Raw genomic sequence first — 72089 nt, 5'->3', positions numbered from 1 at the left:
TAATTTGGTCGTAGACTTTATTTTGGGATTTGCCCCTTAGGCTTGTTTCCCTGCTATACTTCGAACCCGTTCGAAGTGTCAGTCCCCGAGTGGGGTGGTCGTGGCCTATATAATTGAGGATTGCCTTTTTAAGGTCTTATAATTTCGAGGTTTAGTAATTCGATCATGTCGATTTTTTGGACGGCAGTCCCCGAGTATAGGGTAAATTGTTTGAACTTCAGTTATGATCGGCCGTTAAGCTAGTTTTCACAATAGATCATAAGTATGAAATTGTAAAGTATAAGTTTTCTCTAAGGAATGGAACATCTGGTAAGGAAAAATACTTTTTTCAATAGATTATACACGCGTACATATTTTGCCATTTGGGCTCGAGTAATCTACATGGACACGGTTCATTTGACCATTTGGTCCTTTACCTATCGAGACCCCGTCGATACAAAGTATTTTCCTTGTAACTATCCGAGGGTGATGCCCCCTAATATTCGAGGTTGATTGTAAAAGAGCCTCGAATACTGTTGAATTGCTCTAAGTTAGCATGAATAATGGTTACCTCGTTAAAAACCTCGCCGGAAAAACCCATTTGGGACAAAAACCGGTCTAAGGGAAAAAGAGTGCAACGCGTGCTTTCAGACCTAAGGACTTTATGTTTGAAGAATCTTTTGGTGTCTTCGATTAAACACCTACAAATGGTTAGTATAAAACATAAACGAAAATGGAGAAGGTCGTACCTTAACAGTAATATCTTTTGAGGAGTGATATGTTCCAATTGTTTAGTAATTGTTCGTCGTTCATCATGCCAAGTTTGTAGGATCCCTTTCCAATGATATTGAGGACCTGATACGGTCCCTCCCAGTTCAGGCCAAGTTTTCCTTCATTTGGGTCTCGAGTATTGAGGGCGACCTTCCTCAAAACCAAGTTCCCGATTTTAAAGTGTCGAAGATTGGCTCTTCGATTGTAGTACCTTTCGATCCACTGTTTCTGTGCGGCCATTCGAACGAGGGCGACTTACCATTTTTCATCTAGCAATTCAAGGCTTATATTCATAGCTTCATGATTTGACTCTTCCGTTGCATATCGAAACCTGACGCTAGGTTCCCCGACATCAACCGGGATCAGAGCTTCGACGCCATATACTAAAGAGAACGATGTTTCCCCCGTACTGGATTTTAACATTATTCGATACGCCCAAAGGACTTCGGGCAATGTTTCTATCCATTTTCCCTTAGCGTCATTCAATCTTTTCTTTAGATTTTGAATGATGGTCTTGTTTGTCGATTCGGCCTGTCCGTTCCCACTAGGATGATATGTCATCGACATGATCCTTTTTATTTTGTGATCTTCGAGAAACTTTGTCACTTTGGTGCCGACGAATTGCTTTCCATTATCGCATACGATCTTGGCAGGCATCCCGAATCGGCATATAATGTGGTCCCAGATGAAGTCTATGACTTTTTTCTCTCTAATTTTCTCGAAAGCCTGTGCTTCAAACCACTTAGAGAAATAGTCAGTCATAAATAAAATAAATTTAGCTTTACCTGGGGCCGATGGTAGAGGGCCGACGATATCCATTCCCTATTTCATGAATGGCCATGGGGATAAGACTGAGTGGAGTTGTTCTCCGGGTTGGTAAATCATCAGCGCATACCTTTCACATTTGTCGCACTTTCAAACAAACTCTTTTATATCATTTTCTACATCGGCCCAATAGTATCCTGCTCTGATGACTTTGTGAACCAATAATTTGGCACCAGAATGATTTTCGCAGGTGCCCTCGTGGATTTCTCGTAGGACGTAGTCGGTATCTCCTGGTCCCAAAAATATTGTCAATGGTCCATCGAACATCCTTCTATATAGTGTTCCATCTTCGGCCAATGTGAATCGTGCGGCCTTCGTACGTAGAGTCCACGATGCTGATCTTTGACTGGTACCGATTATGTACATCGGCCCAGGTTACCGCTGGATATTTAATTAATTTCTTCAATTGTCGTGATGCCACCGAACTTCGTTCGTTCCAACCTTGAGTAAAGGCTTGAACAGCCCAACCGTCTTTGACCGGTGGTAGTTTCATGCGTTCCATCTGGAACCAAGATACAAATTCCCTCAATATTTTGTTGTCTTTTTGTTTCACCTTAAAGAGGTTCGACTTCCTAGTTGCAACCTTTATTGCTCCGGCATGTGCCTTTACGAAGGAGTCTGCAAGCATGGCGAAGGAATCTATGGAATTAGGCGGCAAATTGTGGTACCATATCATTGCTCCTTTCGATAAGGTTTCTCCAAATTTCTTCAGTAGAACAGATTCAATCTCATCGTCATCCAAGTCATTCCCTTTTATTGCGCATGTATAAAAAGTGACATGCTCATTAGGGTCGGTGGTCCCATTGTACTTAGGAATTTCTGGCATTCGGAATTTCTTTGGCATGGGTTTTGGAGCCGCACTTGGAGGGAAAGGCTTCTGTACAAATTTCTTTGAATCCATACCCTTTAGAATCGGCGGTGCCCCTGGTATTTGGTCAACCCGTGAGTTGTATGTCTCTACTTTCTTGTCAATTGCCTCGATTTTTTTACTCCCGATTCAATCAGTTTAGTGACATCCTCGAGCATTTTCATAACGGCGGGGTCAGTCCCCGATTCGTTGGCGTTGGACCTTTCCGGCACAGGCTTGGTCCTGTGGACGACTTCTGGTTCGATCCTACTCGGTGTTCGGTGCTGATTTTGTAGTTGTGCTATAGTGGCTTGTTGATCCTGTAACATTTCGAATATCAATTGGAGGCTAACTTTACCATCTTCTCCGCCCTGCGTACCTCGACCACCTGATCGAACTTCCCTGCGTACGCTACTTTCGGGATCAACGCCCAAATTTGCATTTAGGGTGACATGTGAACTGACATCGACGGGATTTGCAATTGGTGCTCCCTCGAGGTCAGCCCGAGGCACCTCGATCCCTGGGGCAGCTATATTGTCATTTTTCCCGTGAAATTCGAGGTCGTTGTCACCATATGTAGGCGCTGCTTTTGAGTTTGACATGTTTATCCTAAAAATAAAGATTCTTACGAGAACAAGTGTAAAGTAGTGTGTTATCAGAATCAGTATTAAGCAATCACTATTATCCTTGACCCTACGGTGGGCGTCAAACTGTTTACCCTTAAAATTGAATAATATTTAAACTTATAATGTGGTTCTAAGGACACGTGATTTCACTTAATACCAATTGATAAATATGACGATTAATAACATAAATGAACTATAAAGTAAAGCAAACCAGTGTTAGAATCGAACTCAGCCTTCGAGTTTGGATACCCTCGAACTGCTTGATGTGAGAACAATTTAAATATAACAAGTTGATGAACAATAGTATAAACGAGAAAGAGAATTATATTGCTTTGATATCTGTGAACGATGTGTCTTACAGATGATTAGAACTCCCCTTTAAATGGTAGAGGAATTCCACTTATGGTATAATTCTAAATACAGAAGGAAATCCCATGATTAGGTAATTAACCGTTTCTGATTTGATCCGTTCCGAGATTTATGCCATGATCCTCGACCAGTCACGGATATCTCGCCTTTCTATTATTGTGCTATCTTCGATCTTGCTCGATGTCTGTCTCATTTGGCTTCGATCGCTACTAGCCTCGATCTCGACATGTACCTCGATTCTGAACTCGGTACCTTATCCTCGTGATTTAGTTTGTTCCGTTACGAGGTCAAACTTTGATGCAACCTCCCGGTCTCGGTCAAATAGTAAAATCGGGTGGGCCCTGTTTTAACCGTATACATTGTATTTCATATTTTCATGTACAAAATACTAAATAATGTCGGAATAATGAATGATAAATAAGCGTGGAATTTTCCTAGAAGTTTCTCTTCATTATAAATAATACTAGCTCTGTTTTAGTTAATTAATTTTTGCTGCTCATTGAAAATTAGGTCACCAACCTTGTCTATTCCGTTTAAAATAACGAAGGATCTCTTTAGATATAGCGAATTTATTAGCAAAAGCTACGTACAAAAAATGAGACAGAAGAATATGAATGTAACCACTTATTGGAATGGAAAAGAGAGCAAGAGAAATTAAATAAATTGCTGCCCGTTTAAAAAATGCTGACAGATGTATATATTATGTATTACATAATTAGTACTCCTATGTTTCAATTTATATGAATATATTTTCTTTTTAGTCGGTGTCAAAAAGAATGATTTCTTTCCATATTTAAAAATAATTTATCTTTACGCAATGATTTATAATACACAAAATATATGTGCATCATTTTACACCACAAATTCAAAAATCTTTTCTTTTTTTTTTAAACTCCGTGCTCAGTCAAATATGTTCACATAAATTGAAATAACGGGAGTATATAATACACGTATATTAGCTAAGAATTGCGAATAATTTTGGCCGAGCGGCTAAATGTGTAACTTCCTGATGAACATCAAGCTCATCCCTCTTTCCAACCCAGACGTAATCAGACACAAATTGCATAACATATATAGTCTATAACATAATTAATTAGAAGAACCTTACACGTATTTAATTATTTAACTCCCTAGTTTCTTAGCCCTTATTGAATTAATAAATGTATCTATCGTAGTTAACACATATTAGAAGAAGAAAAAACGACAGCTACTATACACGGAATTTTAAAGGAGACACAAAAAAAAGAAATTTTAAAAAGAACAAAGAAAAAAGAGAAAGGATCGATAACTCAACTAAATCGCTGTTAGACTTAAAACATTAGTTTATAGTCTATATTAAGCATGAGATCTTAAATAAATTTACCGGTGTCATACAGAAAATGACAGCCTTAAAGTAAACTTTGTTTCTCTAGATCTTCTTCTATATTTTTTTCTTTTATTTTTATTGAAGAAATTATTACTGACGTGAGAACAATTGACAGAACTAGTAACACCTTTTATAGCTGGATTCATCATTATTTTCTCAATATTGTTTTTTAATACATAAACGGTTCATTAGCTAAGAATATGTATATAGTAAGAACACAATCAGATTCAATGTATCACTAATAGTTATGTGATTCAAAATGTTTTCTTCTCAAGTTCTAATTTGATAATCCACGCATCATTGAACCTATAGTCAGCGAGTAAGAAAGCTAAACAACTTGTTTGTTAATTAGACTTTGTAAATCTGTCTAGTTAAGTCAAACCTTTCGTCACCCTTAACCAGATGTATCGGAATCGAACCTTAGAAATTGCAAAATTCTTACAAGGAATGCTTCCATATGTAATGAGCCTACATAGGGTAATCCGGATTAGTCTGAGTCCTAAAATAGATACCAAATATCAAGTAGGAAATTAAAAAGAAAAGAAAGAACTATCAGAAGGTCTAAGAAGCTCTCTCATTGAAGCTGTTGAGTTCTATTAGCACAGAACTCTTTTTTTTTTTTTGGGAATGAGAGAGTTCATTCTCTTCGTTGTTTGCTCTTTTATATAATTGGGCTTTCTCTCTTCTTCTTCTTTTAGTTTTTTTGTTTTTTTTGTATATTAACTGAGTCTTTCAAACATCTAAATGATCTTTTTAGCAGGCAGCCTTTTGGGACGGTCAACAACAACAACATACCGATCGAGTATTATCCCACACCGTGGAGTCTGGGGAGGATAGTGTGTACGCAGCCTTTTGGACGGTCGTAACTCGTAATATGACATGTACCTATTAATTACCAACTTGCATTTTAAGGTCAAAATCATAACATTTAACTAATTAATTAAGATTAGTCCATATACATCCAGATTTCATATATGTCAAGTTGTCAACCTCTTCTTACCATCACCTACGTATATTTAAACTTGTTACTGTAATCCAGAAATGATTTGCATGCCCCTTTGATTCATATCAAAATTCTGTTTTCCAAAACATGCATGTATTATGCTGACATATATATCACATACATATGCCATACCATTACTTGAATATCACATACATATGCCATGCCATTGCTTGAATCCATGGGACAAATGGTTTTTATAGTATATAATAGGTTAAACTTTCTTTCTCAATAATATAAATTCCTTTTGTTTCAACGCACATATTCATTATAAGAGAATGTGAATTTATGTGGGCATTTGGACATAAGAATTTTAAAATTTCGAAAAAAGTGAATTTTTTTTCATGTGAAAATAATAATTGAAAATTAGAGTTGTGTTTGGATATGAATATAGTTTTGGGTTGTTTTTGAATTTTTGTGAGTGATCTGAAGTAAAAATTTTGAAAAATAGCTTTTTGGAGTTTTTTAAATTTTTAAAAAATTTCGAAATTCATCTTCAAGTGAAAATCGAAAATTTTATGGCCAAACACTGATTTCGAAAAAAAGTGAAAAAAGTTTCGAAAAAAAGAATCTTTTTTATGGCCAAACGGCCTATATTTTAAACTTAAAAATGTTACTTACTACATTTCTGGAATACGCTATTTACAGTTTTACACTAATTCATTAAATAATGATTCTGATAGAGTACTAAAATGTTGATGGAGAAAAAAGGATTGAGCTTCTAAGGGAGGAACGGAAAATTCCATTAATAGAAATTTTCCATGTTCCCATGTGAGGCTATCCATTTTTCCATAAAACGGCAAAATTTGTTATGCTAAACGACCCTAGACTTTAAAGAGGCAAAACTAAATTATTTTAAAATAAAAAATCCATTTATGAATTGAATGGAATATGTGCAAAAAGGCAAAAGGGTTTGGTGAGGGTTAGGAATCTCATAGACATTTTTGAAAGTGTATTTATTGCTTTTTGTTGTTTTGGTTGAATGGTGGAAGGAGATAAGCTTTAAGGCAAAAATATAGTAAAAACTTCCAAAACTTTGTTTTTGTGGGATATGGAGTTCATAATTTTGGGCATGGACATATATAGCCCCTATGCTTTATTATTTCTATGGTTTCTGTTGATGGTACTGCTATATTGTCTCTTTTATCTTTTTTATTTTCTTAAGCTGAGGGTCTATCGGAAACAATCTCTCTACTCCATGGGGTATGAGTAAGGTCTGCGTATACACTATCCTTCTTAGACCCCTTACTTTTTAAATTTTACTGGGTTGTTGTTATTGATGTTCGATCTATATAGCCCTCCAATAATTATCTCCTCCCCTCTCTTCCTACTTCCAGAGGTAAGGAAATTTTTTTTCTCTGTGTTCAGTATTTATATCAAACTATATGAGTCTACAATAATTAAATTATAAATTAGGTAAGAATATATACTAAGTGTATAATAGAAAACTTTTTTATCCATTTATATCGAGTGCAAATAAAAACAAATCTCCTAAGCGAAAATCCTAACTTTAAGCTGAAGCCAAAAGTGGGGTCCAGGAACTAGAACCCTCTTTTTTCTGCATTCCAAAAATAGAAAATGTTGAACATGTTGGAAGGACCTTTTTCTTGGTTCTGTTTCAGCTGCATTCAATGAGGAAACTGGCCTGGAGTCTTTGACTAGTATACCTTTCGTTCATTTTTAGTCGTCAATTTTTTACTTCGCATTTCCTTAAAAAAAAAAAAATGTATTTTATGTTTTAATTCATAATAATGATAACATTTTAAAAAGACTTGAGAAAAATTTAAAAAATGAATAGTTAATGATAAAGGTAAAACAGAAAATAAGTTATCTTTCACTTTGATTTAGTATGATGGTCAAGTAAAAGTAAACTATAGTACCAATTTCTTGTTTAAGCTGCGTTTATTACAACTACCAACAGGTATAGATGAAGTATTTGGACATTAACCGGTATCAATTTAAACTATTCATTCAATTAAAGAATTTTTAAGACTGAGTTTATCCTGCTGTCACAGAATAATAATGAGTACTCTAGTATTACACATAAATTAACTGCCTCGTGTGCACGAGATTTGGGCAAAAGACAAAGGGCAGCGCGATGCACATAGTAGTATCTTGCATTCATGCAGGATTCATTCATGGCCGCATTTTAAGGGTGTGATGTAGACAGTCTAGTCTAATACAAACATTAGTGTTTGCTTCCACGGCTCGAACGTGTGATCACATATAGAGACAACTTCACCATTGTTCTAAAGCTCCTCTATAGACGCATACGATCAAAATGGGTGGATTTGAATATTTCCATGGGAAAGGATGTACTCATATTTAAATTACCAGATTTTTAACAAAGTTGATGAGAATCTCCTTAGACTGGGACAAGTCAGTCGAATGCATGGATCTGTTCCACAGAAGATAACACAAAAAGAGAACGTAAAAGGACTATATAATAATATTCCTATGGACCAAGCAGTGGTAGTTGAGTTGAGAAGTTGCCAAATTCACAAATTGTCTAAACTTGGCTTCAAGACAAATTACTTGTCCTGGAATTTTACTGCTTAGTCCATGTTTTACACTGCACCTTCTGCTCCAATCATCACTCCCTCTTCTCTTTTCTATTCTTTTTTTCCTCTACATCACATACAGTCCTAAGTTACATCTGAAGGATTTTTCTTTAAAGAAAAAACAAATACCAAAAGTTTTGGACTTAATTCATGGTCACTCAACTTTTATGAAATTAACTAGTAAAATTGTTTATCTTTTTTTATTCCAATAAAATCACTCACGTTTATTCATTTATCTTATAAAGTAATAATGGCTTGAAAGTCACTTTAAAAGTGAAGTAATTTGCAATTTGCACCTTTAGTATTTGTGCTCTTTTATTAATTTACACCTTATTATTGATTTAGGCTTTAATCTCCTTAGCTCTTTGCAAAATCATAAATAATCTCAATTAATAAGGAGAGTTAATACAAAAAAGCAAAGAAACCTCTATATAGTATAAGTTCATCGAAATGACTTCAAACAATTTCTTTATTATCCGATTATATGACATCTCTCTCAAAGGTCAGAAAAATTACCTAATGGAAGAGAAAACACAACATCATGTTATTGTTACTTGAGTGGAGTGAAGATGTAAGTATACTTGATGTTCGCCTTCAAATAGGACGGAGTGCAAATTCTGTTATTCATATTTATTTTTTTAAGCTAATAAACCACTGTATATATTTGTATCCAATACATGTACCAAATCAACAAGTATGTTATACGTGCTAACAAACCACTAGGCAGGGTGATTAGTGGCTAATTTTATTAATAAAATTAAATTTATCCCTCACATCAATATTACAAATATGAATTTGCGAAATTAAAAGAGCTAGTATCAACTTAGAGTTTCTAGAGTACTCCAAGTTGATATTACTACAAAATAAGAACTTAGCAAATGTAAAAACTTAATACTTGCACAAAATTACAAAATGGACAAAACACTCAAAATTGGCCAACCAATAGTGACCGAGGTTTTCATCTTATTCAGGCACCATAGCACCATTGTCCATTGACATTAATGTCAATCTAGAGCGCAACTAACCAAATCAAATGGAACTCTAAAATGTGCATTCCACTGGATCAGAGGCGGATCCAGGATTTATAGTTAATGAATTCCTATAACGATTTCAAATTAATATACAATAGTTTATGGGTTCATAATATAATAATTGTAGATATTTAATAAATATTTTAGTATATATATATATATTATAAAATCCGGTGAACCCGATCTTCATGCTCTGGATCCGCCCCTGCACTGGATATCAAGCTTGGTCTCCAACACATTTTATAAGAAAGGAAGGGCATTGCATTTTGTCAAGATTAAGGACCCGTTTGGTCATAGATTTGCAAAAATAAACTTGAATTTTATTTGGCAAACACATGTTTGGCCATAGATTTTGCCTACATTTTGGTCAAATCCCAAATCCTAAATCCCAAAACCAGCTCAATAGCTGGTTTAGGGCCAAAATATCACTATTATATTTTTTTAAAATTGCCCCAAACTTTTGTATTTTATAAAAGAACCCACAATTTATTATTTTGTAACGATATTACTTCGTCTTCTCGGTCATCTGATGGTGTATCATGTAACTCATTATAAAAATGATAATTTTGTATCAAATTTATTTATGTTCAGGACTATGGTTTGCGATAATATATGAATGTTATTGATAATGGTACTGTTGGGTATTTGTGATAGTTTTTAGAACTTGTGGGTATAAGTCATGTTTCATGTTTCTCCAAATCAAACTTTACCCAAAACATATGTCCAAACACATTTTCATCTTCAAACCAAACTTTACCCAAATTAAATTTTTCAGAATAAATTTGGGAATCTATGGTCAAACGCTAGCTAAGAATGCGATTGCATTTCTTGAGAAAAATGGTAATCTAGCTCTGCTACTTCAAAAGAAACGTTAGCTAGATGATCTGCAAGTTGGTTTATTGGCTTCCCCTCAACTTATGTTATTCATATTGTTTTTGTTTTTTGTTTCACTTAATTTTACTTTTTTCTATTTTGTTCTTCTAAATAATTGAAATATGAATTATTTATGATTTTTCAAGGAACTAAAAAGATTAAGGTGTAAATCATTAAAAAAGAAGAAGGTTTAAATCACGAAAGAGTACATACATTAAGGATGCAAATTGCAATTACTCTATTGTGTAAATGGCTTTCAAGTCATTGTTACGTTGAAGATACATGGATGAACTCGAGTGACTTTATTGAATAAAAAAAAGATAATAACTTTACTAGTTAATTTTGTTAAGTTGAATATCCATTTGAGAATTTAACTCTGAGTTTTGAGGTGCTCAAAGGGAGGTTTTATGGTTTCTTCATTTAGCCCATTCTTAGCCCAATTATAACAAGAAGAACCAAAATGGTCAGAGTAGTTCGGCCCAGTTTAGCACCATGTCTAAAGGGCTGGGATGTTTTCTCTTGGAGAAATTTGTAGTCTTCGTAGTTCTAATTTCTCATGAATTTCCTTGGTTTAATTTTGTGATCAAAGTCTACCCAATTAGTATAATTTTTTTGTGTTGTTCAATAAAGTATTCTATAAAATTACAATTTTAATTTCGATTAAACCATCCTAAATCTGCTTCAAATGATCTCAGATTAAACTAAACCTTCAAGTACCAACACAAACGATTGATCCTCAATTACCAGTTTTGTCAAATAACACCGAATTAAGAAGACCCGCTTTTTTTCTCCAACACTTTCTAAGGACCAATAATGAAATTTTGAGAGTTTTAAAGTAAATTACTAAATCACTGCTTGAACTAATAAATTATCAACATTCAAATAAATTTAACAATAATTAATCATTAGCTTACCGCTTCTACCCCAAACAAGAAGTTAAAGGTTCCAATATTAAAGAACTATGGTGTTCTGGTGAAAGGGAAGTATATTTTTGTAATAAAGTCAAAAAATAATAATAATTAAAGACCAATATATTAAGGGGACAACTGGTGCAATTTTGTGCATTACTTTCCTTCTCTTCTTTTTTTAAAATAAATTTTCCCAGCATATTCTGGGGGTGTGGTATTAATCAAAATGAAGGTTTCATTAGTACAACACTATTGCACCCCATGTTTTTGTACTACGTTGTAAGTCAATTGATATAAGCTTAAAAATGAGATCATCTTTGAGAATACATAAAGCAAGTTAATCATGTTATCTTAGGGGTGAAAAATAATTAAGATCATGAATAACAAGTACCAAGAGGGTTGAAAAGCTTAGATGCTAAACGAAGTGAAAAAAATAAATTTCGTCGAAAGTCGACAAGTTTAGAATATTATAACATGTACTTTTGGGGTAAGACTAGGGTTCTTAACATGATAAGGAGGTTATGTTATGAGTTATTTTAGTCGTATGATAGTCGTGTGTTACTTTTTAAAGTCAAGCGAGTTGTGGAACAAAAGTTTACAATGCTTATGTGATGATGACGAAGTCGGTTTACTCATTGGAGACGTAAGAAGATCATATTGAGCTTGGTTGACGATTGGAGAGAAGATTACAAAGGTATGTTAAGGCACTTCCTTCATTATTTTAGCATGATCTAAAGTGAAATGAACGTAAACAATACGCTATTTTATAAAGGATCTACTCCTAGCAACTACGGGTGTCCATGTTGTTCTTTCCTCATAAAGTTATTCTAAGCAAGTATGTATGATCCTTGAATCCTATTGAGGTTCATATTGATGGTAGGGATGTCCATAATGTTAATCGAAGGTGCAATGACCTTACATCACTCCGAAAGGGTTAGAACGTGATTCCATGAGTCGAGCATGCATTATATATATGTATCTATTTTACTCTACCGAGTCGCGCTATAGTCGGCCGGGTATGGCACCTATTGTGCAACCACTAATCAGTTGGGTTTACCGAGCTCCACGTGGCCGGGTACGATTCTACCGAACCTTATGATGGTCGGGTACGCTTTTACCGAGTCCTCTTTGAGGCCGGGTACGATATGATGATGATGATGCCCACAGAGGCGAATGTTTTAAAAAGTTTATGTATATATATGTATTATGCATTTCATATCAGTAACCCCCAGAGGCACTCTGATGTTGCAGGTTGTATTCCCTCTCAAACTAAAATTTTGGCTCCATATTATTTGTGGCGACTTTTAAGTTGTCACCGCTAAAGTTCTATTGGAGCGACTGGGTCGCTACTAGACCCCTTATATTTTAATTGAAATAACAAAATAAAATAAATAAATTCTTCCTAATTAAAGGACACAAAACAGAGATGCTCAAACACTTCTCTTTCTTTAAAATCTCTCCTCCCCCTCTCTAAAATTCCTTCTCTGATAAAATTTCACCCAGCTTTAAATCTCTCAAATCAAGATGTGAATCTTATTTATCAGGTTTGTGGTCAAATCCCTAATTTTTCCCTTTTTCTTTTAGGATAAAAATTGATGTGCATAATCAAGTTTTGTGGAGGAAGAATCGCGCATCCGATTTTTCTCCCTAATCTCATATAGCCGTTGGTGACCTAATGCTTTCCCTAATCTCAGCGACATTTCTGAGTTTTGCGCATATGTTTAACTGAAAACCCATATTAATTTATTATAAATTTATGTTTGGATTTTTTTATAAGGATTCTGTATTCTGTAAGGTAAAATTTTCAACATACAGTTAGGGATTATTATTATTTCAGTGATTTTACATTTGTACTCTCAGATTTCATCTCGAATTTCTCTGAACCATTTGATAATCTACAAGAATACAAAAAAAACATACAGAAAGACTCATTTGAAGCTTATTTGGTGTTGTTATTATTGATTTTCAGCCTTGACAGAATTCTCACCTGTCTCTTTTTTGGGTAAGTTAAAAGCTTCTTCTTGAGAGACCTATTGCATGTTGATATTCCATGCTTATTTTTTTTTTCTTTCATGACTATGTGCCTAAATCAGTAGATGCATACTTTTAAATTTTATAAGGTATAAGGTTATAAGAAAACATAATACTTCTTTGGTAAATGCATGTATTTGTCCACTTAAACAATAATTTGAATGTAATATGCTTTTTTGATCATCTAGAAAAGGAGTTTAGATAGATTATCAACTCCTAACCACACCCTAAAAGCTAAATGCCTTCTGTTTTTATTTAGTTGGGCAAATGTTCCCCTTGTAGAATCCCCTAAAACCTTTTTGAACTTTGTTAGATCTTTGTATCTAAGGTAATATATATGTAGTAAGCTAACAAGTGGTCTTTTTTGCTTTTTGAAGCTTCTATGCTTCTGTTGCTTCTTGTAATATTTGCATCTTCTTGATAAAATTAATGAAGCCAATTATTTAATAAAAAAAAAGAGTTTAGAGTATGAAAAATAGGAGATGACTTGGTAGAACTTTTTGGACAAGGATCCTATTTATCTATTATCTCAATTTTTTAGTTTTTTTCCTCAGATAAACATTCATATCTATTAGTATTGTTGCAACTTTTCAGTTAACTATCCTATAGAAGATTTAGCGTCAAATGATAATTGCTAAATTTAGAGCTCTTTCTTAATGTTATATAAAGAGGCTTACACTGTGTTCCATTGGCATTACATGAAGCTTTGAGGAGAATGGAACTTTGGCAAGAGGCTCTTATATTAGATTAAAGATTTGAGTTCTCTTAAAAATTAAAATGACAACCGGAAGTGTCTTTCTCTTATTGTTTCCGCTAAGAATAAGAGGCTTACCTTGTGTCTTTCCCTTATTGTGTTCAAACGAGAGCATTTTATATTTGTAATTTATTTGTGAAACCAGTTAAGTATCTTTTCTTATTATTTCTGCTACATTGTTGCCATTTAGGTATGTGAAAATGACCGGGTCAGCTCCAAGAACTTGTCGCTCAGCAACAATCTGAAGAGATCGAGCATTCCATGAATATAGATGAGATTTTATCCTCTGTTCTTGGTGAGAGAAAGGGCTAAGTTCGTAGAAAAGGGTATGGAAAGAATCCTCCCAAAAAGAGTCACACACAATAGGCAAACATAGAGTCCAGTGTATCTTCTGCTATGGAAATTGTGCATCAAGAGATGCAAGCCGGCATGGATCGGATCGGAAGTTGCAAGAAGAATGTGAACAAATGGCTACTGAGTTGCAAAAGAATACGGAACTTGAGTTGCAAAGGAAGTTGGAACGTGAGTTATCCATGAACTTGGCAGAGGAGCGTGAACTCGTGAATGTAGAAGCAGAGAAGAGGATCCAGCTAGAAGTGGAAAAGAAGATACAAGGATAATTTGCTACTTTCATGAACATAATGCAACAGGTACTTGCTCTGCTCCTTCTTAACAATTCTTCTTCCTTCCTTCTTGAAAATTCTTCTGAGATTGGATTCCGACCTTCTTTTCAACTTCTCCTCCTTTAAATTTTATCTTCTTGATGAGTCTATACCTTGATTTGAAGCTTGGCCAGGGTGAGTCTATATCATTAGTATTTGGATCATCCACAAGTTTATCTTTTGATAATAGGTTGTTGGGCTTTTGGGTCCACCTGATAAATTCTGGTTGTCGCAATGGCTCATTATCAAGTTTCAAGCCCTTAATTCAAAATGCAAAATGCACACTATATATAGGTGGATATTACCATACCATTTCTATGGGTGTATACGGGCGAAATCGAGCTCACGGTGCATCCTGGCCTCCAACAAGATAAGCCAGACTCGAGACATAGTGGCAAGGGACCGAAATCGAGCCAAAAGTCCCACCGAACAAGAATCCGGGGGCATGACGCCTGCCCTCGAGAATATCGAGGTCATGGATCCTGTCACGCCCCGAACTCAGGGAGCGCGACCGACGCTCAACCGAGTGAACCCGGTCGAGCAAGCCTGTTAGATTTTCTTCTACCCAAACTCATCCATGAATAAAGAGGAGATGCACTATATTAATCAAATACTAAAAATATTTCATTAACAACTCCCATTTCATTTCCATTAGCATTTTCACTCATAATTTCTAAAATATTACAAGTTTATAGATATAATGAAAAATATGTTTGCCAAATACCAATATTTCTAGTTGAATTCCCCACATCAAACACCACCCACAACCTGTCTACAGAGCCTCTAAGTATAACAGAAGAGTAATATGAAAATGCCGGCAACAAGACCCCGGCTATACCTAAAAATACAAAGTACAACTTCAAATAACATCAGGCCCGGAATAGAGTAAGGCTTACCAAAACCTGCTGAATATGGAGAAACTGCTAACGAGGACCAAAGTTGCCCGCAGATAAACCACCTGCATCCATTGAAGATGCAGCGCCCCCGACAAAATGGGAGTTAGTACATATGGAATAGTACTAGTATGTAAAGCTAAATGTCCTCTTTCAAAATAAAATGCCAATATAAGAAAGGGAAAACCATAGAAGCGGCAAGTCACAATCAATAATATCCAAATGCCTAGTTAAACGTAATAATTTTCAAAATACAAAAATAATATATATTTTTGGTTGGGAGAACATTAGCACTGATATACCACCGTGTTTGTAGCATGGAATCCGATCACGCCCGATCGGTTAGTCCATCTCCCCACGAACAATGTGGTTCGACATGTGATGCTAAAAAATATTACTAAGAGTAGTACCACCATGTTCGCAATATGGCGTCCGATCTCCACCCGATCAGCTAGGCCGCCTTCCCACATATGTCGTGTGGGTTGACTTTCTAATTCACAACTATTTTTAATATCATCCCAATTAAGGGGAATAATCTCATCCCAAATAAGGAAAATAATCACAATCCACTCCTACACCAGCACGTGTAGTTTTAGGTGTGGGTTACTACAACCCACCCTTCTTCGATTTGCTAATGATACTCCTAAAAATATTATTTTTATTTTTGCACACAAAGGTAACATAGACACAAATGTATTTACCTCATCATCTTTCACATTGTATAAATCTTCACTAGTATTTTTAACCAATCACAACAATAATATTTCCTTGGCTCTTTTGGCCATTCACAAGATTCTTTATTCATGGCACGGTGGCTATATTCCATATTCCACACTTTCATATCTTTCCTTCCATGGATCATCATCATAAATATCAACATATATAATATTTCGAAAATTGTAACTTTGAGTTCGTTAGAAATGAAGGCTTTAAACATAATAGATTTATTTCCAAGAAATGGAGTAAAATGATTGGCAATCGAAGAGCAAGTTAAAATCATAACCAAGTAACACACCATTTATTCTTGATATACTTTTTCCCAAAAAGGGCAATACACAATTTTCACTCACGAATATGTAAGAACGCAAAACACATTGAAAATACTGACAAAGCATATCATTAGTTAAAACAACCATAATGGGGCATGACTTGAGGACATAAACTTTTAAGAAAATCTACTTTTGAAGTAATTTTGGAATAGTTGAATCAAGGCTCATTTCATAATATTTCTCACATTATCTCATTTCATTGGCACCACTAGCCATAAGTATAACTTTCATTCTTTGCACGGTGACCACACTTTATATCTTCAACTCACTTCTTTCACTTTCGAGCATCTTTATAGATTATCAACAACAAGGCATTTCCAATCAAGACTTTAGGTACATATATGAGCAATTAAGAGTCTTAAGCATATCTATTTTTCTCACACAATTTGGCATACTAGCTTTAATTTGGTATACGACTCAAAGCCATAATATTTTAATACACAACACAAACTTTGAACATATATATTTCAACATAAGTCTCATTCGGAATAGTCAATTTTATAAGGAATAACTCGGAACATAGGAATTAGGAACTTGAGCCAATCATACTTGAAACTTACGGGAAAATCATGGAATTCATTTCTAAAAGAGTAGTTTAGCCAACATACCTTGATGGAGCTCTTTAGTGCTACTAAAATCGCCCACTACTCTTACAACTTCAATCTACATTAACATAATTCAATTGGACCAATATTAGTAAAAATTTCTAGGTTTTTGGTCGTTTTGACATTTTATCAAACACTTAGAGTGCATAGCATTCAACTACCTCTAGTAATGGTGTTTCTTCATCCAACAATCCCTCCTTCCCACCAAAAAGATATAATACAATATCCTTTGATTACTAACTGCCTTCTTTAGCACCATTTTAATAATCAATGAGCTCACATCCACCAAATTTCACTAATTAACTCATTACAAGATCTCTACAATACCCAATAATCTAGTTTAAGTAATTATGGCTTCCAATCACCATCTTATAAGTGCTAGTACTTATTTTTTGCTCATTTATTCACTAAAACTCCATGCATGTAGGCTTAAGAGTGAAAGATTACCTCTAGTAGATCAAATCTTGAAAGTCAACTTTTGGGGTGTTCTTGAGATTTTGAAGAAATCCTATGGAATTCAATACAAAACCTTGTTGTAACTAGTGATTGAGAAGTGGAATCATCATAAAAATACACTTAAAAACTCACCTTACGTGTGTATTGGAAGCCTTGACCGGATGGGTGATGGAGAGAAAAGCCCTTGTCTTAAGATCCTTTTATTCTTCTCTCTCCGTGCTCATGTATTAATAGGCCCAAGTACAATATTTTTCCACTGGTGCTATCCCTGTGCTATAAGGTTTTAGCTCATTGGTTTGCTAAAATAGGATACAATATTTTTTCACTGGTGCTATCACTGTGCTTTTTTTAGTATTATTGCTTTGAAGTTAACATCCAAGGGTTCCCCATTATTACAACACTCAAAGATTAATAAAATAATTATCTTCAAGTATCCAAATAACTTTATTCACTCCAGTAATTCTCATGTGATTCAGGTCTAAATTAAATTGAATTCCTAAGCTCGAAATCGCTCGAATCAGCAATAAAAATTTAAGGGGCCTTACACATTAGCCTACCTTGGCACCACAAACCTCGAGTTCTTGGTAAAATTTTACTGGGCCTTACATTCTCCCCCGCTTAGGATCATTCGTCCTCGAATGAGGAGTAGAGCCCGCCCAAAACACCCAACATAATTCATCTCCTCCTTTCACACATCACAATCCCCCAAATTTGACTAACTCCCAAATTTTCCAAAAATTTTGGCAGAGTCTCCTCTGTAATTGGGCCTATCCACCTACCAGAGAATCACCAAAACCACTCTAACAATATATCCATAACTCAACAAAGCATCACAATATATATCAACAACACTGATCTCAACATTAAGGGCATTATATTAACAGAAGTGGTATCTAGACATGAGTTGTACATATTTAAATCATCACACATAGCAAGTACCCTTTTGAACCACAAACATTTGGTTATACAGGCAAGTGAGAAGACTTCCTTTACTTTGATGGAGGCAGATTTCAATTTCCGAACTTATCTAACATGGATGACAACTAGGTATCTCTTATAAGCCAATTACCCATTAACTTCACCTTCAATAGTTTTCACCGGAACGATAGGCAAAGGATTTCCAACAACCTTCAGGAATCTAGATACATGATGCGTCGGGTGCATGGAGGACAACGATGGAAAAATATCATACTCATAGTTTGGCCTATTTCCTTCAATATTCCATATGGCCTAATGTGACTACACATGCTTTACCTTCCTTAACAATTCACCCAATACATTCATAAAGAAAATTTTGAGAATAACCTGTTCACTTTCTTCAACTCTTAATCCCTATGCCGAACACCCAAACTAAACCTTTGACAACCTCCATCAATTACTCTAAGATGTGCTTGCTTGAATATTATCATAAAACTTCCTATCCGATATATTTGATCACAGGATGATGATTCTTCTTTGACATGTTTGAACCTTCAACCCCACATGTTTGAACCTTCAACCCCTATAGGTTATTATAAATAGGAACAACGAGGTCCGAGATTGGGCTGGAATTATTCAAAATCCATCAACGTGCTGAACAAGGCATTTCAGGAGGTTATATCCTAAGAGACATGAAGGTTACTACAAATAGCAGTGACATGGTTAATCATTGTGATAACTTTATTGATTAGAAAAATGAGGCATAGAGTTGCCTAATAGGCATTGATAATGTAGGGACCATGTTTATGATTTTGAGATTTAAAAGAAATAAGTCATTTTATACATGTGACATATGGGAGGCATGATCAGGAGGATAAAGACATTAGCGTCAGTTATTCTTGGAAGACTATGAGTCATGAAAAGGACAACAATGATTGTTTCATTCCATATGTACCTTGTTCGAAAATAGTAGGCCTCAAAGAGAAATAGCCAAGCACGTGACACCAGCCGCCACTTGGAATGTAGGGAAAATCAGTTTAACTTAAAATGAGAATATTCTAGCACCCTGAATGTGATATGGGTTTCAAAATACATAAAGTTGCATTATGCTCTTAACAGTAACTAGCACAAAGAATTTATGCCACAATACCATGAGGATGAAAAAAAGAAGTTGAACACTTGTGAGATATTATCATCCTGGCAGCTTAACCCTTCACAATAGTTGATCCTATATGAGAGGACTAGAGATACAACAAACTTGTCTTTCAAATCAATATGCTAGAATTTTAAACATCCACCTGAGGTTGGGAGGGAAAGGTCGTGGGAAGGCTACTTAACTTTCAACCACACATGAGTGAAACCATGTAGCTAGGACATCTTAACATTGGGGTGAAATCATGTATTGGTTAGAGAGAATGAACACTTTGCTATGAGATAGGCATGTCTCTGCCATAATAACTCTCAAGCCGCAATACCAGGCCACTTCATGGGAAACTACAATACTAGGAACAAAGTGAGTTACTTACTGCGGAATGATCTAAGTGGACATGAAATTCATACTAAGATTGGAAAACAAAAGATCTCCCTGTGACGAATTTGTGAAAATCTCAAATTTCCCAAAAACTTTATGCGGATAAGTGACCCATTTCAATTGACAAGTACACACATGATAGGTGCTGAGATATGCTCTCATGTTACTAGACAGTGAAAAGGATTTATGATAATATTCACAAAGGAGTAAAGTGATTGTTCAAACCATAAGAGCCACATACACCGGACAGAAAAAGAGTGGCTCAAGAAGGATCTCAACACCAGGCCGCTATACATTGGATTTGATACCACATACATAAACTTTATGACGGTGCATGCATAAACATAAGTGAGCAGATGTTATCCATTTGAATCAAAAGGTTCTGTAAGAAATTTATCAGGTATAGTCCCTTGTTGAGAATTTAGGGAAGCAGTGGGAAGTATTAACCTAGGGTTATAACTCATTCCAAGGAAATCATTATAGAACTCAATTCCTCAAGAGGTTGTAAATAAGATAATTTGTGATAGAGTGGCTTCACGAATAATGCTTCTCATTTAGAAAGTAAGTACATGCAATGTTTTGTGATTCAATTTCTTGTTAAGACCATGTCTATGTAGGCTATTCAATATAGATGTAGATATACATCAAGGAAAATCTTCTGGCGCTCAGAATGATATACTAAGGAGTGACTTACTTGGTAACTTTAGATTGATGGGGCAGTGCCTTAACTGATGCCCCTCGACTCCACATCCGTAACATACATTGGTACCATAGTGACATACCCCTGAATAACATCTCCTACACTTCTCACAAAGAGGATGAGATCCGCTAAGCTGACTCGCCCCACTAAACTGACTTTTACCCTTTTTGCATATATTATAAACATCCCATTTATCCTTCATCCAAGCCTTCATGGAGGAAGTAACAATATCTGTAGCGGTTTATTGTGTGAGCCTTTGGAATTTCCCAAGCCTGCTGCCCCTAACACGCTCCTGAGCATACTCACAACACGACGCCAAATGTTCCTTCCCGTATGTCGGGCAAACCGGGATGGGTGTACCCAACCTAGGGCATTTGATCTTCTTGTGCCCCCTCTTTCCACAACCATAACGTATTTTAAGAGTTATCCAACATGAACTGAGTGGCGCTTCTTACATATCAAACATTATTACTTATTGGTACTAACAATCCTCGTTCATTTCTTAGGTGCTCTCACCACATGATCCGGTAGCGCGATACATTGATAGGAACAAGGACAGTTCCCCTAGCAACTGGTTCTTTTAATCTCTCCTCGTTGTCTCGAACTCGTGGGTTACTCATCTGGAAAATGAGACATTACAAGGAAATTAACCTCCTATCTTGAGTTCTATCGCACGATCTGGAGTATCAAAGAAGGGTGACATTCCTAAATGCCCATGTAGCTTCCAAATTATAAATGTGGTCGACAACACACTGATAATAAGGACTCTACTACACAGTTCCGAGACATCCTAGGACACTTTAAAACCTTAGGCTCTGATACCAGGTTTGTCATGCCCCGAACTCGGGGAGCGCGACCAGCGCCCAACCGAGTAAATCCGGCCGAGCAAGCCTGTTAGATTTTCTTCTACCCAAACTCATCCATGAATAAAGAGGAAATGCACTCTATTAATCAAACACTGAAAATATTTCACTAGCAACTCCCATTTGATTTCCATTACCAGCTTCATTCATAATTTCCAAAATATTACAAGTTTATAGATATAATGAAAAACATGTTTGCCAAATACCAACATTTCTAGTTCAATTCCCCACACCCACAACCTGTCTACGGAGCCTCTAAGTACAACAGAAGAGTAATATGAAAATGCTAGCAACAAGACCCCGGCTATACCTAAAAATACAAAGTACAACTTTAAATAACATGAGGCCCGAAATAGAGTAGGGCTTACCAAAACCTGCTAAATAGGGAATAACTGCTAACGAGGACCAAAGTTGTCCGCTGATGAACCACCTGCATCCATTGAATATGCAGCACCCCCAATAAAAGGGACGTTAGTACATATGGAATAGTACTAGTATGTAAAGCGAATTGTTCTCTTTCAAAATAGAATTCCATTATAAGAAAGGGAAAACCATAGAAGCAGTAAGTCACAATCAACAATATCCAAATGCCCAGTTAAAACATAACAATTTTCAAAATATGAAAATAATATATATTTTTGGTTGGGAGATCATTAGCATTGATATACCACAATGTTTGTAGAACGGAGTCCGATCACGCCCGATCGGCTAGGCCATCTCCCCACGAACAATTTGGTTCGACATGTGATGCGAGAAAAATGTATTACCAAGAGTAGTACCACCATGTGCGCAACATGGTATTCGATCTCCACCCGATCAGCTAGGCCGCCTTCCCACATATGTCGTGTGGGTTGACTTTCCAATTCACAACTATTTTTAATATCATCCCAATTAAGGGAAATAATCTCATCCCAAATAAGGGAAATAATCACAATCCACTCCTACACCGGCACGTGTAGTTTTAGGTGTGGATTAGTACAACCCACCCTTCCTCGGTTTGCTAATGATACTCCCAAAAATATTATTTTTGTTTTGCACAAAAAGGTAACATAGATACAAATGTATTTACCTCATTATCTTTCACATTGTCTAAATCTTCACTAGTATTTTCAATCAATCACAATAATAATATTTCCTTCGTTCTTTTGGCCATTCACAAGATTCTTTATTCATGGTACGGTGGCCGTATTTCATATTCCACACTTTCATATCTTTCCTTCTATGGATCATCATCATAAATATCAACATATATAATATTCCAAAAATCACAACTTTAAGTTCGTTAGAAATGAAGGCTTTAAACACAATAGATTTCTTTCCAAGAAATGGAGTAAAATGATTGGCAATCGAAGAGCAAGTTAAATCATAACCAAGTAACACACCATTTATTCTTGAAATACTTTTCCCCAAAAATGGCAATACACAATTTTCACTCATGAATATGTAAGAACGCAAAACACATTGAAAATACTCACAAAGCATAGCATTAGTTAAAATAGCCACATTGGGGCATGATTTGAGGACATAAGATTTTAAGAAAATCTACTTTTGAAGTAATTTTGGAACAGTACTTTGAACATATATATTTCGACATAAGGCTCGTTTGGAATAGTCAAGTTTATAAGGAATAATTCGGAACTTAGGAACTTGAGCCAACCATACTTGAAACTTACGGGAACATCATGGAATTCATTTCTAAAAGAGCAGTTTAGTCAACATACCTTGATGGAGCTATTTAGTGCTACTAAAACTACCCACTGCTCTTACAACTTCAATCTACATCAACATAATTCAATTGGACCAATATTAGTAAAAGTTTCTAGGTTTTTGATCGTTTTGACATTTTATCAAACACTTAGAGTGCATAGCATTCAACTACCTCTAGTAATGGTGTTTCTTCATCCAACAATCCCTCCTTCCCACCAACAAGATATAATACAATATCCTTTGATTACTAACTGCCTTCTTTAGCACCATTATAATCATCAATGAACTCACATCCACCAAATTTCACTAATTAACTCATTACAAAATTTCTACAACACCCAATAATCTTGTTTAAGTAATTATGGCTTCCAATCACCATCTTATAAGTGCTAGTACTTATTTTTTGCTCATATATTCACTAACAATTCATGCGTGTAGGTTTAAGGGTGAAGCATTGACCGGATGAGTGATGGAGAGAAAATCTCTAGTCTTGAAATCCTTTTATTCTTCTCTCTTCCCGCTCATGTATTAATAGACCCAGGAACAATACTTTTTCACTGGTGCTATCCCTATGCTATAAGTCTTTAGCTCACCCGTTTGCTAAAATAGGATACAATATTTTTCCACTGGTACTATCCCTGTGCTGTAAGGTTTTAACTCACTGGTTTGCTAAAATTTTCAGCTTCACTCCTTTGCTATAGCTGTGCTATGGGGAGGTAGCTCACTGTATTTTCTTTAGTCTTATTACTTTGAAATTAAAATCCAAGGGTTTCCATTATTACAACACTCAAAGATTAATAAAATAATTATCCCCAAGTATCCAAATAACTTTATTCACTTCAGTAATTCTCATGTGGTTCGGGTCTAAATTAAATTGTATTTCTAAGCTCGAAATCGCTCGAATTAGCAATAGAAATTCAAAGGGCCTTACACATTAGCCTACCTCGGCACCACAAACCTCGAGTTCTTGGTAAAATTTTATGGGGCCTTATATTCTCCCCCGGTTAGGATCATTCGTCCTCGAATTAGGAGTAGAGTCCGCACAAACACCCAACATAATTCATTACCTCCTTTCACACATCGCAATCCCCCAAATTTGACTAACTCCCAAATTTTTCAAATATTTTGGTAGAGTCTCCTCTGTAATTGGGCCTATCCACCTGCTAGAGAATCACCAAAATCACCCTAATAATATATCCATCACTCAACAAAGCAGCGTAAAATATATCAACAGCACTGATCTCAACATAAAGGGAATTACATTAACAGAAGTGGTATATAGACATGAGTTGCACATATTTAAATCATAACACATAACAAGTACACTTTTGAACCACAAACATTTGTTATATAGGCAAGTGAGAAGACTTTCTTTACTTTGACAGAGGCAGATCTCAATTTCCGGACTTATCTAACAGGGATAATAATTACGTACCTCTTATAAGCCAATTACCCATTAACTCCACCTTTAATAGTTTCCACCGGAACGATAGGCAAAGGATTTCCAACAACCTTCTGGAACCTAGATACATGATGCATCGGGTGCATGGAGGACAACGATGGGAAAACATCATACTCATAGTTTGGCCTATTTCCTTCAATATTCCATAAGGCCTAATGTGACTACACATACTTTACCTTCCTTAGCAATTCACCCAATATATTCATAGAATTTTTTTTAAAGAATAACCCGTTCACTTTCTTCAATTCTAAATCCCCATGTCTAACACCCAAACTAAACCTTTGGCGACCTCCAACAATTACTCTAAGATGTTCTAGCTTGAATATTACCATAAAACTTCCTATTCAATATATTTGATCACGGGATGATGCTTCTTCTTTGACATGTTTGAACCTTCAGCCCCCATAGGTTACTAAAAATAGGAACAACGAGGTCCGAGATTGGGCTGGAATTATTCAAAATCCATCAATGTGCTGAGTATGGCATTTCAGGAGGTTATATCCAAAGATACATGAAGGCTACCACAAATAGCACTGACGTGGTTAGACACGTGACATATGGGAGGCATGATCGGGAGTATAAAGACATTAGCATCAGTTATTCTTGGAAGACTATGAGTCATGAAAAGGGCAACAACAATTGTTTCATTCCATATGTACCTTGTTCGGCAACAGTAGGCCTCAAAGAGAAATTGGCAAGTACGTGACACCAGTCACCTCTTAGAATGTAGGGAAAATCAGTTTTACTCGAAATAAGAATATTCTAGCACCCTGAATGTGATATGGGTTTCAAAATACATGAAGTTGCATTATGATCTTAACAGTAACTAGCACAAGGAATCTATGACACAAGCCCATGAGGATGAAAAAAAGAAGTTGAACACTTGGGAGATTATTATCATTCTGACAACTTAACCCTTCACAATAGTTGATCCTATATGAGAGGACTAGAGATACAATAAACTTGTCTTTCAAATCAATATGTTCATGTTATGTGCTAGAATTTTAAACATCCACCTGAGGTTGGGAGGGAAAGATCGCGGTAAGGCTACTTAACTTTCAACCACACACGAGCGAAACCATGTAGCTAGGACATCTTAACATTGGGGTGAAATCATGTATTGGTTAGAGAGAATGAACACTTTGCTATGAGCTAGACATGTCTCTACCATAATAACTCTCAAGCCGCAATACTAGGCCACTTCATGGGCAACTACAATACTAGGAATAAAGTGAGCTACTTACTGCGATAATGAGGTGCCCCTCGCCAATCTTAATGGAATTTCGGTCGCGGATCCGATCGATGCCAGCTCACATGTGTCCATCAACACAAATTTTCCCACCGTGGCGGTGAAGGAGATGGGATCAGCTTACGGGTGATCTTCGAAATGTTGTAGGCTCAACAGGCAGCGATAGCCCAACTACAGAATCGAAGTCACACTCCCAGTAGAGTTGAGACCGAATCATCCCTGGAAAACACTCACGGAAATGAACAAGCGGTAGATAGGCTAAGTAATTTGAAACCGGAACCAACCCCAAAATAATGAAGCTGGTCGAGGAATTGAAAAGGCGGGTGGAAACGGGAGAAAAGAAAATTGAAGTTAACGACAAGAAGTTGGTGACTTACAACTCCAGGGTCGACCAAATTCCTGGAGCGCCACCAATATTAAAAGGCCTAGACTCTAAGAAGTTTTTTCAGTATCCCTTCCCTCCGAGCGCAGCCTCGAAGCCGATCCCTAAAAAGTTCCGCATGCCTGAAATTTCTAAGTACAACAGGACAACTGACCCAAATGAACTTGTGACCTCATACACGTGTGACATCAAGGGGAATGACTTAGAGGATGACGAGATCGAATCTGTCTTGCTGAAAATATTCGGAGAGACCTTTTTAAAAGGAGCTATGATATGGTATCACAACCTGCCTCCTAACTCTATTGACTCGTTTGCTGTGCTTGCATATTCCTTCATAAAAGTGCATGCCGGGGCTATCAAGGTCGAGACCAGAAAGTTGGACCTTTTCAAAGTGAAACAGAGGGATAATGAGATGCTTAGAGAATTTTTGTCTCGGTTTCAGATGGAACGGATGGACCTGCCTCCGGTCGCAGATGATTGGATCGTTCAGGCCTTCACCCAAGGACTTGATACTCGAAGCTCGTTGTCTTCGCAACTGTTGAAGCAAAATCTGGTAGAATATCCGGCCGTAACTTGGGCCGATGTGCATAACCGATATCAGTCAAAGATTAGAGTCAAAGATAATCAGCTCGGAGCCCCTTCTGGGTCTATTTATCCTATCCGAGCCGGTGACAGACCCAAAAGAGATATTGATCGTGAGCCAAGGCCCGGTAGGGAATGATATCAGCCGTATATCGGTGATCATAGGAATAATGATTCTGGACGAAACCTTACGAGAAATGAAAGGAGAAGCGATCAGAGTAAAAATAACCAAGGACTCATAAGCAAAAATAGTTTTGAAAGGCCCATCAGGCCTAAGGAAGCACTGAGGTTATTAGCGTACAACTTCAATGTCGATGCTGCTGCTATTGTAACTGCCATCGAACACATCAAAGACACCAAATGACCTTGACCTCTACAGTCCAATCCAACCCAAAGGGATCCTAACCTAATGTATAAATATCATGGCATTCACGGTCACAGAACGGAGGACTGCCGACAATTGAGAGAGGAAGTAGCCCGGTTATTCAATAACGGACATCTTCGAGAGTTCCTGAGCGATCGAGCCAAGAACCATTTTAGGAATACATATTCTAATAAACAGATCAAGCAGGATGAACCTCAGCACATCATTAACATGATCATCGGTGGGGTCGACGTTCCCTAGGGGTCGATGCTGAAGCGCACCAAAGTATCCATCACAAGGGAAAAACGGACTCAGGATTACGTGATGTAGGGAACCTTGTCTATCAATGACGAGGACGCTGAAGGGATTGTGCAACCCCACAATGATGCACTAGTAATATCTGTACTCATAAATAAATCTTAAGTTAAGCGTGTATTAATTGGTCCAGGTAGCTCGGCCAACATCATCAAATCGAGGGTTATGGAAAGTTCGGACTACAAGATCAGATCATGCCTGCTGTCCGAGTTTTAAATGGATTCAACATGGCTTGTGAACCACTAAAGGAGACATAAGGTATAACGCTCTGTTCGGAAGGCCATGGATCCACAACATGAGGGCGGTACCCTCGACTATGCACCTAGTGATGAAATTCCCAAAGCTAGGAGGGATAAAAATAGTTTACGGAGAACAACCGACTACGAAGGAGATGTTCGCGGTCAATGAGGTGGTCCCGATATCCGTACTTATAATGACAAAAGGTTTGGGTTCGGCCGCCAAGCAAGAAGCCAAACACCAATCACCAACACCGCCCCCGACCCAACCAAAGAAGCAGGGGAACGATGAAGACGACGATTATGGGGTTCCCAAGTCTTTTATAGCCACCGACGATTCCGATGCTAGCAAATCGATAGTCAAGGAACTGGAGCAAGTCGTACTGATCGAGCACTCGCCCGATCGAAAGGTATACCTAGGCACGGGATTGAGTCCCGAGCTCAGGAAAAAACTCATTCAATTTTTCATGGCTAACATAGATTGTTTTGCTTGGTCCCACCTTGATATGACAGGGATCCCGCCGGAAATAACCACTCACAAGAGGAGCCTGAACCTAAAGTTCCACCTAGTCAAGCAAAAGAGGGACCCCAGTCTGAGGTCAAACTTGCGTTCATCAAGGACGAGGTATCTAATCTCTTTAAAATAGGGTCCATCCGAGAAGTTAAGTACCTGAATTGGTTAGCAAATGTAGTGGTAGTTAAAAAAGGGAATAAATTAAGAATGTGTGTGGACTATAAAGATTTGAATAAGGCATTCCCTAAAGACTCTTTCCCTTTACCCAACATCGATCGTATGATCGATGCGATGACCGGCCACGAGATCCTCAGTTTTCTCGATGCTTATTCTGGGTACAAACAAATTCGAATGGACTCGGACGATCGGGAAAAAACATCCTTCATCACTAAGTACGGTACCTATTGCTATAACGTAATTCCATTTTGACTAAAAAAATGTTGGTGTCACTTACCAACGCATAGTAAATAGGATGTTCGAAGAACAAATAGGAAAATCTATGGAGGTTGACATTGACGATATGTTGGTTAAGTCCCTGCGAGCAGAGGACCATTTGAAACATTTGTAGGAAACCTTCAGCATATTAAAGAAGTACAATATGAAGCTGAACCCGGAGAAATGCGCATTCGGAGTCGGGTCCGAGAAATTCCTTGGGTTCATGGTATCCAACTGGGGAATCGAGATTAATCCCAATAAGATTAAGTCCATCAAAGATATCACTATTGTCGCGCCTCCATTTTTCTCGCGAAATCGGGTTTCGACATGTGACAACTCTTTTAAAGGAGGTATTAAAAGATGAGAGTCGCCACCTAACAATTTAAGGTGCGTTAGGGAAGCTATTATACAAATGACTCTGTTTGACTAGTCAACGCTACCAAAGATCGGGTAAGGGCTCAAGTTACCTCAAAGAGAAAGTATTAGGCACTCCTCGAGGTCCACAATTATGGGTCCCGACTGAACTTAAGATTATGTGAATTATGATTAAGCTAGGTGATCAAATAAATAAAGGAGTTCAGAAGTCACAGAACTTTATTACAATATGATTGACACAGATCTTAGTGCGAATATAGAGATACGAGTCAAAGAACTTTATTACAACATATAAAGAGGAGGGGGTCCTAAGTTTTTTAGCCTAAAGGATCACCCCGTGCAACATAAATAATACTTCGTAACTCCCTCAAGATGGGGTGTTACTCATATTATTCAGCGGGCACAGACTATTATCTCCTGCTACCCGATTACTATGTTAAAGTTGTTACCTAAAAGTGTTCTAATTCAATTATAGGTCGTACCCTATACATGCACTACTCGTCCCGTACCTATGGTCCAGGAGGTATTGGACCTTTACTTTGGATGGTTCTAGACCTCACTTAGGCTGCTCAGAAATGTCAAAAACTAGGCGACATATAAAACACATTGGACTTCACATATAGGCAGTCAAGGCTCAAGTTTGCTTCCACATTTAAGCAACAAATGCACGCAAGCACATATGCCAAACAGGAATCTGCAGAATCTTATAGACATGCTTTCTAGGCGATCAAAGTATGCAAGTGATTTCAAATGCAGGATATAGCTTATAGACAAAATCATGCGGGTATCATAAGCTAATTGTTGAGAGTTTTAAGTTACCAATTCTATATGTGCGATGCCTAAGTGATTTACACAATTGGGTACAACAGAATCTGCTAGGGAAAGAGTCCCAGAATTATTCGTATGACATGCATGAAGCAGTGTTTGAATGGTCTAGCATTAACCAATTATAGCGAGCAATTATTTCCTATAGGCAGGATCTCTAAAACTATCATTAAAGGGGTATGAGATCAAGTGAGCATGCTGAGTGACACAATAGCAGAGAAACAAGTCATAGTTAACAGTGAAGGTCTTAACACAGATTATTACAGATGTGAGGCATTCATTACATAGATTCAGGACAAAGCAGGTAAGCATATTCACGAACGTTCAGACACCAATACACTAGCTAAACGAGCTTAGGAGGGTTCAGATTATCCAAGTTAGACATAGACAATCTCAGAACTAGCAGCATTAGGAGGAGTTAAATGCTAGAGAGATTTAAAACGAGTGTAAAGCTAACAAAGTTGTGCATAAAAGTAGCCTAGAAACACATTAAGCCATAGATTTCATAAGCGAAAACACATGCAAATCCGAGACACATGAAAAATGAAATTGCAAAAGATCAAGCGACTTACCAGTTAAACGGACAATAACAAAGAACAAAAATTCCACAAGAATCCAGAATCTCAATGCGTCAAAGTTCCCAAGAGCTTCAAAAGAACTCCGGAAAATGCTCGCACCAAGAGAAAGTTTAAATAACAGAATCTCAGTGGTCTTGGCTTTCAGCCAGCCAAAATGAAGTACAGAACAAGAGAATGAAGGAATCACAGAACAAAGCTTCAATTTTTAGTGAAAGTATATCGATTCCAGTCTGCTTCAAAGTGGGATGGGGATGGGTTTAAATAGTAGTAAAATTAGCCAAATAAACAAGGAAACAAAGTAAATAAAAATCCAAAATAAGGAAAGAAAGCATGCAAAATCGATTCAAATCAATTTAGGAGAGAAAACGGGTAAACCCTAGTTTAGACGAGGAACAAAAAATGGCCAAAATCTCGCTGAATCGAAGCCAAGGAGTCTGATAGTTAATGTATCAAGTCAGAAACATGAAGATGATACAGAATCGGAATCAAACAAACACAACGACTTAGCTTCCATAAATAATCAAGTAACCAGTACTTGTAGTGTTCAAAAGATGGTAAGTAACTCCGCGTATGCAAGAAAGGAAAGGAATCATGGATGGTTTTCATGTAATGTCGGATTGGGACTGAGATTTGAGTGAGGACGGCTAGGGTTTAGGTTTGAGAGATGAGAGCGCGTAAGGATACAAAGGCGGTGAGGTGGGGATTTTTGTCTCTAGGGTTTGGGGTATTGGAGATATAAGGAAAGGGTAGGTTAATTACGGGTCGTTGATCATTTAAGATCAACGGCCAAGATTGAACGGGGCAGCGGGGCGGGTTATTAAGCGGGTCGCAACCAGGTTAAATTTCAGGGGTTGCTTGGATTGGGCTTTGGGTGGTTGGGCCAGAGATTTGGGTTTGTCTGGTCCGAAAATAACTCAAAATTGGGCCAGCTCTTTAAAATAAGAAATTAAGGGAAAATTATTTTAATAAAATAGTTAAATAAATTATAAAAATGTTGTTTATGCAAATTAAAACCTTAAAATAATAGTATAACATTATGAAAATGTAAGATATTATTTTGACCCTGAATAAAATGACAAACGCAAAACAATTGTAAAATATAGGCTATTATTGCGAGATTGTGCAAATAGCCTAAAAATACTAATGTAATTATATAAAAAATTGAATAAAATACCTGAAGCAAATATTATAGATACAAAATGAGGATTTAGGTAATTGAGTCATCAAAAAATAATTTGAAAGAATAATTACTAGATATTTATATAGTTTAAATGCAAGAAAATTAATTTAAGAGCTCTAAAAATATGGAAAATTATAGGAAATGCTTGTATAGATTTGTAAACTAAATAATTATGCATAAAATGCTATTTTGAAGGCATGTATATATTTTGAAAAAATATGAGGGCAAAATTGGGTATCAACAACTATTGTGGATAACGTCAAGGCCGTTCAAAGATTAACCGGACGCATAGCTATCCTAGGGCGATTCATCTTGAGGTCCTCCGACAAGTGCCACCGGTTCTTCTCATTGTTGAAGAAAAAGAATAATTTCTCATGGACCCCGGAGTGCCTTGGAAGAACTCAAGCGGTATCTCTCGAGCCCACCTCTACTTCATACTCTGAATACAGACGAACAACTATACCTATACATAGCAGTATCAGAGATAGCGGTAAGTGGAGTCCTGGTCCAGGAAGAGGAAGGTATACAATTTCCCATCTATTATGTTAGCAGGACTCTAGGCGAGGCCGAAACTAGATACCCTCACCTAGAAAAACTGCTTTGCTAAGCACCTCTAGGAAATTGAAACCGTACTTTCAATGTCACCCCATATGTGTTATAACTACTTACCCATTGAGGAATGTAATGCATAAACTTGAACTCTCGGGACGATTGGCCAAATGGGCCATTGAGATCAGCGGGTATGATATCGAATATCGTCCCCGGACCGCCATTAAATCACAAATTTTAGCGTACTTTGTGACCGACTTTACGCCAACCCTAATATACTAGGTGGAAAGAGAGTTGTTGTTAAACTCGGGGACCTCTTCGGGAATCTGGACCCTCTTTACGGGCGGTGCCTCGAATGCAAAAGGGTCCGGACTTGGCATCGTATTGAAGCCACCAACATGCAATGTAGTTAGATAATCTATTAGGACTATAAAATTGACTAACAACGAGGCCGAATATGAGGCCATGATTGTAGGTCTTGAACTGGCCAAAATCTTGGGGGTAGAGATGATCGAAGCTAAGTGTGACTCCCTCCTTGTAGTGAACCAAGTTAATGGGACATTCGAGGTCAGATAGGAATAAATGCAACGTTACCTGGATAACCTGCAGGTAACGTTACATCGGTTTAAGGAGTGGACTCTACAACATGTACCTCAAGATCAAAACAGTGAGGCCGATGCCCTTGCTAATTTGGGATCATCGGTCGATGACGATGAGTTCAACTCGGGGGCGGTCGTGCAACTCATGAGATCGGTAGTGGAAGAAGGTCATGCCGAGATAAACTCAACAAGCCTAACTTGGGAATGGAGAAACAAATACATATAGTATCTAAAGACCGTAAAACTGCCCCCGGACCCTAAAGAATCGAGGTCTTTGCATACGAAGGCAGCCCGGTTCAACTTGTCTGGTGACGGTACCCTGTTCAGAAGAACATTCGATGGCCCACTTGCAATATGTCTAGGACTGGGAGATACCGAGTATGTTCTGAGGGAATTCCACGAAGGCACTTGCGGAAATCATTCGGGCGCCGAATCATTAGTTCGAAAAATAATCAGAGCCAGCTACTACTGGATCGACATGGAAAAAGACGTGAAGGAGTTCGTACGAAAATGCGAGGGTGTCAAAGGAATGCTCCAATGATTCATCAGCCCGGGGAGTTACTACATTCGGTCTTGTCAACCTGTTGTTCATAAAATGGGGGATGGACATCGTAGGCCCCCTTCCGTGGGCACCCTATAAGGCTCGATTTATATTGTTTATCACTGACTAATTTTTTTAAGTGGGTGTAAGCTCAGGCGTTTGATAAAGTCAGGGAGAAAGAAGTCATTGATTTCATCTGTGACCACATAATATGCCGGTTCGGGATGCCGGTCGAGATCGTGTGCGACAATGGGAAGCAGTTCATTAGCAGCAAAGTAAGCAAGTTTTTCGAAGACCATAAGATCAAAAGGATCCTATCAACACCCTATCACCCTAGTGGGAATGGGCAATCGCAGTCCACGAACAAAACCATACTCCAAAATTTCAGAAAGAGATTGACCGACGCCAAAGGAAAATGGAAAGAAATCCTTCCCGAAGTCCTATGGGCATACCGTATGACCTCGAAGTCCAGTACTGCGGTCACCCCATTCTCATTGGTTTACAGCGCCGAAGCTCTAATACTGGTCGAAGTGGAAGAACCAAGTCTCAGGTTTTGATATGCGACCTAAGAGTCAAACGATGAGGCCATGAATACGAGCTTGGAGTTGTTAGATGAAAGGCGCGAAGCCGCCCTCGTCCAGATGGACGCCCAAAACTAACAGATCGAAATGTATTACAATCGAAGAGCCAACCTTCGACACTTTAATGTCGGGGACTTGGTGTTAAGGAAGGTCACACTAAGCACCCGGAACCCGAACGAAGGGAAGTTGGGGACAAACTGGGAAGGTCCATATCAAGTTATATCACCGGAAAAGGATCGTACAAACTCGGAGCAATGAACGGTGAGCAACTACCGAACAACTGGAACATAACTCACTTAAAATGATACTATTGCTGAGGTACGACCCCATTCATTTTCTTTTGATTTACATTTTGGACTAACACTTGCAGGTGACCGTCAAAGAATGATACAATTTTTAGGCCTGAAAGCGCGCGTTGCACTCTTTTTTCCTTGAACCGGTTTAGTCCCAAATGGGTTTTCCAGCAAGGTTTTTAACGAGGCAACAATGGATCGTGCTAATTCAGAATCGAAGACCGCTTATGCACCGGTGTCAAGGATCACATCAACAGTATCCGAGGCTTCTCTATAATCGGCCTCGAACACTGGGGGCAACACCTTCAGATAATGATTTTAGCAAGGAAAGAAACTTAGTGCTCGAATAGTCTAGGTTCGATTGATAGGATTTACTATAAGGGCCAAACAATCAAATGAACCCAACATAGACCGCCCGAGCCTTGGCACAAAGCTGGTACACATGTGTAACCTTGTATATTACGCACAAAAATGAAAGAAAGTTTCTACCTTGCGGATAAATATTTTGTCCCTTAAAAATTCTTTTTCTTTCTTACATATGGTTCCCTAAATACATCAAGACCAAGGGCCACCTCGCTTGGGTACTGCTGCCCAAGGCAGGTTTGGACGACCCAGGATAACGAATCCCGGGAGCACAAAGCTTATTAGGCAGTGCCCAAACTCTAAAGGCTACGAACATCCTTATTCGAGGACGGTTTTTTTGGGTAAGCCCGGACAAGTCGGGGTAACAAGCCCACTGGGCAACACCCAAACTAGAAAGGCTACCGCCATCCTAGAACGGTTCGAAGACCTTCGAGACCCGTAACCAAAACATAAGGCCTTCAAAATTTCTAAATCGGTTCAAAAGGCTACCCTCGGCAAATTGTAATGTGAAATATTCTAAGTACTTTGGGGAAAGCTTCTGGTCATACCAAGCCCCCTACAATTTTTAAGCAAAATAATATCGAGAACAAGGCATGTTCGAACCTCCGAACAATACATAATTATTACATGCTAAGGCATTCGATATCTTTACGATCATAAAGGAAAGAGAAAAAGGAAACAAGCTTAAAAATTGTCGAAGGGAAAAAGAGCCTTATATATAAAAAAGATCTTTACAAAGGCCAAACGACCTCAACAAAAGTACAAAGGTGCAAAAACAAAGAAAAATCTACAAGGCACCTAAACAGCCTCGTCTTCGCCGGAGCCCGCCTCATCACCAGACCCCGCTTCATCACTGTATCCGCCCGAACCTTTAGAGTCTCCTTCGTCCTCGGGATACGCCAACTTCTTGGCCTCGGCCTCGATCCCTTTAGCACTTTCGATCTCGGCCGATAAGTCAAAACCCCGAGCATGAACCTCCTCGAGGGACTCCCTTCGAGACTGCCATTTCACATATTCGACTATGTCTTTCAGGCGGTCCTGGGCTGCCTCGGCATCGGATTTGTACTGGGCCACCATCTCATCGGCATCAGCCTTGGTTATTTCAGCCACCGACTTTGACGCTTTAAGCTTCTTCGCTTCTGCCTCAAGTTGGATCAACTCGTCTCGGTACCGGAGGAAGGTCTCATGGTGGAGCATCGAGGACTGCAAATATGAGGAAAGATATTAGAGTTATCAAAAAAATAGTTCGAATATTAGAAGAAAAATTGGAATCATCAGGGATTATCGAGAGTTACCCGGTTCAACGCCTGTTATGCTTCGTTGAACAGGCATGGTGAATCTACCTCATTTATTTTGGCCTAGTTTTCCTCCGTAACCAGGCACCGGAGGTAACTTAACTAGCTATCCCTACAAGGGCGGAAATAACCCGGGCATTCTCCGAAACGATGATGATAATTGACCGCTTCTGACCAGGATCCATGCTCGGGGCAGGGAACCGATTGACCAGTCTCGGGATCGAGTTAGACCCACTTACCCCGGAGGATGGACTTTTCCTCGGTACCTATAAGTCACCTAACCCGGTGACGTCCTCCATGACGATGAAATCCACGCCATCAAAAAAGCAGCGGATGGGGTCGTCCGCTCTGTGGGCCCCCTAGTTGGGGCATTCTTTCACCATTTGGGCCTCGTTATACATGGACTCGGTAAACTAGGGTGACTCGATGATGTCTATCATGCCAAGTGCCTTCTTCGGGGCACTGCCCGCATCCCGGGAAGCCTTAGCCCCGGCCTCCTTATCGACCTCCATGGCTTGAGGCAGATCGACTTCGCGGATCTCTAGTTCAATGGCCCCCTGCTCTTCGAGGGGTGACAGCTCGCGGGCCACAAAAATGAAAGGCTCTTCTCCCTCGGACTCATCCCTCAGCCGATAGAGCAAGTCCGGAACTGGTGCTTGGAAGCTAGTATTTTCCTTTGGCTTGCGCACCAGCCTTCTCTTTGTTTTCTTTCTCTCCGAGCTCGGGGAACTCGGAGCCCTCCTCCTTTTCCTCTCTCCGGCTTGTCTCGGAGTAGGAGACTCTACAGGCAAATCCTCGCCACCGACTGGAGGCCAAAGCTCGATGTCCTTAGGCGAGCCTTCAAAAAGAAGTAAAGGGAATAAGGGCTTAATGTTAAAGGAAGAAGCCTAACACAACCTACTCGGGAAAGAAGTCTCACCATGGGAACAGGCCTCCCAACGGCCCTTCGAGAGTTTGCTCCACGAGCGCTCAGAGTAGGGCATTTGTGAAACGATACCCTCGACCCACTCCTTGAGTCGAGGGACATTATTTGGGACCCGAGCGACGGCTGCACCGCCATGAATACCGATAAGAAAAAGAGAAGTAAACATAAAATCAACATTAGAAGGAAAGTTCTACTTACGTGACGTATTCAACTTCTCAAGAAATGGCTTGCATTCAGCCGGGATCAAGTCCGAAGTCCTCACTTGGACAAAACGGCCTTGCCAGTCTCGATCCTGGTCCTCATCAATACTTGAGAATGGGGCTTTACTGGCCCAACGCATGAGCTTTATCACCACCACCACCACCCGGAAGATTCGGGGACTGTATAAGCGGAGTAGATGGTCAACGGTGAACAATCACCCATCGATTTTGTTCACAAAAAATGGAGGAGGATCACGATCCTCCAGAGTGATAGATGAATCTGGCCCAGGCACATGTTGTACCTCTTGCAGAAATCTAAAATGACGGGGTCTACCAGGCCCAGTGTAAAGGGATAAATGTAAACACTTAGATATCCCTCGACATAGGTGGTAATTGACCACTATGTCTTTATCGGCCCAGTTGTAGTATTTTCAGACCGCAGTGAGGACCTCTTTGGTAATCGAGCAGATGTATCTCGAGACCTCCTCACACCGACCTTGTACGAAGGAAGCTTTTCAACCTTGAAATTATCGTTGACCGAGTATCCCCCGAGGATGAACATTTTTAAAGGGGGTTCGGGTTCTAGTTCATACACAGCCACGCTCGGAGCGGTCCCCTCGACCTCAGTAGCCGGCTGCGAAGTAGAAGGAGCTTCTTTCTGGGGAACGATTTTTGAAGTCTTTACCATTCTTTAGAAAGTAAAAATGGAGGAAAATCTGGGAAAGATGAAGAAAGAAAGGAAGTTGAAGGATTGGACTTGTTGGCTTGAGAAGAAGACGGGTAAAAATTCTTGCAAAAGATCTCGAGTAACCGGGGTAAAAATGCTAAAGAGTATTGAAATCCTAAGGGTACGAGGGTAGAAGGTTTGATGTAAAGTAAAAATGAATGAAATAGGGGATATTTATAGTATCTCAGCGACGTTTCAAGTCCAATGACGGCCGACAGGTGGATGACATACATTTAATGCCATTATGACTTGACAGACGAGACGTTTTGGATATTTTGTCATTTCTATCATGATGTGTTGAAGTAAGAATCGGAAGCTCGTGTCGTCCTTTCTCGTTGTTTACTCTCCGAAAAATGAGGGGACTATATATATACGGTCCAAATCGAGCTCATGGTGCATTTTGGCTTCCGACAAGATAAGCCAGGCTCGAGACATAGTAGCAAGGGACCGAAATCGAGCCAAAAGTCCCACCGAGCCAGAATCCGGGGGCATGAGCCTGCCTTCGACAATGTCGAGGTCATGGTTTCGGAATCGGTCCTAGCCTTGAACGACTTCGAAGAACATTGTCGGACAATCAAGCATAGATAACAAAAGACCGAAATATCTGTGACCGGCCGAATATCACGGTGGGGTTCTCGGCACTTATCGATAGGGAACCGGCAATCAGTAAATCGGAAGATTTTTTTACCTTTTATAGAGTTGTACCTAAAGTAGGACTCCCCTATTATATAAAGGGGGTTTGATAATTCATGAATCACATTGTAACACGCACTCAAAAGCAAAATATTATTATTTTCTCTGTTATTAGCTCTTGCTCCTTTTCGTTGGTGCCGGCCGTGGTGAGCCCGGCTCGAGGGTGACTATTTCACTAAGGCTGAAACTATCTTACTCGTGTGTTTTGAATTTAATTTACTTTTATTTCTTTAATTCTACTTAATTTATTGCTCTATATCAAATTAATCTGTGTATCCTTAAAACCACTTATAAATTCAATTGTTATCCGCAATTGAGGGTAAACATGCTTTCATTTCTTTGTCATTGTTTGACTATTTTCCACATTAGGATGCTAAAATTTTAACCGTGAGGATTTGTTCTAGATATATTTTATGCTCTGGATTGTGCAATAACACTATTAATCATAGTTCTGGGCTGGTGGCATTGTGTGGCTATCCATGGGAATTGTATTCTTGGTTTGATTAACAGTATTAATTAACAGTGGTGTACGAAAAATAAAGAAAGAAAAAATTCTTCTGTTGGTGTCATGCTACCAGTTTTTTCCCATTTTTTGATCAACTTTAGATAAGCTGCACTGCTGCAATGACAAACGTAAGGGGTGAGGGATGGGGTTGAAGCATACTGCTGTATTTTTGCGTCATTTATTTTGTTTATGACCTTTGTGTCAAAGGTTTCAAAAAGCTACTGCACCACAAAATGTGATTCTGTTGAAATTTTCTGTTGAAAGTAAATTGCATGTTTCTTTCTGAAGCCACGACCGTCGATAAAGTTGCATAATACAAACGTTTATCCTTAAGTTGTAGCTTGTACTACATAAATGTGATTCTGTTGAAATTAAATAGGATAGTTTTGTAATACATTGAAAGATGGACTTGTGCTCATCTTCAGAAGTTTGCCTGTTTCTTTTTCTTGAGATATACCATTTATACTTGATAATGAAAGTCTTTTCATTACCCAAAAAAAGAATATGTTGTTCTTGTGCGCATAATTGGTACATATTGTATTGGTTTGTGGAATGAGTATTATTGTATTGGTACATAAAGCATTTTTTGTGGTTGAATCACTATTTTTTGTGATGAATGTCATCTGGTAGGTTACAAATATTTGTTGAAGTAGGTTCGGTGAATGGAAAATTATAAGCACATGAAAGTTTGTACTTTAATTGTTATGCATATTTATGGATATAACAAATTTTATTATGTTCCTTACATTGCTTTCGTTTAGCAGGTACAAGGTACTTAAACAATGGTGTCGTTCAAAGATGGCGTCGACCAAGGAACAGCTACGGCGCACTTAATATTTTATTTATTTTGGGGTCACATGTATATGCGCACAATGACAATGCACAATGAAGTTTTGTGTAATATATATATAATTGACTTTTTAGGAATAAAAAATATTTATAATATTTGGCTTGAGAAATTCTTTTGGTGTTTGTTAAATATTACTGGAAGCCTTTAATATTGGTAGGCAATTAACTATATTAAATTTTTTGAAAATTAGGTTGCTACTGGAAATATATATAATTTGCTCATTATAGTTGCTGAGAAATACGTTTTAGCGGCGAGATAATTTTGTCATAGAAAATCAGTAATTTTTGCGATTTGATAGTTGCCACAGTTGGTTGAATGTTTTGGTGGTGACTTCAGTCGCTGCAAATAAGAATTTTCTTTCTCGTGGTTTAATATTTGTGGCGATATAAGTCGCTACTAAAGGTCATTTACAGTGGCGACAGTTGCCGCGAAAGGTAATATATGCAGTGGCGACCACCTAATATTTATTGTTGTGAAATTATTTTTTTGTAGCAGATTATTCCCACCTTTTGTGGCAACTAAGTCGCCACTAAACGTTTATCTTTAGCATGGACCTCGTATATCGCCACAAATAACATTTAGTTACAGTTGCAATTGCAGCAACACCAAGGTCGCCACTGATAATCTCTAGCGGCACCAAGCCTTATGATAGCCGGGTACGTTTTTACCGTGTCCTCTTTGAGGTTGGGTACGATATGATGATGATGATGATGCCCACAGAGGCGTATGTTTTTAAAAGTTTATGTATATATATATATGTATTATGCATTTCATGTCAGTAGCCCCCAGAGGCACTCAGATGCTACAGGTTGTATCTCCTATATCTCTCTTTATATTATTGTTCTTATTTATGCTTTCCTGCCTTACATACTCTGTACTTTATTCGTACTGACGTCCCTTGCCTGGGGACACTATGTTTCATGCCCGTAGGTCCCGATAGACAGGTTGACAGTCCTCCTAGTAGGCTATCAGCTCAACGGAAGGTGTTGGTGCACTCCACTTGCTCCGGAGTTGCCTATTTGGTCAGTATGATTTGGACATATATTGATTGCTATGGCGAGGCCATGTCCCTACCTTTATGACATTTATGTACTCTTAGAGGCTTGTAGATAGATTTCATGTATATGGATACTTGTATGGCCTTGTCGGCCTATGTTTTGAGTGTACAAATGATCATGTCGGCCCTATAGGCCCGTATGTCACATGTATAAGTTTATATATCATATTGGGCCGTCCTATATCGAGTACTCTCTTATGTTTTATTCAGGTTATCTCATGAGGTCATTTCCGGCTCATTTACCCATGATAGTATGATAAAAAAAATATGTTACGTTGGTACTCAGTTGACTAAGGCACCGGGTGCCCGTCGCGACCCTTCAGTTTGGGTCGTGACAAACACAGGTAGAGCATACCCTTCAAAAGATTAGGCATAGGTGATTATAACTTATTTCACCTACCTCCTAATACAAAAAAGTCTATCTAACAAAAAAGTTGGCATTGTCATATTTGGTTCTAATGTTTGGCATCTAGCTTTTATCCGAATAAAAAGGACCCTTGGCTCCCTTGGGCATTTGTTGGTTGGAGTAGAAGAAAGCACCATCTTGAGACTTTGCAGCCATTTTTTCTAAGCAGTCTACAAGTTGGTTTGCCTCCCTATAACAATGAGAGATCTGAACCTCTGAGTTGTTTATAATTTGTCCAATCTTGTCGGTAATCTGACTAAGCCAGTAGTTAGTTGTATTCTCCTATCGAAGGATATCTACTATATAAAAAGAATCCAGCTCTAGAGTGACTGTTGGGAAGCCATTTTGAAGACACCAATAGATACCAATCCATGTTGCATATGCCTCTGCTAAATTGTGATTCTCACATATGTAGGATGAGTGAAAAGGCCATGATAATGTCACCATTCTCGTTTCTAAGTGCACCTCCTACTCATGCCTTTCCTTCAGCTCTGAGATAGCTCACATCTGTGTTAAGCTTAACAGTGCCCCTATTTGGTTTGATCCAATATACCACAATGCTCTTCTGAACAGGCTGTAATCTTGTCAATATGTCGCAAAAGATATTCCAAGGCATTTTGAGATTGCATTTAGGATATGCCTTGTTGACTGTTGCCTCCACACTCCAAGAGATTTGTTGGTTCCATTTATACATGTGGAACTTTTTTTGGTCTTCATACCTGCAAGCACACTTAACTTCCACAAAAATTAGCATATGACAATAGGCGTAATATCTAGCACTACTCTATGTACATCATTGACAACTTTAGTAGTCCAACAATTATTCAACATATATATGATGGTGTGGGATTGATAGGTTAGACCAAGAGTATTTTCAAATAGATTCCAAACATAACTACCAACCTGTCCTTCTCTCAAACAATGTTATATTACTTTTTTCCTTGGGCCTTAAGTAATGCTCACAAATGCACAATGGGTTGACGAATTAACCTAAATAACCGTCCACTCAATTACTTAAACGAAAAATAGTCGATGGATATATAATATATGTATAATAGTCGTATAATTAGTATATAATTTGTGCATACCGACTAGAAAAAAAGTAAATAGTAAATTCGGATTGCTATTTATGTAAAAATCTCTCATGGACTTGTGGACCTCAGAATTCCTTCTCTTTGGGGCAAGAAAAATAGCCCTCCACTGGCTCAAGTCCTGCTTTCATTTGTGAACCCTGTCAACTGTTTCCTGGGGTTTTTTCCACAACTATCCAAACGGCATAAAATATTTATCAATTTGTACTTATTTCCAAAACAAAGTAGCTCCTTAAGAAATTATTTTGCATGAGTTATGCATATTATATGCGTTCGGGGGTATACAATTCATATTTTTTAAAAATTTGTTCTTAGTTATGCATGGAATGTAATATTCTTTAAAATGAATATTTTCGCATTATAGTTTTTGGCCCGGCTGCACCAAAATATGTATATCTTGTGGAGTACGACGGATCTAAAATTTGAAGTTTATGTGTTTCTACCGTAATCTCAAATTAATATGTAATAATAACCGAGTTCACAGTTAAATATATATAAATATTTAGTTGATTTCTTTATATAAATACACAGTCTACGCAAAAGTTATACTGAGTTTCCGAAAACCCATATTCAATGCTCTAGGTCCGCCACAAGATTGACTAGTATATGGTTATTTCTAAATATAAAGTAGGCAGTAACATGAATGCGTAATGGAATTGTTGGATTGTCAAATTTTGTGTCCTACATTACAAGATCATTATGATTCGACGTGGACTCACATAGAGTAAGCATTATTATATTTTGGAACTTAATGCATATGTTCTGCAGTATTCCCAAGTTTCGCATTTGCAATTATAGAAAATCCTCGATCTACCTATTGAAACTATTATTGTATTTAGCAGCAATTTGAATTTGTTAAGTGCAAAGCTAGACTGCACATTGATGCTGTCTTCTCAAAAAGGTCATGTCCAAGATTTATTTCTTTGGGATGACCGACATTAATGTATATACTCGTTTCAGTAATGAGGGGTAGAAGAAAATATAACATAATTTCAAAAATTAGTTTAATTGGATATTATCGTTTAAGCAGAGATACTATTATGTATAGTTATACTAAACTAGAATATATTTTTTGAGTATATAGATCGGAAGAGCTATCAATTTTCAAACTTAAAGTTTTTTTTTTGTTTGTGATTATAGCTCGTCTTTGACGGAATTCGTATACACTTAATTAAAAAGAATAATTGTAAATCATCAAATGTAATTTTAGAATCAAATAATCATGTGCACTCAACTACTCATACTCGAAAACATATGATTCTCTTGTTACTAAAGTTGTAAAATTGTAGAAAACTAGAAATCTAATAAAAAAAAGTGCTGTCAAATTTGGAGGAATTTTGAGATGTCAACTTTCTTCTTCTTTTTTTCTTCTTCTTTTTTTGGTAAAAAAACAAGAGTAAAATAAAAGGAAAAACTAAAAAGAAGGAAAAAAAAGAAGAAAAGAAAAACAAAGACACAATACGGAAAAGGATATTCGCAAGACGCAAGGTGATATAGATATCACACCTGTGGGTTCGGTGTAATACTGTAATCTCAGCAGATTCACCCCCTACCCCCACCCCCACCCCCCTCTCTCCATTGAAGAACACAAGAAAACAGAGTACTACCACCCTCTGCTCTGTCTTTTTCCATCCCTTTCTCTCTCTAACTTTACTCTTTTTTCTTTTTTCTCTCTCTCATTCTTTGCCCTTGTTGTCTCTCCACTTCTTTTTTTCCATCACTTTGATACCAAAAGCAACTAAAACCCCTTTTGCTTTTTCTCCTCAAGGTTCCACTCTTCAGAACCTTATCACCAAAAAAATTCTATCTTTCATCATCAGCTAACATGAACCTTCTAGGTATATTCATTTCTCTTTTTGTTGATTAATTATTTACCTGATATAGAAAGTCGGTGTCTTTAATTAAATTGTTCTTGTAAATCCAAGTTATTTTGGTTTTGTTCAATGCTTGGCTGGTTTTCATTCTTGGTATTTGTTGAGCTGTAATGTGGTTTTACTTTTAGCATTAAAAGTTGTAATTTATTTTCTCTTTTTTATGGGTGAGGAAGAACTGAGAACCGGCCTTTTTTTGATTGAGCTGTAATGTTGTTTTTGCGTTGCTTTTGTATGGTTTTTGAGCTTATTTCTCTTGATTTTTGACGTTATGCAGGGTTGAAGCATTCAGATGAATCAGATCTAAGGTTGTGAATGGTTTTGGCATTTTCAGGTTATCCTTAGTGAGGTCTTTTCTATCCTTTCTTAACCCTTAAGTTCTTCAACTGACAAAGATTTAGGGTTAAACATACTTAAGACTCTGGTGTATTTGAGGTTTCTTGAGCACTACTGTAGCTTGAGTTATTTCTGAGAGAAGTTGAAGGGTTTTGGGTCAGTGTTTATTTTTACTTGAGTGAGAACTAGTAGCACTGAAAATGCAGAGACCACCACAAGAAGATTTTTCACTTAAGGAGACCAAACCCCACCTTGGTGGAGGGAAGGTCACGGGTGATAAGCTTACTAGTACCTATGACTTGGTTGAGCAAATGCAGTATCTTTATGTTCGGGTGGTGAAAGCAAAGGACTTACCTGGGAAGGATGTTACTGGTAGTCTTGATCCTTATGTTGAGGTCAGGCTCGGAAATTATAGGGGTACCACCCGTCATTTTGAGAAGAAGTCAAATCCCGAATGGAGTCAGGTGTTTGCTTTTTCCAAGGATCGGATTCAGGCTTCTGTACTTGAGGTGACTGTGAAAGATAAGGATCTTGTTAAGGATGATTTTGTTGGTCGCGTTATGTTTGATTTGAATGAGATCCCAAAAAGGGTACCCCCGGATAGTCCTCTTGCTCCGCAGTGGTATAGGTTGGAGGACAGAAATGGTAACAAAGTTAAAGGAGAGTTGATGTTGGCTGTTTGGATGGGTACTCAAGCTGATGAGGCTTTTCCTGAATCTTGGCATTCCGATGCTGCGACTGTTAGTGGTGCTGATGCTCTTGCAAATATAAGGTCCAAGGTATACCTCTCACCAAAGCTGTGGTACCTTAGAGTTAATGTAATTGAAGCTCAGGACTTGATTCCCGGTGACAGAAGTAGGTTTCCAGAAGTTTATGTGAAGGCCATCCTTGGAAATCAGGCATTGAGAACAAGAGTTTCAATGAGCAAGACTATTAATCCGATGTGGAATGAGGATCTGATGTTTGTAGCAGCAGAACCATTTGAGGAGCCACTGATTTTGAGTGTGGAAGATAGAGTTGCACCAAACAAGGACGAAGTTCTCGGAAGGTGTGCTATTCCTTTGCAGTATATTGATAGGAGGTTGGACCACAGACCTATTAACAGTAAGTGGTATAATCTTGAAAAGCATATTATCGTTGAGGGAGAAAAGAAGAAGGAAATCAAGTTTGCAAGCAGGCTTCACATGAGACTATATTTGGAAGGAGGCTACCATGTTCTGGACGAGTCAACCCATTACAGTAGTGATCTTAGACCAACTGCAAAACAGTTGTGGAAGTCCAGCATTGGTGTCCTAGAGTTGGGTGTTCTGAATGCTCAGGGCCTCTCGCCAATGAAAACAAAGGATGGGCGGGCAACAACAGATGCCTATTGTGTTGCCAAATATGGGCAAAAATGGGTTCGAACAAGGACAATTATAGATAGCTTTGCTCCCAAGTGGAACGAGCAATACACTTGGGAAGTATTTGATCCATGCACTGTCATAACTATTGGTGTATTTGATAATTGTCATCTGCATGGAGGAGATAAATCTGGAGGGGCAAGGGACTCGAGGATTGGGAAAGTCAGGATCCGTCTTTCAACTCTTGAAACAGATCGCGTCTACACACATTCTTATCCACTACTAGTTTTGCATCCTACTGGGGTGAAGAAGATGGGTGAAATTCACTTGGCTGTAAGATTTACTTGCTCATCATTAATGAATATGATGCATATGTATTCTCAGCCACTGCTACCTAAAATGCACTATATTCATCCTTTAACTGTTAGCCAGCTTGACAGCTTAAGGCATCAAGCCACTCAGATTGTGTCAATGAGGCTGAATCGTGCTGAGCCACCTTTGAGGAAAGAGATAGTGGAGTATATGTTGGATGTTGGTTCCCACATGTGGAGTATGAGGAAAAGCAAAGCCAATTTTTTCAGGATTATGGGTGTTTTAGGCGGATTAATTGCTATTGGAAAATGGTTCGATCAAATTTGCAATTGGAAAAACCCCATTACGACCGTTCTGATCCATATCTTGTTCTTGATACTGGTCCTATATCCAGAACTTATTCTGCCTACCATTTTCCTTTATCTCTTCTTAATCGGAGTTTGGTATTACAGATGGAGGCCTAGAAATCCTCCCCACATGGATACTCGTCTTTCTTGTGCTGATAATGCTCATCCTGATGAATTAGACGAAGAATTTGATACTTTCCCTACTTCACGTCCTCCTGATATTGTTCGGATGAGGTATGACCGTTTGAGAAGTATTGCTGGACGGATTCAGACTGTGGTTGGTGATTTGGCTACTCAAGGGGAGAGGCTGCAGTCTTTGCTGAGTTGGAGGGACCCTAGAGCAACAGCATTGTTTGTTATTTTCTGCTTGATTGCTGCCATTGTGCTCTATGTCACGCCTTTCCAAGTTGTGGCACTCTTAACTGGATTTTATGTGTTAAGACATCCGCGGTTCCGTCACAAGCTACCATCTGCGCCGCTCAATTTCTTCAGACGATTGCCTGCAAGAACAGACTGCATGCTATGAACTCTCTACCTTTTGCTTTTGTTATCTTTATCATCCTGTGTTTTTCCCGTGTCTCGAATCGATAAAAATGATGTAAAAATGTTGCGTTTTCTCCCCCCTTCACCAAGTGGTGAATGTTAGATCCTACTCCTGTGTGTAAGATCTCCCCGAACTGTTAGATCTAGTGGATTTACTGTTCATTTATTCTAAGTTTGTTGAAAGTTGGCTACTTGATGCAAATCTATATATTCTTATATTGTGGGGTTCTTTCTTCTTGAACATGCTTCCTTGATTAAATCATTACTCTCTAAATTCAAGTTACAACTTTTTTATTAAAGGTTAGTTTTGATTTCTTAATAAACTAGTTTTCCTCAAGGATGAAGCATTATTGTGTTCTCTAGTACTATATTTTGTGTTGGAATGTTCTGACAATGATGTCTTTACAAGTATGATATATTAATTCTACCTTTCTGTATAGAATTAATGTAATGTAATGAGGGAATAACTGTACTTAACATTGTATAATGCAAGTTGACATTATTTTAGCTTGTAATGTTTGTCAGCTTATGAACACAAAATAAGGTAGAGATTCTGCTACTCTGTGCTTTGTGTGTTTTATATAGTACTTAATGCTGTTGGATCTGGAAAATTAGTGTACACACCTGCACAACCCGGTAAATGAGGAAGTTGGAAAAGGTAAAATAAGAAACACAGTAAAAAATTAAAGAAGAGGGTTGGAAATTCAGGCAACATTTCAAGTTTCAAAGCTGCTGAACTGTATCTTTTGTTCTCCCAAGATAAATTTTCATGGGTCCAATAATCCAGTTTTCTCGAACACTCTAACCTATAAATACAAAAATAAAGTGTAATTTAATTTGGAAACACTAGCTTTGAATATTAATCTTGACAGTTCGGTTTCCTATTCTCTTATTATCTCTTTTGTTCAATTAATCGTAAATGACAAGTTTCAGAGATGAGTTGGCAGGTGTTTTAAAATTAAGAAACATCCTTTGTAGCAACATTACATTATTTCCAACTAACTTTTTCTTAGGTGCTTTAACTAGTTTTATATCTTCTGCGTCGAAGGGTGTGATCTATTTGGATCTCAATAGAGGCAAAAAATGTGAGTGATTTTTTTCCATTTATTTTTAAGCCTTGATGTGCCTTATTATTCCATATATGTTTTAATGAGAGTATGCAAGTGCTTCGAGGAATATTCGTGATGCGTAAGTTGATTCAACCTTATGTTGCTCGAACTTTTCTAAATGTCATCACACTTATATCAATTCCTGCAAAAATATATTATTTTTTGACGGATTCAACACCTTGAAGAGGCCGAGCAACATAGGTCCAAACACCACCAAATATACTCACACATCCATAATTGTTGTTTAGTACTTTATATTTTTACTGAAAGAAAGTTATTTCTATGCTACATTGATATAAGATAAATTAAGCACTAGGCCTTCACAACATTGCGAACCGTTTCATTTCTTTTGTCAAAAATAGGTGCTTTAGGTCTTTAGAAGCAAAAGTAGGCTTGGATATAGACTCATTCTACTTTTAGGTGTTGTGTAGAACTTAAGCATCAATTTATAGTCAAGAGGTTGCGGAGTAAATGTCCAAAAGATAATGAAAACTGAACGGAAGAATATAACCCATTGGCATTGCAAAGCAGTTACGTTCAAAGAAGAAATTAACAAATCATTGCAATTGACACTTAATTTTGTACCAAAGTCACGTCCAACTACTTCGCAATTCCTAGTTTTACGGATTAAAAGGACTTGCTTCCTAATTCCCAGTTTCTTATCATTATCATACTATATTATATATATAAGTGGGAACTTCCTAAGTATAAACTTGAATTACTGAAATACTCATAAAAATCTAAACAAAAATCGTGTTAATCCTTACCAACTTGATCTTGTTGCTCCTGGCAATGAACATGCATAAACCTTTTCACGAAGTATGTGTCTGGATAGTCCAAAGTCTCGATAGCTAGCTCGCAGCCTTCCGGTAAAAAAACAATGCTGATGAGGGTGTGTAGGTGCACTATTCCATGGTCAGGATTGTATTTTTCCATAACTTTCTCATTTGTCACTCAACGACGAAACCTTGTTTATTTTTTATTTTGTTTGAAGATCAACGAATCAAATGATATTTCTATTCCAATTTTTGCCTCTTCTTCTCCCTCTGAATTAAACTTTTCCTTGCCATAACAGTTTAATTCCTATTAGCATCCATGATTAAGTTGAATCCTAGATATAAAAATATCTTTCACTTAAACACAACCCCCAACCTTCCCATATTTATTGCAAATGTACAATTTTTGTTAACCTAAATGGTAAAGTTGTACTACAATGAAACAATTAGTTCCTATATTGACTGTTAATTGTCATCCAATCACACGCTTCATCTTATTTTTTTATCGAAACATGAGGAATTTGAGGAGTTAGTAATCTCAGAGGTTATTAAGATGAAGAAGAATCGATTAGGACTTCTATACGTTGTATTGTTTCGTTCCTATCAAAACAGCTTATGCCTATGAATTAATTAGTTGTTCGTTTATGTTCTTCTCGCCAACGATATATTGTGTACTTTTCCTCTAATAGCTAATTTTTCTTGAAATACAATTTATCTAGAAGGTACGAATTCTGCAATGACAAATATCAAATCAAACACTATGATCATACTCTTTCTTTTCACTTTCTTAAAGAGTAAAAACTCTTCGAAGTGAATGGATTAATTACATCTTTAATTTCCTGTTGTTGTATATAAACACTCTATGAAATTACAGAATTTTTACTTCTCCTCTCATAAATTCTTTTTTTTTTTGAAGGGTTGACTTCTCCACATTAGCATAAAGGGACAGATTTGATTGAACCCATAACTTTCGACATGTAGCATAAATTTATGTAAAAATTTATTAAAATTGAAATAAACAGTAGATATGAACTCATAGCTTTAAAAATATAATGAGTTCAATGTTAAAACCCTTAAGTTTGAAAAGAATTTGAATCCTTGATCCACATCCGTCCAATATTTATCAAAGGCAATATAAGCTTCCATCATAAGTGTTATATTTATTCCGTATGCATGCTACAATCTATATAAGTATTGTAAACTAAATACGTATTCATTTTGACGTATGAATTTTGAATTAGCAATTCAAGTAATACTTATAAGAGGACTCGTTATTTATAATTGAAATGATGTTTTTGTTATACGTTACCGGGGCATGGATGCACATAGTAGGTTCTTAATTGGGATATTATCACTTTTAATCCGCGCCGGAAACTATTTACATTCGGTAGCCGAAAAAGTGTATAAAATTTATATAATTTTTGTATATTGTTTACCCTGAAATCCGAGTAACAATTAAACTTGTTTTGTGGTCTTAAAGATATGTGATTTAGTCCAATATTAACTAATAACCAAGAAGACTATTATTTTAAGAGCGGCTATACAGTGTGAGTCTTGATATTGCCACCCTTGGATCTTATTAGGATGAGTTGGCAACATCCCAAGCAATCGAACAAATTAAATGAAGAAGAAATGGAGTGGATCCAAATCCCTAAACAGAATAAACATTTATCAATTTTCAGAAGTTGCAAAATTTCTAATTTTTATTTTAGAACTCAAAGGCATATTTTGAATATCAATTATGTTGTTTTAAAAAATTATTTTTTATTGATATAAGATACACGCGTTTACTAGTAGTAAATTTAAAAGTGGCGGAGATAGTTTGGATAAAGAAAAATGAGGAGAGTGTTGCCTATACTTTCATTTAAAGAATATTAGTATTAGTACCCGTGCGATGCGCGGACACAAATCTCAAATGGTGATGTAGGTTGTTTGAATCATGTGCGAATAACCTAAAAATATAAGCTTCTCAGATAAAAATTATATAACATTAGATATTAACTATAAAGCATGATATGAAATTATTGTTCAAATCTCGTAGTAGACAACCTATTTTTTTTTATATTTGTAGTAACCTAACCCCTTGATTTTAGTAGTACTTGCATTTTGTTTTGCTGTTAATATTATAGAATACTAAACATGTCATGTTGTGATCTGTCTTGTTTGAGCACATTAGATCATATTATTTTAACAAAATTCTTACTATCACTTTATTTTTATCTAAAAGTCAAATATGTCTTACTCATCACATCATTTTCACACAAATTCTTTTTTTCTTTTTGTTCTTTTCTTATAGCTATTGTATTATTTATTATTTAACATTATTATACTATTATATAATTTTTATTAGCTTAATAATTAAATTAATATCTTGCTTATTATTCTTTTAATAGTTTTTAATAAATATAAATGTTTTATTCTTGAAATTTGGTATATTTTTATGCTTGTATCCTCTTATTCAGAATTTTTTAATCATTTAAATCTATCAGTAATATTTTTAAATATAATTTAATTATTTAATTTAATTATTTTTAAATTAATTTAAAGTATAGGTATCCTCACACTACCTCTATTTTTTCATACATTCTCTTCCCTACTATAAATTTTAATTAATTTTTATATTAATATTTTGCCTATAACTAAAATAATATCATATTTTATTTTAAATTGTAACTTCGAATTAGTCTAAAATATTAATACATAAGTTGTTTGATTATTATGTTCCAAATGTATTGAGTTCTCTTAAAATTATTTTTTTATTAGATGCAGTTAATTATTTTTTTCTTTTTTAGCTTTAATACACATTTTTAATTTTCATTAGTTAAATTTACTATATTAGTAATTGTGATTTTATTTTAATCACAGAAAATTATTTTCTTAATTATTTGAACACATTATATATGAATGCTGTAGTAATATTTTCACTGTCATTTCATTTCTATACCTAAATTTTATTTCCTTTTTAGTTTTAAGATACAAATTTAATTTTTAATTTTTATTAGTAAAATTACCAATATTAGAAATATATTTTGTACTTTTAAATTTTTTATTTTATTTTTTTATTTTTCATAAATAAGACTTCAATTTCGTGGTATTATCAAAAGTTTGAGCATTCTCATCATAGTTTTAAGAACTTTCTAATCTCAGATTCAAATAGTCATCATTTCATTTCTAATAGTAAATTTATAATAATTTAACGTAATTTTGCTATTTTTTTTTATCTAATATATAATCTTATTACTTTTTATGTGGCTTTTCATTAACTTGTTGTGATGACCCAAAATGTTATCTTTAAATTTAATAATTAACTCGGTGTTCTAAGACCTCGAAAAGCACTTTTTATCTCTCCTCGACTTATGTGCGTAGTCCGTAAAAATTTTCGGACTATTTACGTTACCGGGGCATGGATGCACATAGTAGGTTCTTAATAAGAGACTAAAAATAGATTTTTCAGTTAAGCATCAAAATTCAACCTTTCTCCACATTCCTTTCTAGTTAACAAACAAAACTAAGTAAAGGCACTATTTATAAACTAGAACCACCCAAATTACTGTATTCAACTATGGTTAAGTAATAAAAATTGACAAGAGGGGTTGCTCCTCCACTTCCAACCAAGAGGTTGTGAGTTCGAGTCACCCCAAGAGCAAGGTGGGGAGTTCTTGGAGGGAAAGATGCCGAGGGTCTATTGGAAACAGCCTCTCTACCCTAGAGTAGGGGTAAGGTCTGCGTACACACTACCCTCCCCAGACCCCACTAGACACTACCCTCCCCAGACCCCACTAGTGGGATTATACTGGATTGTTGTTGTTGTTGTTGTTGTTGTTGTTATTTTAAGAGCGGCTATATAATGTGAGTCTTGATATTGCCACCCTTGGATCTTATTAGGATGAGTTGGCAACATCCCAAGCAATCGAGCAAATTAAATGAAGAAGAAATGGAGTGGATCCAAATCCCTAAACAGAATAAACATTTATCAATTTTCAGAAGTTGCAAAATTTCTAATTTTTATTTTAGAACTCAAAGGCATATTTTGAATATCAATTATGTTGTTTTAAAAAATTATTTTTTATTGATATAAGATACACGCGTTTACTAGTAGTAAATTTAAAAGTGGCGGAGATAGTTTGGATAAAGAAAAATGAGGAGAGTGTTGCCTATACTTTCATTTAAAGAATATTAGTATTAGTACCCGTGCGATGCGCGGACACAAATCTCAAATGGTGATGTAGGTTGTTTGAATCATGTGCGAATAACCTAAAAATATAAGCTTCTCAGATAAAAATTATATAACATTAGATATTAACTATAAAGCATGATATGAAATTATTGTTCAAATCTCATAGTAGACAACCTATTTTTTTTTTATATTTGTAGTAACCTAACCCCTTGATTTTAGTAGTACTTGCATTTTGTTTTGCTGTTAATATTATAGAATACTAAACATGTCATGTTGTGATCTGTCTTGTTTGAGCACATTAGATCATATTATTTTAACAAAATTCTTACTATCACTTTATTTTTATCTAAAAGTCAAATATGTCTTACTCATCACATCATTTTCACACAAATTCTTTTTTTCTTTTTGTTCTTTTCTTATAGCTGTTGTATTATTTATTATTTAACATTATTATACTATTATATAATTTTATTAGCTTAATAATTAAATTAATATCTTGCTTATTATTCTTTTAATAGTTTTTAATAAATATAAATGTTTTATTCTTGAAATTTGGTATATTTTTATGCTTGTATCCTCTTATTCAGAATTTTTTAATCATTTAAATCTATCAGTAATATTTTTAAATATAATTTAATTATTTAATTTAATTATTTTTAAATTAATTTAAAGTATAGGTATCCTCACACTACCTCTATTTTTTCATACATTCTCTTCCCTACTATAAATTTTAATTAATTTTTATATTAATGTTTTGCCTATAACTAAAATAATATCATATTTTATTTTAAATTGTAACTTCGAATTAGTCTAAAATATTAATACATAAGTTGTTTGATTATTATGTTCCAAATGTATTGAGTTCTCTTAAAATTATTTTTTTATTAGATGCAGTTAATTATTTTTTTCTTTTTTAGCTTTAAGACATATTTTTAATTTTCATTAGTTAAATTTACTATATTAGTAATTGTGATTTTATTTTTAATCACAGAAAATTATTTTCTTAATTATTTGAACACATTATATTTGAATGTTGTAGTAATATTTTCACTGTCATTTCATTTCTATACATAAATTTTATTTCTTTTTTAGTTTTAAGATACAAATTTAATTTTTAATTTTTATTAGTAAAATTACCAATATTAGAAATATATTTTGTACTTTTAATTTTTTTTTTTTTTCATAAATAAGACTTCAATTTCGTGGTATTATCAAAAGTTTGAGCATTCTCATCATAGTTTTAAGAACTTTCTAATCTCAGATTCAAATAGTCATCATTTCATTTCTAATAGTAAATTTATAATAATTTAACGTAATTTTGCTATTTTTTTTATCTAATATATAATCTTATTACTTTTTATGTGGCTTTTCATTAACTTGTTGTGATGACCCAAAATGTCATCTTTAAATTTAATAATTAATTCGGTGTTCTAAGAACTCGAAAAGCACTTTTTATCTCTCCTCGACTTGTGTGCGTAATCCGTAAAAATTTTCGGACTATTTACGTTACCGGGGCATGGATGCACATAGTAGGTTCTTAATTGGGATATTATCACTTTTAATCCGCACCGAAAACTATTTACATTCGGTAGCCGAAAAAGTGTATAAATTTTATATAATTATATATATATATATATATATATATATATATATATATATATATATATATATATATATATATATATATATATTTGACTATTATTTTAAGAGCGGGTGGGTTGCTCAGATGGTAAGCACCCTCCACTTCCAACCAAGAGGTTGTGAGTTCGAGTCACCCCAAGAGCAAGGTGGGGAGTTCTTGGAGGGAAAGATGCCGAGGGTCTATTGGAAACAGCCTCTCTACCCTAGAGTAGGGGTAAGGTCTGCGTACACACTACCCTCCCCAGACCCCACTAGACACTACGCTCCCCAGACCCCACTAGTGGGATTATACTGGATTGTTGTTGTTGTTGTTGTTGTTGTTGTTATTTTAAGAGCGGCTATATAATGTGAGTCTTGATATTGCCACCCTTGGATCTTATTAGGATGAGTTGGCAACATCCCAAGCAATCGAGCAAATTAAATGAAGAAGAAATGGAGTGGATTCAAATCCCTAAACAGAATAAACATTTATCAATTTTCAGAAGTTGCAAAATTTCTAATTTTTATTTTAGAACTCAAAGGCATATTTTGAATATCAATTATGTTGTTTTAAAAAATTATTTTTTATTGATATAAGATACACGCGTTTACTAGTAGTAAATTTAAAAGTGGCGGAGATAGTTTGGATAAAGAAAAATGAGGAGAGTGTTGCCTATACTTTCATTTAAAGAATATTAGTATTAGTACCCGTGCGATGCGCGGACACAAATCATGTCAAATGGTGATGTAGGTTGTTTGAATCATGTGCGAATAACCTAAAAATATAAACTTCTCAGATAAAAATTATATAACATTAGATATTAACTATAAAGTATGATATGAAATTATTGTTCAAATCTCGTAGTAGACAACCTATTTTTTTTTTATATTTGTAGTAACCTAACCCCTTGATTTTAGTAGTACTTGCATTTTGTTTTGCTGTTAATATTATAGAATACTAAACATGTCATGTTGTGATCTGTCTTGTTTGAGCACATTAGATCATATTATTTTAACAAAATTCTTACTATCACTTTGTTTTTATCTAAAAGTCAAATATGTCTTACTCATCACATCATTTTTTACAAAATTCTTTTTTTCTTTTTGTTCTTTTCTTATAGCTATTGTATTATTTATTATTTAACATTATTATACTATTATATAATTTTTATTAGCTTAATAATTAAATTAATATCTTGCTTATTATTCTTTTAATAGTTTTTAATAAATATAAATATTTTATTCTTGAAATTTGGTATATTTTTATGCTTGTATCCTCTTATTCAGAATTGTTTAATCATTTAAATCTATCAGTAATATTTTTAAATATAATTTAATTATTTAATTTAATTATTTTTAAATTAATTTAAAGTATAGGTATCCTCACACTACCTCTATTTTTTCATACATTCTCTTCCCTACTATAAATTTTAATTAATTTTTATATTAATGTTTTGCCTATAACTAAAATAATATCATATTTTATTTTAAATTGTAACTTCGAATTAGTCTAAAATATTAATACATAAGTTGTTTGATTATTATGTTCCAAATGTATTGAGTTCTCTTAAAATTATTTTTTTATTAGATGCAGTTAATTATTTTTTTCTTTTTTAGCTTTAAGACATATTTTTAATTTTCATTAGTTAAATTTACTATATTAGTAATTGTGATTTTATTTTAATCACAAAAAATTATTTTCTTAATTATTTGAACACATTATATTTGAATGTTGTAGTAATATTTTCACTGTCATTTCATTTCTATACATAAATTTTATTTCTTTTTTAGTTTTAAGATAAAAATTTAATTTTTAATTTTTATTAGTAAAATTACCAATATTAGAAATATATTTTGTACTTTTAATTTTTTTTTTTTTCATAAATAAGACTTCAATTTCGTGGTATTATCAAAAGTTTGAGCATTCTCATCATAGTTTTAAGAACTTTCTAATCTCAGATTCAAATAGTCATCATTTCATTTCTAATAGTAAATTTATAATAATTTAACGTAATTTTGCTATTTTTTTTATCTAATATATAATCTTATTACTTTTTATGTGGCTTTTCATTAACTTGTTGTGATGACCCAAAATGCTATCTTTAAATTTAATAATTAATTCGGTGTTCTAAGACCTCGAAAAGTACTTTTTATCACTCCTCGACTTGTGTGCGCAGTCCGTAAAAATATTCGGACTATTTACGTTACCGGGGCATGGATGCACATAGTAGGTTCTTAATTGGGATATTATCACTTTTAATCCGCACCGAAAACTATTTACATTCGGTAGCCAAAAAAGTGTATAAATTTTATATAATTTTTGTATATATTATATATATATATATATATATATATATATATATATATATTTTTGAGAATGTATTTTAAGAGTGGGTGGGTTGCTCAGATGGTAAGCACCCTCCACTTCCAACCAAGAGGTTGTGAGTTCGAGTCACCCCAAGAGCAAGGTGGGGAGTTCTTGGAGGGAAAGATGCCGAGGGTCTATTGGAAACAGCCTCTCTACCCTAGAGTAGGGGTAAGGTCTGCGTACACACTACCCTCCCCAGACCCCACTAGACACTACCCTCACCAGATCTCACTAGTGGGATTATACTGGATTGTTGTTGTTGTTGTTATTATTTTAAGAACGGCTATACAGTGTGAGTCTTGATATTGCCACCCTTGGATCTTATTAGGATGAGTTGGCAACATCCCAAGCAATGGAGCAAATTAAATGAAGAAGAAATGGAGTGGATCCAAATCCCTAAACAGATTAAACATTTATTAATTTTCAGAAGTTGCAAAATTTCTAATTTTTATTTTAGAACTGAAAGGCATATTTTGAATATCAATTATGTTGTTTTAAAAAATTATTTTTTATTGATATAAGATACACGCGTTTACTAGTAGTAAATTTAAAAGTGGCGGAGATAGTTTGGATAAAGAAAAATGAGGAGAGTGCTGCCTATACTTTCATTTAAAGAATATTAATATTAGTACCCGTGCGATGCGCGGACACAAATTATGTCAAATGGTGATGTAGGTTGTTTGAATCATGTGCGAATAACCTAAAAATATAAACTTCTCAGATAAAAATTATATAACATTAGATATTAACTATAAAGCAGGATATAAAATTATTGTTCAAATCTCGTAGTGGACAACCTATTTTTTTTTATATTTGTAGTAACCTAACCCCTTGATTTTAGTAGTACTTGCATTTCAGAATTTGGTATATTTTTATGCTTGTATCCTCTTATACAGAATTTTTTAATCATTTAAATCTATCAGCAATATTTTTAAATATAATTTAATTATTTTTAAATTAATTTAAAGTATAAGTATCTTCACACTACCTCTATTTTTTCATACATTCTCTTCCCTACTATAAATTTTAATTAATTTTTATATTAATGTTTTGCGTATAACTAAAATAATATCATATTTTATTTTAAATTGTAACTTCAAATTAGTCTAAAATATTAATACATAAGTTGTTTGATTATTATGTTCCAAATGTATTGAGTTCTCTTAAAATTATTTTTGTATTAGATGCATTTAAATATTTTTTTCTTTTTTAGCTTTAAGATACATTTTTAATTTTCATTAGTTAAATTTACTATATTAGTAATTGTGATTTTATTTTAATCACAGAAAATTATTTTCTTAATTATTTGAACACATTATATTTGAATGTTGTAGTAATATTTTCACTATCATTTCATTTCTATACATAAATTTTATTTCTTTTTTAGTTTTAAGATACAAATTTAATTTTTAATTTTTATTAGTAAAATTACCAATATTAGAAATATATTTTGTACTTTTAAATTTTTTATTTTATTTTTTTATTTTTCATAAATAAGACTTCAATTTCGTGGTATTATCAAAAGTTTGAGCATTCTCATCATAGTTTTAAGAACTTTCTAATCTCAGATTCAAATAGTCATCATTTCATTTCTAATAGTAAATTTATAATAATTTAACGTAATTTTGCTATTTTTTTTATCTAATATATAATCTTATTACTTTTTATGTGGCTTTTCATTAATTTGTTGTGATGACCCAAAATGTCATCTTTAAATTTAATAATTAATTCAGTGTTCTAAGACCTCGAAAAGTACTTTTTATCACTCCTCGACTTGCGTGCGCAGTCCGTAAAAATTTCCGAAAAGTTTTTATGTGAAAATGGATTAAAATGTGAAATAGAGCTTTAAAATTCAATTGGGTTGACTTTGGTCAATATTTTGAGCAAATGGACTCGGATCAGTGTTTTGACAGTTCTGATAGGTCCGTATCACAATTTGGGACTTGGGCGTATACCCAAAATTGAATTCCTAGGTCCCTAGCCCGAGATATAGAATTTTGATAAAAAAAATTAAAAGTTTGAAAGCTTGATGATTTTAAGAATTAACTTATGCTTGGCCTTATTGACACCGGATTCGTATTTTGGTTTCGGAGTCCGGTATAGGTCCACTATAATATTTATGACTTGTCTGCCGAATTTGGCGAGAAACTGAGTTAATTTGACGTGATTCAGGCGTCCGGTTGTAAAAATATAAGTTTTAAAGTTTTTTTGAAAATTTCATTTGATTTGGGGTTTAATTCATAGTTTTAGGTGTTATTTTGGCGATTTGATCGTGCGAGCAAGTTCGTATAAGGTTTTTAGACTTGTGTGCACGTTTGGTTTGGAGCCCCGAGGGCTCGGGTGAGTTTCGTATAGCCTACGGACCATTTGAACTTTGAGAAAAAATTGGGTTTTTAGCTTCTGCTGTCATCTGGTGTTTTGTGCTTTGCGATCGCGAAGCCATTCCTACGATCATGAAGAGGAAAGTTGGACTGGCACAATTGTGCTTCGCGTTCGCGACTGAGGACACGCGTTCGCGAAGGGTCGAAGTGCAAAGCTTTGCGTTCGCGATCAAATCCTCGCGTTCGCGAAGAGGAAATGAGGCAGAAGCTGGGGTACACAAATTTGTTCTTGTGATGACCTAAAATGTCATCTTTAAATTTAATAAATAATTTTGTATTCTAAAACCTCGAAAAACACCATTTATCATTCCTCGACTTACGTGCGCAGTCCGTATAATTTTCTCGAAAGTTTTTATGTGAAAAATGGATTAAAATGTGAAATAGAGCCTGAAAACTCAACTGAGTTGACTTTGGTCGATATTTTGAGAAAATAGACCCAGATCAGTGTTTTGACAGTTCCGGTAGGTCCGTATCGTGATTTGGGACTTGGGCGTATACCCGGAATTTAATTTGGAGGTCCCTAACTCAAGTTATGACCATTTAACAAAAACTAGTAATTCAAATGCTAAAGATTTTCAAATTTGACCACGGGGTTGACTTTTTGATATCGGAACCGAAATCCGATTCTGAAAATTTGAATAGCTCCGTTATATCATTTATGACTTGTGTGCCAAATTTGAAGTCATTCCGGATTCATTTAATATGTTTTGGCACGAGATTTACAATTGAAAAAGTTTAAAACTCAAAGTTCGAATCGGGGTATGAATTATAAGTTCAGCATTGTTTGATGTGATTTTTGACCCCGAGTAAGTACGTATTATGTTACGGGACTTGTTGGTATATTCGGACGCGGTCTCAAGTACACGAGTGTGATTCGAATCGAAATCGGAACAAGAATTGAAATTAAGCAAAATCTGAAATTTTGCCTTCTGTTGTAATCGCACCTGCGGATTTTTGACCGCAGGTGCGAGATCGCTAAAGTGAGTCTTCTATCGCAGAAGCGGCCTGGGCAGGCTAGGCAAAGGTCCCCAGGCGCAGAAACTTGCACGCATCCGCGTGTCCGCAGAAGCGGACTTGACAATCGCAGAAGCGGAAGGCAGCAGAGGTGCGCATGTGTCCTCCGCAGATGCGAGGCCTCGCTTGGCAGTCCCATATCGCAGATGCAAGATTTTTCTCGCAGATGTGAGCTCGCATGTGCGAGCCCAGGCACCGCAGGTGCGGAAATGCCTGGGTAGTATATATATCGAAGAGTTCGATATTTTTACTCATTTTGGTCATTTTGAGCTCGGTTAAGGCGAAGTTTTGAGAGGTTTTTCACGATTTCGAATTGGGGTAAGTGTTCTATAACCAAAAGTGATTATATTTCATAAATCCATGTCTATATTCATCATTTATTTCGGATTTAGATGGAAGAAATTGGAATTTTTATAAAACTTTCCAAAAACGGAAAATTTAGATTTGAAGGTCCATTTGACACCAGAATTGGATAATATTTGTATGGTTGAACTCATAGCGGAACGGGTATTCGAATTTCACGAGTTTTTTCGAGATTTGAGACGTGGATCCCACTGTCAAATATGTAAATGAATTTTGAATTTTTACCCGGAAATTAGTAAATTCATATGAAATTAATTCCTATGATTCGTATTGAGTATATCGAATTGTTTGTGAATAGATTTGAAGCTTTTGGAGACAAGTTTAAAAGAAAAAGTAATGGTCGAGTAATTGATTGGAATTTGCAAAGCGAGGTAAGTGTCGTGGTTAACCTTGACTTGAGGGAATAGAACCCTTAAACTATTTATTATGTGAAATGCATGTGAACGACGTATATGCGAGGTGACGAGTGTCTATACGTCGTCAAATTAATTGTTTGCATAATTACTTGAAAAATCATAAATCGTTTTAAATCATGAAATAATTATTATAATAATTATTTATCTCTTATTCTTTGTCAAATAATAATTCTTTAATTCCTGCATTAATTATTACATGTTATTTGAATTATGTGTTTTAATTGTTATTTGACATTTAATATATTAAATATTAAACAGCCTATTTTCTCCCTGATTTTCATAATAATTTGCTATTTGTCATTGTTTGTTTCATAATTATTGTATGCTTGTTGTCTTATAATTTTATATTAATTATTGTATTTATTGGGAAAATTTCTTCTATAAGAATTGGTAAATGGATATATTGGAGGATCGGGTTGCACGCCGCAACAGAATTGATTGAAATGGATATATTGGAGGATCGGGTTGCACGCCGCAATAGACATATTAAAAGTCCATATTGGGGGATCGGGTTGCACGCCGCAACAGACTTATTAAAAGTTCATATTGGGGGATCGGGTTGCACGCCGCAACAGACTTATTAAAAAGTCAATATATATACTTGATTAAAAATAATTATATGAGAGGATTGAAAATAAATATATTGTGTGAGCGGGTAGCACGGTGCAATAGAATTGAATGTGAATATATTATGAGAGCTGGTTGCACGCTGCAACAGAATTGATGAAAATAATAATTGGGTATGACTGCTGAATTGGCTTCAATTATTATAAATGAGTTACCTGATTTATTTTTATTATTGTTGTTGTTACTAATATTGCGTACAGGTAATGTAAGTGACCCACCTTAGCCTCGTCACTACTTCGTCGAGGTTAGGATCATCACTTACCAGTACATGGGGTCGGTTGTACTGATACTACACTTTGCACTTCTTGTGCAGATTTTAGAGTAGGTCCCAATGGTGTACCGTATACTTGCTCAGATTTCAGCTACTCAGAGGAGACTTGAGGTATAACTGCACGACGTCCGCAGTTCTGAAGTCCCTGTCTACTTTACTTTAGCTGTGTATTTATTTTCAGATAACTTTATTTTATTCAGGCCCTTATTTGTATTATTCTAGAAGCTCGTGTACTTGTGACACCAAATTCTGGGATGGTATTTAGACACCGTTGTTTTTATGGATTATTCACTATATTTCACACTTTACTTCCGCAATCGTTCTTTGTTATTAATAAATTTAAAAATTATTTAAAAATTGGTTAATATATTTCTAACGTTGGCTTGCCTAGCAAGTGAAATATTAGGCGCCATCACGACCCGAAGGTGTAAATTTCGGGTCGTGACAGTTCTTCGCGTTCACATGAAACGGTCCGCGATCGCGTAGGTCTACAGTGTTATGCTTCGCGTATGAGATGTCGCGTTCGCGTAGTGCAAATTTGCATCTTGTGCAAATTGTGCTTCGCGATCGCGAAGCCATTTCCGCGGTTGCGAAGAGTAAAATGAATCTGGGCAAAATTTGTTCTACGCGATCGCGAACGAATTTCCGCGACCACGATGAGTAAAAAAATCTGAAAAACAGAACTTAAGTTTTGGAAATGGGGTTTTGACCCATTTTCAACCATTTTTAATTTTTGAGCTCGGGTAAGGCGATATTTGGGCGATTTTTACGGAAAAATATTGGGGTAAGTGTTCCTTATCCTATATTGGTTATATTTCATGATTTCATACTCATTTATATCATGAATCCGTAAAATTTTGGGAGAAAAATCAGATTTTTATAAAATCTTCCAAAAACAAAAATTTAAGATTTGAAGGTCCATTTGACATCGAAATTGGATAATATTTCTATGGTTGAACTCGTAGCGAAACGGGAGTTTGGATTTCGCGAGTTTTTTCGGGATTTGAGATGTGGGTCCCAATGTCAAATTTTAAAATAAATTTCGGATTTTTATTCGAAAAATTAGTAAATTCATATGGAATTAATTCCTATGATTCATATTGAGTATATCGAATTGTTTGTGTATAGATTTGATGTTTTTGGAGACAAATTCAACGGGAAAAGTTATGGTCGAGTTATTGATTGAAAATTTGCAAAGCGAGGTAAGTGTCGTGGTTAATCTTGACTTGAGGGAATAGAACCCTTAAATTATTTGTTATGTGAAATGCATGTGAACGACGTATAGTCGGGGGTGACGAGTGTCTATATGTCGTCAAATTAATTATTTGCATAATTATTTAAAAAATCATAAATCGTTTTAAATCATGAATTAATTGTTATAATAATTATTTCTCTCCTATTCTTTGTCAAATATTAATTCTTGAATTCCTGCAACAATTATTACGTGCTATTTGATTTATGTGTCTTAATTGTTATTTGACATTTAGCATACTAAATATTAACTGCCTATTTTCTCTACGATTTTCACAATTAATTGATAATTGCCATTGTTTGCTCTTAGATAAATTATAATTATTGTGTGCCTTGATGCTTAATACTTTCTCATTGGATGTGGTATTTATTGGATTTTTATTACATTTATGAGTTGATTAAAGTTATATTGGGGGAATGAGTTGCACGCTGCAACATACTTATTTAAAAGTCTAAACAGACTTATTTAAAAGTTTAAACAGACTTATTTAAAAGTCTATATATACTTGATTAAAATAAATATATGGGAGGATTGAAAATGAATATGTTGTGTGAGCAGGTTGCACGCTGCAACGGAAATTGATGGAAATAATAATTGGTTATGACTGCTGAATTGGCTTCAACTGTTAAAAATGAGTTACCTGATTTATTTCTATTATTGTTGTTATTACTATTATTGCGTGCAGGTTATTGCAAGTGACCTGCCTTATCCTCGTCACTACTTCGTCGAGGTTAGGCTCGGCACTTACCAGTACATGGGGTAGATTGTATTGATGCTACTCTCTGCACTTCTTGTGCAGATTTTGGAGTTGGTCCTAGCGGCGTACCATAGACTTGCTCGAATTTCAGCTACCAGAGGAGACTTAAGGTATAACTGCACGGCGTCCGCAGTTCTGAAGTCCCTTCTACTTTACTTTAGTCGTGTGTATGTTTTCAGATAGCTTTATTTTATTCACACCTATATTTGTATTATTCTAGAAGCTCGTGCACTTGTGACATCAGTTCTGGGATGGTATTTAGATATCGTTATTTTATGGATTATTCACTACATTTCAGACTTTACTTCCGTATTTAATTCTTTGTTATTAATAAATTTAAAAATTATTTTTAAATGGATAATATTATTCTAACGTTGGCTTGCCTAGCAAGCGAAATGTAAGGCGCCATCACGGTCTGTTGGTGGGAATTTTGGGGCATGACAATTGGTATCAGAGCACTAGGTTACATAGGTCCCACGAGTCACGAGCAAACTTAGTAGAGTGTGAAGGATCGGTACGAAGATATCTGTACTTATCTCTTAGAGGCTATGAAGTTTAGGAACAATATCACTTCTTTCTTATTCTGTCATGCGAATTTATTCTATCATCGATGATTGAACCATTCTACTCTTATTATGTCGCATATGGCGAGAACACGTAATACATCTACCGATGGACAGGGACCAGAACCCCCGGTGGCAACTATGGCCAGGGGTAGAGGTCGAGGTTAAGGTCGTGCTAGAGGCCGAGGCAGAGGCAGGGGCAGAGCTCAGCCCAGAGCCCGAGCAGCAGCCCCAGTAATAGAGCCTCAGATAGATCTTGACGAGGAGGTTCCAACCTAGATTGTACCAGTTGGACCAGTTCAGGTCCCGGAAGGATTCATAGCTACTCCAGTGCTTCAGGATGCTCAGGTCCGTTTGGTAAGTCTTATGGAGGGCATGTCCTAGAACGGTACATTTCCAGTGGCTGGGGAAAGAGCACAGACTCCCACTACTCCCGCTTTGGAGCAAATGGCTCCCCAGAATCAGGCTCCAGCAGCCCCGCCAGTTGGGGTAGTTCAGTCAGTTATTGCGGCACATACCGATAATAGGCCCGCCATGTCTTTTGAGGCCTTATTGGTACTGGATAAGTTCTCTAATCTCTTTCCAGTTCACTTTAATGGTACACCTCCTGAGGACCCACATGATTATCTTGACCGCTGCCATGCGGTGCTGTGGAACATGGGTATAGTTGAGACTAATGGGGTTGATTTTGCTGTATTTCAGATGACGGGTTCCGCCAAGAGGTGGTGGAGAGATTATACATTGACCAGACCTGTCGGATCGCCTACACTTACCTGGGAGCAGTTCTCTCAGCTATTTCTGGAGAAGTTCCTTCCTATCATACTGAGAGAGGATTACCGCAAGCAATTTGAGCGTCTACAGTAAGGCAGTATGACTGTTACTCAGTATGAGTCCCGTTTTGTGGATTTGGCCCGCCATGCTCTCCTTTTACTACCTACTGAGTGAGAGAGAGTGAGGAGGTTTATTGAGGGACTCACTCACCCTATCAGGCTTCAGATGGCCAAGGAGACGAGAAGCGAGATTTCTTTTTAGGCAGCTGCTAATGTCGCGAGAAGGATCGAGATGGTTCTTGCACAGGAGAGAGGGCAGAGGTCTGATAAGAGGCCTCATCAGTTCGGTGGTTTTAGTGGTGCCTCGCCTGGAGGCAAAGGTAATTTTGGTAGGGGTCATCCTCCCAGACGGAAGCGAGATTTCTTTTCAGGCGGCAACTAATGTCACAAGGAGGATCGAGATAGTGCTTGCACAGGAGAGAGGGCATAGGTCTGATAAGAGACCTTGTCAGTTCGGTGGTTTCGGTGGTGCCTCGTCTGGAGGCAGGGGTAATTTTGGTAGGGGTTATCCTCCCAGACCATTTTATTAAGCACTTCATGCATCTCCCGGTGCTTCAGGGAGTCACGGTCCTATTATGCCTTATTATGGGCAGCCAGCATTTAGTGCACATTCATCTCCTATCAGTGCACCACCACTCCAGAGCTACTACATCGGTTATCCGACCCATTCAGGTCAGCTTCAGCTTCAGTATCCACGGTATCAGGATGGGTGTTATGAGTGTACAAACATTGATCACATCAGGAGGTATTGCCCTAGGTTGGCAAGTAACAGTTCACGACAGAATTCTCGTGCCATCATACTGGCACTGGTTGCTTCACCGCCTGCTCAGCCAGCTAAAGGTAGAGGTCTGGAAGCTAGAGGTGGAGATCAGGCCATTAGAGGTAGAGGTTAGACTATTAAAGGTGGAGACCAGCCAGTTAGAGGCCGTCCCAGAGATGAAGTTCAAAGTGGTAGGGCCCAGCCTCGATTTTATGCTTTTCCAGCTAAGCCTGAGGCTGAGTCATCTGATGTTGTAATCACAAGTATTATTCCAGTTTTTCATAGAGATGCTTCAGTTCTATTAGATCCAGGATCTATTTATTCCTTTGTGTCCTCCTATTTTGCTTCCTATTTAGTTGTGCCTTGTGATTCTCTGAGTTCTTCTGTGTGTGTATCTACACCTGTGGGAGACTCTGTTATAGTAGATCATATCTATCGTTCGTGTGTGGTTACTATTGATAGTATTGAGACTAGTGTGGATCTTCTACTTCTTGATATAGTAGATTTTGATGTCATCTTGGGTATGGATTGGTTATCAATGTATCATGCTATATTGGATTGTCATGCCAAGACAGTGATCCTAGACATGCCGGGGTTACCTCGGTTAGAGTGGAAAGGAACTTCTAGCCATTCTTCCAGCAGGGTTATTTCTTATATGAAAGCTCGGCGTATGGTTGAGAAATGGTGTCTAGCTATTTGGCTTATATTCGCGATCCCAGTGCGGATGTTCCTTCTATGGACTCAGTATCGGTTGTTCGTGAATTTCCAGAAGTATTTCCTGCAGATTTGCCGGGGATGCCACCTGATAGGGATATTGACTTCTATATTGATTTGGCTCCGGGCACTCGGCCCATTTCTATTCCACCATACCGTATGGCCCCGCCGGATTAAAAGAATTGAAGGAGCAGTTACAAGACTTGCTTAATCAAGGATTTATTAGACCAGTGTCTCGCCCTGAGGTGTACCAGTATTATTTGTAAAGAAGAAAGATGGCTCTATGCGGATGTGTATAGATTATCGACAGTTGAACAAGGACACTATCAAAAACAAATATCCGCTGCCATGAATTGATGACTTACTTGATCAGCTTCAGGGTGCCAAGGTATTTGCGAAGAAAATTTGAGGACTGGTTACCATCAGTTGAAGATTAGGGCATCTGATGTCCCTAATACAGCTTTTCGGACTCGATATGGACATTACGAATTCCTGGTGATGTTATTTGGGTTGACAAATTCCCTAGCACCATTTATGGATTTGATGAATCGGGTGTTCAAGCCCTATTTGGATTCTTTTGTGGTTGTATTCATTGATGATATCTTGATTTACTCCAGCGGTCGAGAGGAGCATGAGCAGCATCTTCGGAGTGTGCTTCATACTTTGAAGAATATTCAGTTATATGCCAAATTTTCAAAATATGAGTTTTGGTTAGACTCAGTTGCCTTTTGGGGGCATGTTGTATCCGCAGAAGGCAAAAATGTGGATCCTAAGAAGATTGAGGTTGTTCAGAATTGGCCTAGACCTACTTCAGTTACAAAGATCCGGAGTTTCTTGGGTTTGGCAGGTTATTATCCCCGGTTCGTGGAAGGGTTTTCATCTATAGCAAGCCCATTGACTAGACTGACCCAGAAAGGTGTCCCATTCAGATGGTCAGACGAGTATGAGTTAAACTTTCTGAAGCTCAAGACCGCTTTGACTACGGCACCAGTGTTGGTATTAACCACAGGTTTAGGATGGTTTACGGTATATTGTAACGCATCTCATATAGGGCTTGATGCAGTATTAATGCAAGATGGCAGGGTGATTGAATATAGGTCACGGTAGTTGAAAGTTCACGAGAAGAATTATCCCGTTCATGACTTAAAATTGGCAGCCATTGTTCATGCGCTGAAGATTTGGAGGCATTATCTCTACGGTGTCTCATGTTAGGCATTTACTGATCATCATAGCCTTCAGTATCTGTTCAAACAAAAAGATCTTAATTTTAGGCAAAGAAGATGGTTGGAATTGTTGAAAGACTATGATATCACCATTTTGTATCACCCCGGAAAGGCCAGTGTGGTGGTCGATGCTTTGAGTAGAAAAGCTGTGAGTATGGGCAGCCTTGCTTATATTCCGGTTAGTGAGAGACCGTTAGCTACAGATGTTCAGACTTTGGCTAACCAATTCGTGAGGTTAGATGTTTCAGAACCCAGTCGGGTTCTAGCTTGCACGATCGCTCGGTCTTCTTTATATGAGCACATTAGGGAGAGGCAGTATGATGATCCTCATTTACTTGTCCTTAAGGACACGGTGATGCCAAACAAGTTGCTGTGGGGGAAGATGGAATTCTACGAATGCAGGGTCGTATTTGTGTGCCTAATGTTGACGGACTTCGTGAATTAATTCTTGAAGAGGCACACTGTTCCAAGTATTCTATTCATCCAGGTACCGCCAAAATATATCAAGATTTACGGGAACATGACTGGTGGAGGAGAATGAAAAAGGATATAGTTTCATATGTAGCTCGGTGTCTGAATTGTCAGCAAGTTAAGTACGAGCATCAGAGACCTGGTGGTTTGCTTCAGAAGTTAGAAATTCCTGAGTGGAAATGGGAGCGTATCACTATGGATTTTGTTGTTGGACTCCCATGGACTCAGAGAAAATTTGACGCAGTCTGGGTCATTGTGGATAGGTTGACCAAGTCAGCACATTTCATTCTAGTGGCAGTTACCTATTCTTCAGAAAGGTTAGCTGAAATTTGCATTCATGAGATTGTCTACCTTAACGGTGTGCCCGTGTCTATTATTTCAGATTGAGGTACGCAATTTACCTCACACTTCTGGAGGGCTGTATAGCGTGAGTTAGGCACGCGGGTTGAGTTGAGTACGTCATTTCATCCACAGAGAGACGGACAATCAGAGCGCACCATTTAGATATTTGAAGATATGTTTCGCGCTTGTGTTATAGACTTTGGAGGTTCTTGGGATCAGTTCTTGCCACTTGCGGAGTTTTCTTATAATAATAGCTACCAGTCAAACATTCAGATGGATCCATATGAGTCATTATACGAAAGGCGATGACGTTCGCCAGTTGGTTGGTTTGAACCGGGAGAGGCTCGGTTGTTGGGTACCGATTTGGTACAGGATGCCTTGGATAAGGTCAAGATTATTCAGGATCGACTTCGCACAGCTCAGTCTAGGCAAAAGAGTTATGCCGACCATAAAGCTCGCGATATTGCATTCATGGTTGGAGAAAGAATATTGCTCCGGGTTTCACCTATGAAGGGTGTAATGAGGTTCGGAAAGAAGGTCAAGTTAAGCCCTAGGTATATCGGACCCTTTGAAATTCTTAAAAGGGTGGGTGAAGTAGCCTACAGGCTTGCATTACCACCTAGTTTATCGGTGGAGCACCCCAAGGCGACACACTAGGCCGAATGAAGCCCTTATTAAGCAACTCCTACAATTTCTCCTTTAACTCCTTCAGCTCTGGTGGGGCCATACGATATGGGGGAATAGATATTGTATGAGTGCCCGGTAACAAATCAATACCAAATTTGATATCCCTGTCTGGCAGCATTGTTACACCCTATATTTTCGTATGTAAAAATGCGTCGTAAGCAAACTAATGTAGGACAAAAAAATGAGATAATATTTAAAAGTATATAAAGTAAGTTAATCATGTTACCTCTGAGGTTACAAATATTGAAGATCATGAACAACAAGTACAAAGAGGGTTGGACAGTTCAGAAGCTAAAGCAATTAAATAAAACAATGTTTCATCGAAAGTCGACAAGTTGGGAATGTTATAACATGTACCTTTGGGGTGAGACTAGGGTGATTAACATGATAAAGAGATTATGTTATGATTTATATTAGTCGTATTACATCCGTGTGTTATGTTTTTAAGTCAAGCGAGTTGTGGAACAAAAGTCGATGAAAGTCATCACAAGTTACATTCATAAGTTTTACTGAAACTTTGGGTCAAATGTAACTGCAATTTTCTCCCAATATACTTAGAGTTATGGTGTGTTCCACACATCAAATTAAAGATCTATGAGTCTATTTTCCAACGCATTAAACCATTTGTCAATACGACATCGGAGTAGAGAGATATGTGTATTTGTGCGATACTGCGCAAGCTGCTAGGTGACAAGTAGGTGTGTCACCTACTTGCTTAAATGAAAGCCCAAAAATGGGCCATTTCGGGTCGTCCAAAGAGGCCTTTTAAGGGCCTATTTTCTTCATATATTAGACTCAAAATAGAGCATAATAACCAGACATAAGCTCTGCAAAGAATCCTCCCAAAAATTTCCCACAAACCCTAATTGATTTTCTCTCCCTTTCAAGTTCCAATTGGAGGTAAAACTTAGAGTTTGAAGAACCAAGATAGGAGCTGAGTTATCCAACAAATAAGGTGAGTTTACTGCTCTCTTTCATCCATTTTTTCTTCTGTAAATTCATGGTAAGTCGTTCTATACTTGTAAGAACTCACGGGATGGTGATCGGAAGCCGTGAGTTCGAGTTATTCACTTGTAGCGGACTGTTTTGTGGACTGTTTTGTGTTGCTGTTGGGCTGCGTGTTTTATTACTATTTTGTGGAGTTTTGGAGGAGGAAGGGGGTTTATAAACACCATATAAATGTAGGGTGGTTGGCTGGTCGTTCGTCATAACATTTTCGGATCGTTTGACACTACTACGGTGGTCGTTTTGTGTACGAAGAGATTGGGGTGTGTTGGGCTGTTTTGTAGTATTTGATGGTGTATATAGGGCTGGAAAATGATGTATATATGTTGTTATTGTTCTGTCCTTGTATTGTTGGTGTTATCTTGAAGTTGGAGGAAGGGCATATTATAGGGGAGATGCTGCCCGTTTTAATACAAAATAGGTTTGTCGTTCGTTGTGCGATAGTTGTACCTTTCATAACTTAACGATAGTATTATTATCATTCTTGTAGATTAAGGTGCGAAGAGGTGAGTTCAACTTGGTGATTGAAAAGATTGTGATAAGGTATGTTAAGGCTAAGCCTTCCTTCATTTTGGCATGATCTCGTAGCTACATGTGTTAGTAATGAGACAAAAAGAGAAGTTCATATTCATGAATTTATTCACACTATTCTAGTCTCATAAGTTACAATATTATTCCTTATCGAGACTCTATATTCAATTTTAGTATTGTCTTCTTTTAGTCAAGAGAGCAGCAAGCCTATATATACAGTATTACAGTATTTTCATTACCATCGAGCTATAATCGATGGGCAGGCCCCTATTGGGCAACCTCTGATCAGATGGAAAGTTATATACCGAGCCTACTGTGGCCGAGCGCCTATGAGCGAGCCCAGCATGGTCGAGATACATAGCCTAGTATGGCCGAGCGCCTATAAGCGAGCCTACTATGGCAGAGCAGTTATATATACCGAGCCTTATAAGGCCGTACAATTATTTTACTTACTATATTGAAGGAGTTGAGTCAGTATCAGCAGGTAAGTATATCTCCAGATCATCTTTGACTCCCAGTTAATTTCAGTTATCATATTATCAGTTCAGTTTCAGATTTCAGTTATTTTATTGCCTTACATACTCGG

The 72089-nt window shown here is 36.6% G+C and overlaps 1 protein-coding gene across 1 annotated transcript; it reads left to right on the top strand.

Moving 5' to 3' along the window:
* The first annotated feature begins 44016 nt into the window (after positions 1–44016).
* Positions 44017–47464, top strand: LOC107769036 (FT-interacting protein 3). The gene is made up of 2 exons (XM_016588211.2): positions 44017–44335; positions 44646–47464. Exon 2 carries the CDS (start codon positions 44905–44907, stop codon positions 47227–47229), a length of 2325 nt encoding a protein of 774 aa, XP_016443697.1. The 5' UTR covers positions 44017–44335; positions 44646–44904; the 3' UTR covers positions 47230–47464.
* Positions 47465–72089: the final 24625 nt, after the last annotated feature.

Source organism: Nicotiana tabacum, chromosome 24, assembly GCF_000715075.1.
Source record: "Nicotiana tabacum cultivar K326 chromosome 24, ASM71507v2, whole genome shotgun sequence".
NCBI classification, from domain to species: Eukaryota; Viridiplantae; Streptophyta; class Magnoliopsida; order Solanales; family Solanaceae; genus Nicotiana; species Nicotiana tabacum.
The sequence above is the reverse complement of the archived record's forward strand: the minus strand, read 5'-3'. Positions and strand labels throughout refer to the sequence as shown.

Excerpts from the sequence above, each read along its gene's own strand:
- LOC107769036 (XM_016588211.2), top strand. The coding sequence starts at position 44,905 with ATGCAGAGACCACCACAAGAAGATTTTTCACTTAAGGAGACCAAACCC.